This window comes from Passer domesticus, chromosome 20 (genome assembly GCF_036417665.1).
Source record: "Passer domesticus isolate bPasDom1 chromosome 20, bPasDom1.hap1, whole genome shotgun sequence".
In the NCBI taxonomy this organism is placed as follows: Eukaryota; Metazoa; Chordata; class Aves; order Passeriformes; family Passeridae; genus Passer; species Passer domesticus.
This window is the reverse complement of record NC_087493.1, coordinates 8,796,065-8,850,000: the sequence shown is the minus strand read 5'-3', so window position 1 is coordinate 8,850,000 and position 53,936 is coordinate 8,796,065. Positions and strand designations below refer to the sequence as shown.

At 52.7% G+C, this 53,936-nt stretch overlaps 3 protein-coding genes across 8 annotated transcripts in view; 2 read left to right on the top strand and 1 right to left on the bottom strand.

Annotated features, from left to right (window-relative positions):
• The window catches only part of METTL23 (methyltransferase 23, arginine), a 1,734-nt gene extending 276 nt beyond the window's left edge, over nucleotides 1–1,458 (bottom strand). The window contains exons 1-5 of one of the 2 annotated variants that reach the window (XM_064395871.1): nucleotides 1,255–1,458; nucleotides 1,071–1,175; nucleotides 747–984; nucleotides 343–427; nucleotides 1–54 (exon numbers count right to left, since the gene is read on the bottom strand). The exon at nucleotides 1–54 is cut by the window's left edge and continues 276 nt beyond it. In XM_064395871.1, the coding sequence (XP_064251941.1) occupies nucleotides 1–54; nucleotides 343–427; nucleotides 747–984; nucleotides 1,071–1,175; nucleotides 1,255–1,329 (557 nt within the window). In that variant the 5' untranslated portion in view covers nucleotides 1,330–1,458. Of the gene's footprint in view, nucleotides 55–342; nucleotides 428–746 lie in introns of both variants that reach the window. The other variant, XM_064395870.1, reaches the window with a different exon arrangement.
• Nucleotides 1,459–1,667: 209 nt separating this feature from the next.
• Nucleotides 1,668–11,098, top strand: JMJD6 (jumonji domain containing 6, arginine demethylase and lysine hydroxylase). Its single transcript, XM_064395868.1, has 7 exons — nucleotides 1,668–2,096; nucleotides 3,111–3,499; nucleotides 6,334–6,620; nucleotides 7,895–8,030; nucleotides 8,148–8,286; nucleotides 8,928–9,055; nucleotides 10,604–11,098. The coding sequence occupies exons 1-7, from the start codon at nucleotides 1,968–1,970 to the stop codon at nucleotides 10,638–10,640; spliced, it is 1,245 nt and encodes a 414-aa protein (XP_064251938.1). The 5' UTR covers nucleotides 1,668–1,967; the 3' UTR covers nucleotides 10,641–11,098.
• Nucleotides 11,099–20,253: 9,155 nt separating this feature from the next.
• Nucleotides 20,254–48,920, top strand: MXRA7 (matrix remodeling associated 7). Of its 5 annotated transcripts, none has more exons than XR_010349572.1 (7): nucleotides 20,254–20,900; nucleotides 27,857–27,952; nucleotides 30,245–30,305; nucleotides 34,055–34,154; nucleotides 36,074–36,111; nucleotides 36,244–36,324; nucleotides 43,006–44,700. XR_010349572.1 is itself a non-coding variant. In XM_064395224.1 (7 exons), exons 1-6 carry the CDS (start codon nucleotides 20,442–20,444, stop codon nucleotides 36,275–36,277), a joined length of 801 nt encoding a protein of 266 aa, XP_064251294.1. In that variant the 5' UTR covers nucleotides 20,254–20,441; the 3' UTR covers nucleotides 36,278–36,324; nucleotides 43,006–44,700. The 5 variants fall into 5 exon arrangements, 4 of the variants coding, with proteins under 4 accessions (XP_064251294.1, XP_064251296.1, XP_064251293.1 ...); XM_064395224.1 differs by having other exon boundaries at nucleotides 36,061–36,111; XM_064395226.1 differs by lacking the exon at nucleotides 36,074–36,111 and having other exon boundaries at nucleotides 20,255–20,900.
• Nucleotides 48,921–53,936: the final 5,016 nt, after the last annotated feature.

Below are 53,936 nucleotides of genomic sequence, written 5' to 3'. Positions count from 1 at the left end.
TGGATGCTCTTCAGGTTCCATTTGTGGAGCAGAGCCTCGATAGACCAGTCAGCACTGAGGGAGGAACAGGAGTGAGAACAGAACCAGGGTTACCACTGCTACAGTAACTCCAGCAGGCTGTCACAAACTGGTACAGCACAGCCGGGTTTCTATCAGGTTTTTACCTAACAGCAAATGGGATAATTTTCAGATTTTGTTACCTCCAGGGTTTACTGGTCAAATAGCCTGACTCACAATAAAGAGATTTTCTGAGTCAGAGTGGTGCTGCCACAGAGGAGTGGATGCTCATCTGCAGCTGAGACAGGAGTTAAACTTTGAGTTTTAAATATGTAAAAATTTTACCTTCGGACTTGGTATGTTGTCCAGAATTGAGCATGTGGGTTCTTCTCCAACAAGAAGTAAATTGTAGTTAAAATATCTTCAAAGTCTGTGTAGTTTGGGGAGATAAAGCAGTTAGTCTCAATTCCAGGTGTGGATAAATCTGCCTGGTTGTATGAATGGTAATTACAAATCAGTGCAAGCACAGTGTCTCTGTGTGAGGGAGCCAAGCATGGCAGGAAGGGACTCAGTTATTTACTTAATCCACTCCCACACCCTCAGCCGCGTTTATGACATCTCTACGCTCGAGTTACCCCAGAGTATCGAGGTCAGTAGCACAGCGTCACCTGCTCTACTGACACCGTTCCCAGCAGCAGACACGAACTCCTGCAGTCACAAACCAAAGATACCTCAGAGCATTAACGTACCTTTGGGGTCAAAAAACACATCTGAGCCTAGAACGATGTCTATGGGCGCAAGAGCGAGCAGCTCTGGCGACACGCGGCCCCAGGTGAGGCCGAGCACGGGCACGCGGGGCAGGCGGTTCAGGAGGCAGCTGCTGCGGCAGCTCTGCAGGCACCGGGGCAGCTCCTCGCTGTCCGACAGCGTCACCCGGGCCCCGCACCGCGCGGCCACCACGCCGGGGAGACTCACACCGGCACCGATCTGAAACCACAGCGCGATACTGCAGCCCGCGGGCGGAGCCTGACCGCGGCTCACGGGAGCGGAACCGGGCGGGGAGCGGGCGGTACCTCCAGCACTCGCTTGCCGGGCAGGCTCCGCCTGTGCGCCCACAGGTATTGGGCCAGGACCACGGCGCAGGGCCACACGTACGTGCCGTACTGCGAGTCCAGCACCTGCAAGGCACGGAGCGAGGCGCTGTGCCGGGGTCCCGGGAGCTCCCGCTGCTCCCGGCGCCCCGGCTGCCCGCGGTACCTCGGGCACGCGCACGGCCAGCGCCGCCGCGCCGTCCTGGAAACGGTACCGCCGCACGCGCCGCGGCTCCGCCATCGGCCAATCGCCGCCAGACACGTATCGCCGCCGGGCCGCGCCGGCCAATCGCCGCCTCCTCCCGGCGCGACGTCACGCGGAGCGCCGCCGCGGGCGCTGATGGCGCTGAGGCGCTCGCCCGGCGGCGGGGCCGCGGTTAAGCCGCGCCGCTCCCGCCCGCGCCGCTGCCCCGGCGGGGGGGGGCTGGCGGCTCCGCGGGCCGCTTCCCGGAGAAGGGAGGAAAGCGGGTGGCACGCGGTCGGCCCGCCGCTGCCCGGGGAGCAGCAGGCGCGGAGCGCGGGCCCGCCGCGGCAAGGGCAGCGGCGGCGGGGCGGTCCCGCGGCGGGCGCGGAGCTCCGCGGCCGAGGGCGCCCGCGCTGCCTCCGTGCCGCCCGCGCTGCCCTTCCTCAACATGGCGGCGCGGGGGCGCCGCTTCCCCAGCCTCCGCCAATCAGCGCCGAGGCGTGGCGGAAGCAGGGGCAGAGCCGGCCAATGGGAGTGCGGCGGGGGCGGGGCCGCGGCGACAGCGGCGGCACGGGGTGAAATTTCTGGAAGGTGCGGCCGGAGCGGGGCCGGGACCGGGATCACGGTCGGGATCGGAACTGGAATCCGGGTCGGGCCGGGGGCCGCGGGCGGTGACGGCCCCCAGCGCCGCCGCCATGAACCACAAGAGCAAGAAGCGGATCCGTGAGGCGAAGCGCAGCGCCCGGCCCGAGCTGAAGGACTCGCTGGACTGGACCCGGCACAACTACTGCGAGACGTTCCCCCTGAGCCCCGGCGCCTGCAAGGTGCGTGCGCTGAGGGGAGGAGGAGTGAAAGGGGGGGAAATGGGGATGGAGGGGGGGAAATGGGGAATGGAGAGGGGAAATGGAGAGGGGGGAATGGGGAGTGGAGAGGGGGAAATGGGAATGGAGGGGGGGAATGGGGAATGGAGAGGGGGAAATGGAGAGGGGGGAATGGGGAATGGAGGGGGGGAATGGAGAGGGGGAATGGAGAGGGGGGAGTGGAGGGGGGGAATGAGGAATGGAGAGGGGGAATGGAGAGGGGGGAGTGGAGGGGGGGAATGAGGAATGGAGAGGGGGAATGGAGAGGGGGGAAATGGGGATGGAGAGGGGGGAAATGGGGATGGAGAGGGGGGAAATGGGGATGGAGAGAGGGGAATGGGGGATGGAGAGGGGGGAAATGGAGAGGGGGGAAATGGGGAATGGAGAATGGAGCGGGGGAAATGGGGAATGGAGAGGGGCGCGACTGAGCAAGTCCTGCGGGGAACGAGGAAGAGCCCTGGGGGCACGGCTGGGGACTGGGGGGCCCTGAGGCGACGGGGATGGAGGGGGCGACTGAGGGGATTGGGAGGTGATTGGGGAGCTGCGGGATGTCTGATGGGAAGCGGGAATGGCCCTTTTTTTTTATCCTCACCAGCTGCAGGAGAGCTTTGGTGGGGACAGGACTTTCTTCCCTCCACGTGGCGAGGCGTGTGGGAAGGTCGGGGCCCGCCGGGGTGGAACGGGAGCGCTTCCCGGTGTCCCGAGGGAGGGAATGGCAGCGAGGGATGTGCCAGCCCAAAGGGCAGGGCGGCCTCTCCGCCCCCGGAGCTGTGCCAAGGGCTCCGGGTGTCACTGAGTGTGCAGGGAGCAAAAACGGGGCTGCAGCCTCGGGGAGCTTAAAATAACACCGAGGCAGCTCCACAGCCGCGTGCTGTGCCGAGCAAAGGATATAATGTGTGAAGGAAGCACCCCCACAGGCGAGCCCAGCCCTGTCAGTCTGTCCTCATGCCTGTCCTGCTCTCCTCCCTCGGTTTCCAGGATAACGTGGAGAGGGCAGACACACTCCAGCTGACAGTGGAGGAGTTTGTTGAGCGTTATGAGAAGCCTTACAAGCCCGTGGTGCTGCTGAACGCCCAGGTGGGCTGGTCTGCCCAGGAGAAGTGGACGCTGGAGCGGCTGAAACGCAAGTACAGGAACCAGAAGTTCAAGTGTGGGGAGGACAATGATGGCTACTCTGTGAAGATGAAGATGAAATATTACATCGAGTACATGGAAACCACGCGTGATGACAGCCCCCTGTACATCTTTGACAGCAGCTATGGGGAGCATCCCAAGCGAAGGAAACTCCTGGAGGACTACAAGGTCCCCAAATTCTTCACTGATGATCTCTTTCAGTATGCAGGGGAGAAGCGAAGGCCACCCTACAGGTAGAGTGACAGCAAGACAAAACTGGGTATTTTCCAGTTGTTCCTAAATACCTGGGATGGTCTCATATAAAAAAGGGGATATTTTTCCATCATCTCTGAAATGAGTGTACATCTGTAATCCTGTGGGAAAGAAGAGCAGATTTATATAATAATTTTTCCTCCTGGCACCAGTGTTGCTACAGTTTATGGTTCAGGTTTTTTTTTATTCTGTTAAGTCAGTTTACATCACTTCTAAATTACATAGTTACTGAGAACTATAAAGATCATTTTCTTGCTTTGTGTGCCTTCTTGTGTTCAAATTTTAAATACCTCAGGAGCAGCTCCTGGGTTTTGCACCAGTGGCTTATGTACAGTGTGGAATTTTGTTTAATTATGAGTCACTCCTTTTAAGGTAAAGATCTTAAGCTAGATTAGGATCTAAAATGGGCACCAGTTCCTAGCTCCCCTTCAGATGGTTTTGAGAGAGAACAATATTTCACATCTGTGTAGTCTTTTCAACTCTTTATTTTTGCTTCAGCTTGGAAGAGGGTGAAATGCCATTTCATTCATATATTCAAATGCAACAACCTTGTATTTGGACTTCTAGATAAAAAGCCATTTTTATCTATGTTACTATGACACTTCATAGCACTGTGAGCTCAAATTGAACCCTCCCAAGTAATTAAAGTCTTTACAGTGACATTATAATTGTCAGACAATGCCTGTTGCTCTTGGAGTGACATGAAGCTGTGATGTGGTTTATTTAAATCAAATTGAGCAAGAGCTCATCAGTAATGGCACTTTCCTCTGCACCCTCATGTGTCTTAGTCCAGTTGTGCTTTTGCAGGAGTGAATCAAGAGCTGATTCCATTTGACATCACTGAAGGAGGTGTTTTTACAGTGCTTTCCAGAATTCTCTTCTAAGAGCATCCAACACTGTGGTCAAACACAAAACCACACCGGGTGTAGTAGAAATTAAATACATTTAATGACCTGGAGATCATTTACCTGAGTTAGAGGTGAATGAGAGTCTGGTTGTGACTCATTTATTTTGCTGTCTGTGTCCCCCACACCCTCCCCACCTACAGGCACATGCTGAGCTCCTTGCTCTTGTTCTTGGTATCCAACTTCTTGTGTTTTGTTCTGGAAAATGTGGGTATTTTTCAGGTTGTTGAGGTTTTTTGAGAGCTGAGTGATGCACGAGAGCACAGTGATGTCTCCTGGAGTCAGAGGGTTCATCTAGGTACAGAAATGACTGTGCAGTAAATTTAGAGTATAATTGAAAATCTGATAAGTGGTGCTAATTGTATGAGGAGGACACAACCTCTACAGGTTGATCTCTGGGTTGAGGGGTGTGTGATAGTGTGTAGACCTTAAAAGAACAATTGGTTTAGCACATTTTTATTGGCATTGTTCCTCTTTAAAATAAAGACAGTGATTTCTGGAAGCCATTTACTGAAGCAGCTATTTTAATTTGAGGAAGGTGGCTGGGGTTTGTTTTCAGGTTGGATTTAGGAGCTGTGAAGTTTTTAATGGTAAATTTGATGTCTTGGGGCAAACTGTGTTTTGTTCATTGTAAATTAAGTATTTGGAGGAAGGTGCTGGTAAATGACAGTGTTGCTAAATAAGGGTTTTAAAACCTGTGTGTGTAGATTCAGGTTATTGTCAGAAAAATGGTTTTGAGCAGAGCATCTGTCTGTGCCAGACAGAGCTTCGTGTGTATAATTTCTTCTGATTTCTTAACAAAAGCCTTGACTGTTCTACCTGTAGTGCAATCAGCTTTCTAAGCATAATATGAATCTAAAGAGTGAATTTGCAATAGAAATGACAAACACCTGCTTATTTACAGCTCCTTTGTGAAGCAGGAAGAAATCAGCTTGATGATCAGACTTTACTGTCCTACAGTTGATGCCAGCAAATGATCCTTCAAAACCAGTTTGATTTACACCTGTACTGGAAAGGGGAGATGGAGAACTTGCTGTATTCTCTGAACCTTTGCATTCCTCTTGCTGGGCATCACCCTCCTGCCACTACCCCATGAAGGGATTGTGTTGGTGCTTTAGTGTCTGCACTCTCTTGCTGCCAGTTAAACAATTTTTGTCATTTTTTCCTCTTGGTGCTTGCTATGAAGTCACCTCACACTGCTTTTTCTGGTGTGGTTGCTCTTACTGCTCTGTTCCAGGGAAAATGAGCAGCTAAAGGTGCTGCTGCAGTTAAACATGTACAGTAGATAAAGTTCTCCACTGGGAGAAATAAACCTTGTAAATGGGCAGGGGGAATATAAACCTCAGATCCTGAGTGGTCACTGGAGAATAAGCTCCATGTAGTTAAGTGTTGGAATGAAAAGCCCCTTGTGAATGAACAGAAGGCAAAGAGAGAGGCCAGGGTTGTGTAACTTGCTCTGTTCCTTGTTGTTGCCTTTTGTTCCTCATTGTTCTGCAGTTCTGATGTGTTTGAGCAGCAAATTCTAGAAAATCATAGGAGAATCTCCCTGCCTAGGAAGAATCCCAGCACGGGCAGCTGGGACTTAATCATGCTCATAAACTTTGAAATCATGATTTTATTGAAGAACTGTTTTAAACAAAATACAGCTATGACACATCAAAAGTCATCTTCACTTACTTATCCCACAGTCATTCCTGTCCCAATTCATATAGGATTTTAGGTTAAACTCCTGTTAAATCCTTTTGCTGCAGTGTGAACTTAACCAAATCAAGGATGTAAATGAAGGAACTGTAGTTACTTTAATTTCTAACTGAATGTGCAATGAGTGCTCTAATTGTCAGTCTAACATGAAGAAAGGGAGCTACCTGCCTGCTCTGTGACTACAGCACTTTTCTTCCCCCCTCATGCAGATGGTTTGTGATGGGCCCACCTCGTTCTGGAACAGGAATTCACATTGACCCCTTGGGAACCAGTGCATGGAATGCCTTAGTGCAGGGACATAAGCGTTGGTGCCTGTTCCCAACCAGCACCCCCAGAGAGCTGATCAAAGTGACACGGGAGGAGGGGGGCAACCAGCAGGACGAGGCCATCACCTGGTTCAATGTCATCTACCCTCGGACACAGCTTCCCACCTGGCCCCCCGAGTTCAAACCCCTGGAAGTCTTACAGAAACCAGGAGAGACAGTCTTTGTGCCAGGTATGTGCAGATTTCTCCAGGGAGGAAATCTGGGAGAAAAAAAAAAAAAAAAAGCATATTTGTAACATTCCATTTGTAACATTTCAGCTTTCTTATATGGCCCATTTCTTACAAAACAAACTGAGCTCATTTTGAGACTACTCAGTTACATCCTGAATGTCACAAAATGTGTATGACCTGTGGGTAGAATTGCATGTGATACAGATGGCAAAACAAGTGGGATTTAAATTGCAGCATCACAGGAATGTAATCTGAACTAAATTGCAGTAGTAGAAAGCTGTCAGGGCATAAAATAATGGCATAAAATAATGGCATACAATAATAGAGGTGTTTGAGCCCCAGTAACTCATAGACAAAAATGTTTCAGTTTGTACATGCTGGAGCAAATTTATGGCTGAATTTTGCATGTGAATGTTTCTTAGCTGTGGGAAATGAACTACTTTAAAGGCACTGACACCTTCCACCCACCTCTCTGTGCTTATGCTTCATCTTGCATTTGAAATCAAAAGCTAAATAAAGCTGTGCTGAAGATGCCCTTCCCTCTGAGTGGCTGCACACTGTGTGCCCATTGTAAGTGGGGGTGAGGTGAGTTCAGTACCAGATTCTAACCTCTGAATCTTGCATCATTTATGTGCAGCACAGCCCATAGTTTCTGTCCACATTGCTTGTCTCTAATATCCAGCTGACTTGGTGTGTGAAGGGTGCCTTGTGATTGTCTTGGCACTTATTAGTGACTCCTGAGTGTACCTTCTGTTAAGGGTTTGTAGCTGTCGGGTTCCATTAAACTGTTCCCTCAGTCTTTTCTGAGCCTCTAAGTGGGTTGTAAGAACTCCACTATTTTTATCCCATGTGGAAAAACAATTTTGCATCTATGTTTAAATGAAAGGTTAGTCTGTAGTCATAAGAATTTTGCAAAATCAGCGTGGAGAGTGCTCTGCAGCTGAACAGAAAGGGCTCTGTGCAGTCTGGGTCACAATAGCTGCTGCTGTTAAATAAACTGTCAGCAGCCAGCCTGGTGCTGCCAGGTCACATCGTCAGTCCTGGGTGTGAGCTGGGTAATTTGGGCAGAGCATGGAGCTGCCTTCTGTAACAAGAACCTCTCAGGCACTGGGGTGAAAGCTGAAATAAGGCAGGAAAGGTGATGTGTTGGAAAACACTCTGGGGTTTGGGAGATAAGTCCAGTTCCACCTGCACTGTGGGAAAGGTGTTCTTGGCTGTTCTTGAGCTTGCTCTCTGCCATGCAGCCACCAATGGTCACTGCTGTTGTGTTTTAGGTGGCTGGTGGCATGTAGTCCTCAATCTTGACACGACTATTGCCATCACACAAAACTTTGCCAGCTGTACCAACTTCCCAGTGGTGTGGCACAAGACAGTAAGAGGGAGACCTAAACTGTCACGGAAATGGTACAGGTAAGAGATTCAGTAGCTTTCTTTGTGTATTCTCCATAGAAAACAAGACCTAAAAATATTCATTAATGTGCAGTGTTACAATTCAAAGGCTAACCCTGAAATTTCAACTGTATTTAGGATTCTAAAGCAAGAGCATCCTGAACTGGCAGCCTTGGCTGATTCAGTTGACCTGCAGGAATCTACTGGTATTGCTTCTGACAGTTCTAGTGATTCTTCCAGTTCATCAAGTTCCAGCTCCTCCGACTCTGATTCAGAGGTAATGCTTTTTACTGCAGTAGGTGATCCATATTCTGCATTTACATTGGTTTTCCATACCTGATTATGTGCCTTCATCCTTATATTCATGCCATATGGCATAAATTAATGGAAAGCAGCTAAACCAATCTACATGGTGGAGGAGCCTGTGATCTTAGCAGATTCTGTTTGCTGAAGCCTCTCTTTGCATTGCTAAATGGATTCAATCTGTTTGATCCATGTCTATATTATATATGAATCTGTCACTCATTTAGCTTGTGGAAAATAGCTGCAAAGTGAATGTTCTAAAAATTGGGGGAGGGGGAAGAAATCCAAAACAGGTCAGTTATGGCACGGGACTCTTGCAACACCTAAATCCTTCAGAAGCCAAAGTCTTCTCTTGGAAGACGAGGTCCTTCTAGGGACCAAAAGAAGCACATTCATTGTTATTCCTCAAGTTGCTTTAGCCAGTGATGAAATCCAAAACTGTTTCTGTTGCTGACTTTTATATGCCTGATTTAAAATTTCCTTAATGTGTCTAGCCTAAAACAGCACGTTGTTTGAGCTCAGGGTTGCTGAGCTCAAAGAACTGGTGGTGAATTGCACAGCACAGACAGCTGTTGAGGTTCCTCTGAACTGTGCTTTCACCTTTCCACGCTGCAGTGTGACTCTGGCTCTGAGACAGAGGGGATGATGCACCGCAGGAAGAAGCGGAGGACGTGCGGCATGGTGGGCAACGGGGACACCACCTCCCAGGACGACTGCGTGAGCAAAGAGCGCAGCTCCTCCAGGTGACCCGGGCAAAGCTGGCACACTTCAGACAGGGCATTCCTCAGGAGAGGGGCATGGAGAGCAAGGGACATAAAGCAGTTGGCCAGTGGTATTTTCCCTCCGTGAATTATTTTAGTTGTTCCAAACAGAAAACTAGGATTATTGATGTTTCTTTTAAAATCGGGGGTTTTATTTAATAAACAGTCTTATTACTTTTCCTAGTTGTCTCTTTTAATAGATGAAAGGATTTGATTTTTATCTTTGTTTAATGAGAGAGGTGGGATGTTTAAACTGCTCTTCAGAGAGCACAAATGAATAGTGAACAGTTAAAGATGAAAAATGATCAGGCAGCACTCAGATTTCAATGTCTTGTTCAAACAGAAAACCTTCAAGTAGTTGTATGGTTTCTCTTGCTGCTGCCTGAACTATTTGGATTTGTTCCACTGCTTTATCTGTTAAAGGCAAAATTCATCCTAAATTCCAAATGTCTGTTTACATTTTAAATAAATAAATAAATACATACATAAATATTAATCAAGTTTCAGTCAGTGTGGAAGGAGGCAACATTAATATTGCAAAATCAAGGATAGATATGCTTAGGGTAAAATTGCTGAGGAAAGCAGTTCCCTGGACAGGCCAGGTTAAAAAGAGTGGAACGCTGGGAATTTGCAGGGAAGAACTTAAACATTCTTTGCTAAATGAAGCATTTTTCTCATGTAGCAGAGGCTTGCCAAAAATTCTTAAGCAAATTCCTTGCAGCTTGGTTAACCAGTGCTGCTGGATTGGCTGCCTGCCTGCCTTAGAGTGCTGGCCAGCTCCTGAGCTCTTGGATGCTCCAGGTTTGGCATGGATGCAAGTGCTGTGGTGGCTTAGTGTGTGGCTTGCTAAAGAAGGTGTGCAGCAGTAATTGACCTGAGGAAGTCCATATTCCAGCATGATTCCTAGTGTGGGGACTGCCTGGAGTCCTGTGTGCTCCTGTAGATTGCTCTCTTGTTTCCAGCAGTTGCTCATAACTGAATACAATTGAATTACAAGTACAGAGCATCATTAAAGGTTGGGGAGAGCTGTACTGACTGCTTATTTTGCCCTGGGGGTTTCCACAGTTTGCTCGTTATGACATTGTCAAATCCCATTTTGGCAGCCAGTGTGACTTCAGGCAGGGAATGAGCAGCAGGAAGGAGCAAACATTTAATGCAGTGCCTGGTTTAAAAAGAAAGCTGTAAAAATGCAGATCATGATGCAGATCTGTTTTTCTGAAAAACCTGTGCACTTTTTAATTATTTGCCATTCAGATATTGAAATGAATACCCTAAATATTGAAAATTAGCACCTTGCTTTCTGGGTTTCACTGTTCTGCCTCCCATATGTTGATTGTTTCACTCTGTGAGGGTGGGTGGGCGTTCTCTTCCAGCTGTGTGATGGCTTAATTGCTAGAAATGCTTCCAAACATGAAATCCTAACCCTGCTTGTACAATGCTGGAGGAAGAATAAGGCTGAGATTAATCTGCATGCTGGGATCTTGTGCCCTGATACAAGGGGGAATGCTTAAAGGTACCTTTTTTTGACAGGATTAGGGAATCTTGTGGAGGCCGCAGCTACCCCTGAGGGATAACACCACCTACCCAGAGGCAGCTGCTGATGGAAGCTCTGTTAGCAGCCAGCCAGCTCTGTTCTACTCCCTTCTGCTTCTATTTCTCACACTCCTTAAGTTTTTGTTACTCTTCCTCAATCCAGACATCTTCGTTACGTGCTGTCCAAGGTTGGTTCCCTGTAGGGAACTGTAGGAAACTGCATCCTTTGTGCAATGCTTTGTCCCCTCTGCACCCCGGGTGAGTGCACCCCAACCCAGCTGTGGGGAAGGACATGCCAAGTATTTCATGGCTCACAGAACTGGCAAGGAAGGCAACGGTCAGTTTTTAAAGAACTCTTTTTAAAACCAGCAGGTAAATGTAAAGGCCTGCCTTGCTTTGACGCTGTCGTATGTTTACATGTTGTCCTGTACACTTGAGGAAAGGAGCACCAGCCCTTTTGGCCTATTGGAATGACTGGTGGGTCTCACTCCACAATTTTGGGAAGAACAAGGAGGAAATGAGCTTCTGCAAGAGCTGAGCTGTGGAAAAATGAGTCCTTGGGTCTTACCCTGCTGCAGGAGAGCATTGCTGTCAGGGCTGGCACTCCAAGTGTGTGTCTCATAAAATCCTGGAATACGGGCACCTGGAAAGAACCCATCAGGATCACTGAGTTCAACTCCTGGCCCTGCACAGAAACCAAAACCCCACCCTGTGCCCAAGAGCATTGTTCAAACACTTCATGAGCTCAGACAGGCTGTGCTGTGACCATTGCCCTGGGGAGCCTGTTCAGTGCCCAGCCACCCTTGGGTTGAAAAACATTTTTGTGATATCCAACCTAAACCTGCCCTCACTCAGCTCCAGGTGTTTCCTTGAGTCCTGTCACTGGTCACAAGAGTGAAGAGATTGGTACCTGCCCCTCTGCTGTCCTTCATGAGCATGCTGAAGACAAAAATGAGGTCTGACCTCAGTTTCCTCTAGCCTGAACAGACCTGGTGACCTCATCCACTCCTCGTGCAGCTTCCCCTCCAGACCCTTCACCATCCTCATGGCCTCCTTTGGACGCTCTCCAAATGTCTGTTAGGTGTTGTGGTTCCCAAAACTGCCCCCAGCACTGAAGGTGAGGCTGCCCCAGTGCAGAGCAGAGCAGGACAATCCCCTCCCTTTCTTGGCTGGCAGTGCTGGGACTGGTGCCCCCAGGACATGGTTTGCCCTCTGGGCTCCAGGGCACTGCTGGCTCAGATCCAGTTTGCCACCAGCCCCCAGGTCCCTTTCCACAGCTCTGCTCTCCAGTCTGTCCACACCACCAGGAGTGCCCAGACCCCAGTGCAGAATCCAGCCCTTGTTAAACTCCACATGGTTGGTGATTGCCCATCTCTCATTTGTTGAGGCCTCTCTACCCTTGAGGGAGTTGACAGCTCCTCCCAATTTAGTGTTTTTGGCAAACTGAATATTCCTTCCAGTCCCGTGTCCAAGTCATTAATGAGGATGTTGAAGAGCACAGGGATGAAGATAGAACCCTGCAGAACCCCACTGGTGACCAGTGCCAGCCTGGTGTCACCCCAGTCACTGTCACCCTTTGTGTCCAGCTGTGAGCCAGCTGCTCACCCTTCATGTGACATGGTTTTAACCAGCTGTGGGCTGGACAGTCTGTCCAGAAGGTCACTGGGAGAGACAATATCCAAAGTTTTGCTGAATCCAAAAGGAAACATCTGCTGCTGTCCTAGATCAATGAGGGGGGTCTCCCTGTCACAGAAGGAGAGCAGGGTCAACAAGCAGGACTTTCCCTTGGTGAAGCTGTGCTGCCTGTGACTGGTGCCTGCATTGTCCTCCAGGTGTTTTTCAGTACTTCCCAGAATAATCTCTTCCATGATTTGGCTGGGCACTGGAGTGAGACTGACAGGCCTGTGATTTCCAGGGTCCTCCTCCTTGATGTTGAAAACTGGGACATTGGCCAGCTTCCAGTCATCTGGAACCCCTCTGGATTCCCAAAACTGCTCAAAAATCATTGAGGGGTTTTGCAATTACATCAGCAGCATCTTGAGGATCCTCAGATGAATGCCATGAGGCCCTGTGGAGTTGTAGGCATCCATGTGGAGCAGCAGATCCTCCTGCTTTGGGGTCAGCTTGGACATTCCCACAGTCACAGCTCCAGCTCAAGGCACTGAGATCCTCTTGGTCCATCAGCTGTGCTGAAGACAGGCAAGGAAGCATTAAACACCTCTGCCATGTCCATGTCTCTGTTTGTGAGGAGACCATCCTCATCCTGGAATGGGCCAGTGTTATTTCTAATTTGCTTTTTGCCATTAATATATTTGAAAAACCTATTTTTTATTTCCCTCACAGTTCTGGCCAGTTTCATCTGCAGCTGAGCTTTGGCCACATGAATTTTCTCCTTACAGTGGCAGCAGCATTTCTGTATCCTTCCCATGTCACCTGACCTTGCTTCCACTGGGCAAACACCTTCCTTTCCCATCTTGTTTCCAAGAGAAGATCCCTGTTCAGCCAAGGAAGGGGAGGTGCTGTGAATGCCCCAAGCACTGCAGCAGCTTCAGCAGAGGTGACCTCCAACCTGAAGCATCTTCTGTGGGCTGAGTCTGCGTGCTGCATGCACACACCTGAGGTGCAGCACCTGAACCAGAGCAGTCCCTCCAGTCTGGCAGGGTGACAGTAACAAAGCTGCCCCTGCACCTTCTGATGGAAGCTCAGTGGAGCAGGAGAATCCTGGAATTTCTTACACAGGGAAAAGCATTTGCCAGTACTTCCAATCCTTCAGGTGTGTTGTTTGGCCCAAGGCAGCTGCTGACAAAGTCTGACTCTGGCAGGATCACATGTGCTGGGCTTGGAACACCAAACACTTCTGGGGCTGTGGCCAGTGCAGTTCACCCCCAAATGGCTTTTCTTTGAGGTTATGTGTTCAGACCTTTCTGAAAGTTGCAGTGCCAATTTTAAAGGACTGAGGGAGGGGGACATGTTGGTGTTTTATGCTTTTTAAAAATGCAATGTGTTGTTTAAGTCTGTGTAGATGCATTTGTATTATGCCAGGTAAAGCTCTCGTCCCCAAGGGATCTTTTGGAGCTGCTGGTTTGTTGTATTAGCAGGGGCTTGTGCTGGTGGTGTCTCTGTGTGGCTGAAGGTGCTGCCAGGAAATCTGAATTTCCCATGGGCTGCTTCAGTGGGTCTCTTTGAGCCCTAGGAAGTGGGCACAGAACTCACTTCAGCCATTCTTTGGGAGAGGAAACTTGACAGCAGAACTGCTGTGTATCTAATAAACACACAGCAATGCCCAGGCACTGATGAAAGAGCAAATTAAAGAGAGATTAAAGCCTCAACTGTGATTTTCTTAAACGTGTTGGGTTTGGTGGAACCTGGATTGTTGCTTTTCTGTGCTCTCTGATCCATTTTTAACCTTGTCTGTTCCTTATTTAAACACTCCTGGGCCATATCCTTTTGTACAAAGGAATCCTAAATGTGTTTGTGGGGATTTCTGTTTTTGAGTCTTTTGTGCCAGTAAGAGCAGTGTGGTGGTGGGGAGATGGAGAGAGGGAAGGTTTATTGACACATTCTTTAGCTGTCCAGACTCCCAAATTTCCTGTGATAGGCAGCCAGGTATAAGCAAGCACACTTACTCTGTAGCCACTGCAGATTCTTCAGCAAGATCACTTTTAACAAATCCTCCAACTCCTGGCATTTCTGGCCAAGGCTGAACAGCTTGGGAGCCTGCACAGTCTGTGTGTGTCCTCTCAGAGATGTCTGCAGCTTTTGGAATCATATGGGGCCTGGAGGGGTGAATGCTCACAAGGCTCAGCTCTGTCAGGGTGAGGGGAGTCCTGGGAGAGCTGTCCCTTCCTCTCTGGTGGCTGGGCAGCACCTCAGTGAGATGCAGCTGCATTTGGCACATGGTTCAGTTTGCACAGTCTAAAATGTGATGTGAAAGCCTGATTGCTGTGCTGGGAAAGCCACAGCTCCGCCTCTAGAAGCACCGTGGGAAGATGCAGTGTGCAGAGCATTCCTCCCTGCCTGTGAACTCTTCCATAATGTGAAATAAAGCAGTTCCAGGGGAAGCCTGTGTTGGTGTGACACCCTCACAGCAAAGCAGCGTGTTCACAACAGACAGCAGACATCATGACACCAGCAACCCTCTCCTGCCTGCCCCACAGGGCACTTCCTGCTGTGAAACAGTGTCTGCAGGCTTACCTGGGAATCAGGACTCTGGGATCTCCAGTTCTTCCACTTCTGACTTTTGTCTGAGCCACTTTGGTGAGTTTTTGAGCAGTGAGGAAAACCCCTGCCTCACAGGGCTGTGAGGCTGAGGTGCAATTGCTGTGTAAGATGCTTTGAAGCCATCCCACAAAACATGTTCCATTCATCCTGAGCAACCTGAGACTTCTGAGCCTGGTGGGAGCTTTTTGTAGCAGAAAACATTGGGGATGTTGTTCAACACTGCTGGCCACGTGGTGTTCTGTGGTGGCCCTTCCAGAATTGCTGTGTGGTACAGAAATTGTAGCAGAACAAAACTTCTGTTTTCACCAGGGTTGAGCTGTTGTGTTCCATGGCCTGCTCTAAACAGGATCTGGTTTTAAATAGGACTGGATGCAATTTTCTCATCAGGGAGTCAGCTCCTCTGGCCTTAGAGGAATGGGGGGAGCTGGTGCTTCCCAGGCCCTCACTTCAAGCTGGGTGAGGGTGGAACAGTTAAAAACTGTGCTCCCTTTGTGCCTCACTCCATGCTTGTGGGAATCTGCCTGGGGAGAGTGGGCTCTGTGCTCTCATTTCTCCAGGCTTGAGTTCTTGGGACATCCTTGTGTTTTGTTCCAACCCTGCTGCTTTGTTCTCCAGAGCCCTGGATGCAGCTGGCCCACACCCCGTGGAGCCCTCGTTTCCTTGAGCCCCAGGGCAGCAGCACAGCTCTGCCTCACTTCTCTGGGGCTCCCTGCTCCCCAGGGATGGCAGAGAGCCTCGGGCTGGCTGTCACTGTCACTGTCACAGTCCTGCCTGCCCTGGGACAGGTGATGGGATTTGGGAGCTCTGCCTGTGCTTTGGAGCCTGGTGACAGACACAGGCAGGCAGAGCTCAGGAGGAAACGATCCAGCACTCCATCAGAGCCACAAACTGGGCAGGAGGCACCAGTGCCAGCAGCTGCTCCCTGCACAAGTGCTGTGGGGAGCAGGTGACACCAGGAGCCTCTGGCAGAGCTCCCTCCCCTTTCAGCCTGGTGTGTGCTGGCTCCAGCTTCTCAGTTACATCAAACCTCTCCAAATGCTTCAAGGAAAGACAGCAGCCTCTTTCATAGTTAACCTCCCCTCTCCTCCCTGAGTCCCCAGCCACTGTGGGCTGGAAGTGAGACTGAATCCAGGCTGGAATGCCTCTGTGGGCACATTGTAACTGGGAGTTTTTTGGCATCCCCCTTGCAGAGGGGGGAAGGAAAGTGTTACCCATTTGTGTGACAGTCCCACTGTCAGCTCCAAGCCCTGCCACTGCCCTTAGCTGCTTTTATCACCCATCCAGCAGAGCTGGGATACTTGTCTTGTTCGGATGATTGTGGTTTTGCTTTTTATTTTAAATAAAATCAATTATTTTGCATATCTTGTCACTTTCTTTCATGCTGCGATCTGAAAAAACCTTAGAGGTGTGCACCTCTGTCCCCCAAAGTGCTAAATGTGCTGGGAGCAGCTCTGGGGATGCTTGAGGGTTTGCCCATCTGTGCTGGGCTGTGGTTTGGAAGCTGCTGGAGGTGAGTTTTGTTGGTAGCTTTGTTACCAGACTGTCCCACCTGCTCTTTGGCCCTGCCCTGGCCTCTCCAGGCTGTCACAAGAGGTTTCTGTGTTGTGTTTCTGCTGCTGCCTTGCACTGTAGGTGTCCTGTGCTGCTTTGGGATGGCCACCATGGTGACCAGAGGGATGGAGCACTTCTCCCATGAGGAAAGGCTGAGAGAAATGGGATTGTTCAGCCTGGAGAAGCCTCCAGGGTGATCTATTGTAGCCTCCTGCTCCCTGGAGGGAACCTACAAGAAAGACAGAGAGAGACATTTTACAAGGGCCTGGAGTGACAGGACAAGGGGCAGTGGCTTCAAGCTGACAGGGAGTGGGTTTAGCTTGGATATTAGGATGAAATTCTTCCCTGTGAGGGTGGTGGGGCCTTGGCACAGGTTGCTCAGAGAAGCTGTGGCTGCCTCATTCCTGGAAATGTCCCAGGCCAGGGAGGATGGGGCTGGGAGCAGCCTGGGATCATGGAAGGTGTCTCTGCCCATGGCAGGGGTGGTACAAAATGAGCTTTAAGGTCCCTTCCAACCCAACCCATTCTGGGATTCCGTGGTTCTAAATAAGCCCCACAGTGCAGAGAGGTTCTGTGGAAGGGCTGCACCCCAAGCAGAGGGGTTTGGGGCAGAGCTGCCTCAAGGAGCCTGGCTGTGAGGGGGAACAAGGACTGGGAAGATGGGGGAACTTCTATATTTTGTCAGTGAGTGTTGTTGAAACCAGTAACTGTGGGTAAATAAGCTGGAACAGAGTGGGACAGCAGCCCTGAGGCTTTTGAAATATTTATAGCAATATACTGTAAAATGAAACACCTCGAAGAGTAAATGGCTTTGTGGCAGCAGACAGGCAATTCACTCATTTCCACATACACCTCTGTCCTTCCCTTCCCAGACACTGCTGGAAACATTCTTCTTCTTTAGTGTCATCTATAAAGCTTTTTTTTTCTTCTTTCCAGTTGCCCTTCAGCAGCTCTCCCCGTGCCCAGCTCGCCTCCCCTGCCCGATGCACAATTAGCAAATGAGCCCCTCCTCTCCTTGTGGGTGATCTGGGTGTGTCCATGCCTGGCATTTAACATTTAACAATTCCAGAAAATGCTGCGACTTAATGGTGGCTAAAAACTGTGTACAGCCACTGTAGAAATGCTTTTATAATTGATCTCTCGGGCACTGTCCCGGGGCTCTCGGGCACTGTCCCGGGTCTCTCGGGCACTGTCCCGGGTCTCTCGGGCGCTGTCCCGGGGCTCTCAGGGTCTGTCCCCTGCCCGTCCCGGGGCTCTCGGGCACTGTCCCGGGTCTCTCGGGGTCTGTCCCCAGCCATCCCGGCTCTCCGGGCGCTGCAGGTCCGTTCTCCTCCCGAGAGAGGGCAGCGCGCTCCAGCCGCTGCCGCTGCCCCGCTCCGGGCTCAGCCCAAGCCTGGCCCGGGGGTGCCGTGCCCAGGGACCCCTGCCCGAGCCCCCAGTGCCAGCAGACTCCGAGTTTGGCTGCGGGCAGGCGCGGGCGGAGGTGCCTGGCTGGGAGCCTGCCTGGCTGAGCCGAGTGTGAATCCATCCCCTCCCACAGCGGGAATGATGAAGCTGGAGGCATCAATCACGCTTTGGAAGTTGATAGAGGAACCCCAGGGATACCTCAGTGCCTCCCGGCAGGAGCTCTGGCCAGGGACCAGGCCGAGTTTATTCCATCAGTTCCCTCATGGAGGGGACAGGCCAGCATCACACGGGACCTGCTGTGCCCGAATTCTGCTCGGGGGACCATCCCCATCAGATCACGTTCTGCAGGAGCTCTCACCCCAAGTGTGGACACGGGGAGCTGAGCTCTGTGGCTGATCCTGTCACCTCGTTACTGCACGAGTTTGGCTCAGTTAGAGCAGCTCTTCTGGCAGACACGTCCTTGCTGCTCCTGCCTGTTGCTCTCAAGACCAGGAGTGTTGTTTTTCACAGACATCCAAACCCGGCAGCTCTCACAGCTCCTGTGAGTGCTGCAGATTCCAGCAACCCGAGAGGGAATTGCTGCTGCTGAGCACCTCTGAAGCTCCTGTTGATTCCCTTGTCAGAGATTCCAGCCCCCGGAGAAGCTGTCAGGACCAGCTTCTCTTATTTAAATAAATAAATAAGAGATAAATAAATAAATAAATAATAAATCCTGCTCCGGAGGGTGCTGGCTGAAGTGCCCTGTCTCCGTGCTGGGTTAATGCAAGCCACATGCTGCTGCATTCCTGAGCGGGCAGACACCCTCCAACACCCTTCCAACCAAGAGCTGTGGAAAATTTATACTGCCAGGAGAAAGAGCAGGAGTGTCCTGGGTGTTGGCAGCAATCAAGGGCACTGTGACAGCTGGAAATGTAACACCTAAACACCCCACGTCACCCTATTAGCAGCTCCCAGTGGCCAATTTCCCTCAGTCTCACCCAAAATTCCTCTTTGTGCCTCAAACTGACAGTGAGCACAGAAGCAAGGACCCAGACGCTGGAACTTCCCCACCCTGATGCTGTCTCTGGCCATGAGCAATTTCCAGGGCTCAGAGGGAGCCTTTGAGGGCAAGTGCTGCACTGGACTCGGGATGATGCCTTCATGGCTACCCGGGTTAGGGCAAGCAGGGGGCAGAAGGGACCAAATACACACGGAAAAGCTGCTGAACCAAGGAGCTGTGACGCTGCCAATCTCCGGGTGATTTGGCTGAGCTCTAGAGCAGCTCTGACGATCGAGACCCAGGAAATGCAAAGCTCTGCGGGAGAAGGGGAGATAAAGCCCGTGGTTGGTTGTTGCTAAGAATACAATTATCCAAACGCTAACGATTGCCTGCCTGATAGGATTACCAATAAAGACAAACGCAGTGAGGATCATGGCTTCACTTCCTTCCTCCCACCCGGGGATTTAATCCCGTCTTTGTTTGAGTTTTGTCTTTGGGCAGTCAACAAAAAAACTCTGCTCCGGGTGGTATCCCCAGAGCCTTTTCCCTGGAAGAAACTTCCCGGGGTGAATTCCATGTCTGCTCCCCTCACGTGCATCCCACTCCGTGCTGGTTTCACCCTGGCAGGAATAGTTCAGGCCTTCTAATTTCAGCCTGCTTTGTAAAAGGTTGGCTAATCCTCCCAGCAGTCTCGAGGGGCAGGAAATCCTCAGTGGCAGAGTCTGCAGGAACCTGACAACTCCTTGGCCACTCTGCTTGCCAGTTTGCGATGGCTTTTGGACACGTCCTGGTTTTTCAGTCTCCTGTTTTTCAGACCTCACAGCAGCAAAATGCTCGGGGGAAGGCTCTCAGCACCAGCTTTACCTGGTGGACATCACAGCAGTTTATGGCACTGATGTCCCCTGCAGCTCCTGGGGGAGGCGGAGTGATGCTCTGCAGCTTGGCATGGATGTGCTGCTCACCCAGGGCACTCAGGACAGCCTTCCTGGCCCTGCCAGCTCCTCCGCTACCCACCCAAGGGCTAACAAGGTGCAAATGCTCATTTACACTGCCCAGAGGCCAGCCGACACCCCAGCGTGTCACCAAGCCCTGGGTGCCCGCGCAGGGAGCACCCCGGGAGACTGGCACCTTCCCACTGTCCCAATGGCATCCTTAACGAGTGACAGGGCAGGAGGAAATGTCCTCAAGTTGCGCCAGGGGAGGTTTAGATTGGGTATTAGGAACAATTTCTTCCCTGACAGGGGTTATCGTCCTAGAAGTCTTTTCCAATGTAAATGATTCTCGGATTCGGCGATGCACTGCACTGCCGAGCAGCTCGGCAATGACTTTGTGGATGTAAGGCACAAATGAAAATGATCTAATGAAAGATCCCCTTGTCCCAGGCTGGACTCTCGCAACCAGCAGAGCCGGCCCAAGCCTCCCTCTCCCGTTCTCCCGTTCCCAAATCCCACCCCGGGTGCGGGCGCGCATCCCCGGCGGGCGGGGCGCGGGGCCGGGCTGCGGCCGCCGCCTCGGAGCGGGAGGTGGGCGCGGGGCCCGGGGGGGCCGGGGCGGTGGGCAGGGCCGGCGGATGACGCCGGGAAAAGCCGGCCGAGAGCCGGCCCAGCCCCGCCGCCGGCCGAGCGCTGCCCGCGCACCCCCGCACTCGGGTCGGGCGGGCTCCGGCGGCAGCGCACCATGGAGCTGGCCCTGGGCTTGTACCTGGCCGTGCCGCTGCTCTGCACCGTCCTGGCGCTCGTCCTCGCCTCCGTCTTCCTGAGGCTGCGGGGCGGCGGCGGCGAGCGGGCGGCGGAGCCGGCTCGGGAGGGCGGCCCCGGGGCCGAGGCGGCGGCAGCGGCCGCGGACAAGGGGCCGGAGGACGAGGGGAGCCGGGTGCCGGTGGAGGAGGTCGGAGTGGGCGACGAGGGGAAGGAAGCGCTCGCCGAGCAGCGGGAGAAGGCGGCGGAGCCGGGCCCCGCGGCCGAGCCCAGCCCCGCGGCGGCCGAGAGCATCCCTCGGCAGCCCCCCGAGCAGCCCCGGCAGCCCCCCGAGCAGCCCCGGCAGCCCCCCGAGGAGCCCCGGCAGCCCCCCGAGCAGCCCCGGCATCCCCCCGAGCAGCCCCGGCAGCCTGCACACCGGGAGGATGCGGAGAGCAAGGTGAGGCCGGCTCCCCACAGCCGAGGTCCCCCCGTGCTGTCCCTTCTCCATCCCTCTGTCCCCGCGGCTGGCGGGGAGGGAGCAGCGCTTCGCGTTTTCCCCCAAACTAAGAGAGGTCCCGGCAAGCCCCGTGTTTTGTTTCGGGTGGGAACGAGCCCGTTGTCCCCGGAGGAGGCAGCGGTTTTTGGGGGTGTTTTTGGCTCCTTCCCTCCCCCGTGCCCCAGGGAGTGCTCCTAAAAATCATCGAGAAAGTGAAGATTTAAGGGAAGAGAAGCGTGTGTCTCTCTCCTGTGTGCACATCCAACCCCTGGGAGTCTTTTCCTTTCCCCACGAGCTTGTCCAGGTGCTGGGGTGTGTGCTTGTGTTTATTCTTCCCGTCCTCATCCCTTTTGTGTGGGTTCAGAAGCTGTCCCCGTGTCAGCGCGGGTTCCTTGCGCTGTCCCTGCCTGCCCCAGGGAAGGGACCGCCCCACTCCTTCCCAGCCCCAGCAGGATGCTGGCCCCGGGCTCTGGGTGAACTGGGGGCTGAACTGGGGGCTGGGGGCGGCAGTGATCCCCACAAACGCCCCGTAAATCCTTCTCCTCCACCGGATCTTGTTTAAAAATAAAAAAGCGACCCAGTGTCCACGGGAAGGTCTTGCCCAGCCTGGATGGGACTCGGTGACAACCTGGGGCACCTGAACTCCCTGCCTTGGTGGCTGTGTCCCATGTGGCTCCGTCCAAGGGGCGGGAAGGGAGCGCTGGGATGGAATTCGGGAATGTCGCCGTGTGCCGGCAGCGTGCTTGGGCCGGGGCACAGGGCTGGGGCCCAGTCGCCTCCTGGCTATTATTAGCAGCATTTGTAATCCTCAGCAACTGTTTCCAGGCTGCCGGGCAGTGCATACTCAGCCCTGGCCTTGGAAAGCATCTCCAGTGACTCACCGGCCAGCCCTGGGCAGGTCCCGGGGGCTCGCACACCCTGCTCGGGGATGGGATGCTCTGCAGCACCCACGGGTGACCTGCTCGGGGCTGGGACGTGGCTCTGCCTCCCTGTGCTCCCTGCACTTCCCTCGGTGGTTTTTGAGCCTCGGAGCTCTCCCTCTCCCCTTCCCGGTGCCCCTTGCCCTTGGATGCAGCTCTGGAGCAGCCCCACAGCATCCTGGAAACCACATCTGTTTCTCTCTCCTGTGATTTATCGGTGCCTGTGAGTTCCAGGATCTCTGCAGAGCTCCTGGGCCACCGTTAGCCAGCTGGGTCCTGGCTGGGCCAGCTCAGCACCAAAGTTGGCCACTTGGCTGGAGCTGCTCTCTGGTGAGGTGCAGCACTCCTTGGATGGCTGGATCCAGGGCTGCCAGAGCCCACGGGTTCCTCTGCTGCTAGCTCACATCTTGGGAATGTTTTCCTCCCCTCTGGCTGCTCTTCGGCCCCGATTTCTTTGAACAGGCACTGCTGCAATGCTTGTTGCCTTCAGAGAAGGGCTCAGCTCCTTTGTCCCCACTCAGCTCAGGTGCAGTACCAGGGTTTTGTGTGCCTGGAATGAGTTCTTACTCAAGAAACTTCTGTGTCCTCCAGAAGCCTGGCTGGGCTCCTGACTGGAGCTGCCCTCAGCCCCTCTTATAGCAAAGGAGCAGCACAGGGTCCTGCCCAGCTTTTCCTGCTGGGAAATTGTTCCCTCAGTGTGTGAGCAAGGCAGAACAAGTGGCCCTGGGCCTGAGCAGCATCCCTTGGGCAGGTCAGGGCCAGGCCCGTGTGAGGTGGGAGCAGTGGGAGGGGAGCAGTGAGTGTTTGGGAGCCGTGGCCCCGCATGATCCCAGGGCTGGTGGCACAGCTGCCCGAGGGACTACGTGCACTTCCAGCAGGCACCACACACGTGTGGCAGTGCCCAGGCTGCTGATCCAAGGGCTGCTGCTGAGGGCAGAGCAGGAGAGACCATCCACAGCTCTGCAGCATCTCCCTGCAATCCCTGGCTTTGCTCCCTATGAACATCCTCAAAGATGCTTCATCCTTCCCCTCCTCCAGCACCACCCAGACCCAAGCCCAGATGTTACAGGGATGGGACGGGCCCTGGGCAGAGCAGGGAGTGCTTTGCAGGCGGCTGCTGATGGAATCGTTCCCTTTCCAGCCTGCCTTGGCTCGGCGAGGGCTGCAGTCCCTGATGTGACTCAGCACCCGAGGCTCCCAGACCCTGTCCGGCTGCTGCTCCTGCTCTCAGCACATCAGCAGGCAGAGGGCTGAGCTGCCACTCAGACAGCTTTCTCTCCTTATTTATTTTCTTTCCTTTTTAATTTCTTTTCCTTATTTATTTTCTTTCCTTATTTTCTTTCCCCCCCTGTGCTTGGCATGCACTGTGCCAGGCTGGCTCGCACTGCCCGCAGCCATTAACCACTCGACCAAAATGCTGATGGATGAACCCGCCCAGGGAGAGCAGCCTCGGAGTGTTAATGACGGGCTGAGCCGTGCATCCTCCTCCCCTGCTCCCTGCCTGTGCAAACTGCGATCTGCTGGGGCAGTTCCATGTCTTGGCCTCCCTCCTGCTGCCATCTCCTGCAAGGCTGGTAAAATCGCTGAGATTGAAGGCTCCCTGCCCCTCTCTGCAGTGACCTGTTCATTGCAGCATCATGCTCAGGGCTGCAAAATGACCCAGGGAAAGGAGCCCAGGAGTCCTTGTTTCCCTCAACTGCTGGTAGTGTTTCCCCTTGTCTCTGCTGGCTCCCATCACTGAAAAAAAACTTAATTAGTGTGTCATTGTCTGTTCTCATCCCCATCCCCAGCTCGTTAATGGATGAGGCAGTGCTGTCAAAGCAATCCCCTAATGAAAAGCTGCTGGGTGGGAGCTGGGGCTGTGGAGCGTGGTTCTTGTGAGAAACGGTCAGAAACTTCCACTCCCTAATGAGCCGTTCTGTCCTGAAGGGGCAGGTGGCAGGCACCGGGCAGGGTTTTCAGCGTTGGACCAGAGCCACCTCCGGGATGCCATCCTGGCCAAAATGTCCTGGAGAAGGGGAGGGTGAGTGGGCAGAGCCAGGGCACGGCAGCCTGGCTGGTTTGCCAAGGGTTAATTGCAGCTGAGGGCTTCAAGCAGAGCAGGGGCGAGTGGGTGACAGTGGGGAGAGGGGACACACAATCCCTGCCTGAGCAGGGCAGCCTGGGGCTGTCACCTGGGCAGCAGAGGCACAAAGCTTCATCTGTCTCTTCTGCCAAGCTCCTGGTGCATTTTCTGCATTTCCCCGTGCCTCCCACCCCAGGCTGTGCCTCCCCGGGGGCTCCCGGTGCCTCTGGACACCCCAGGCAGCACAAAGCACCTTGCTCCCACCAGGAGCCCTCTTCACTTTTAAAAAGTCATCATTTCCCCCCCTGATGCCTCCTGCCTGCCCTCCCTGTGCTGCAGGGTGTCTAATTAAGTCAGGCTGTAATTGGCAGCTGTTCAGGCTGTGTCTGCACTGCCAGAGGGCTGGGACAGGAGCTCCAGTGTCCCACAGGGCACTGGGCAGGGATGTGGTGATGTGCCACCCCCGTCACAGCCCTGGCAGCAGCACTGCCAGGGAACGCGGGGCTCCCCACCCTGACTGCTCAGATGTGCCCAGCTCTCACCCAGAGCAGCCCGTGCCAGGGACAAATGCATCATCTGTCCCTGGAAACTGGGAAGTGAGACAGGACGTGTGTCACCCCCAGGGAGCCCGGGCACGTGTGGTGCCCACCCTGAATCCCACCATGGGGGCTGCTGTGTTCCCTACACGGGGCAGGGAGGCTGGGCTGCTGCCCTGGGAGCCGTGGGCTGGGTGAAGCCCTGGAGCTGTGCCAGAGCCAGGGCACTGCTGGAGCAGAGGCCAGGAGGACTCTTTGCCTCCTGAAGTGCCCCTTGTGTGAAGGGCTGCCAGCTTTGCCTCCTGCCAGGGATGCCATGCAGCTCACCTGGGCAGCAGGGGACGTCCTGGAGGGTGGTGTTTGCTGTAGCACAAAGGGAATGTGCTGGGTGGGAATGTGGTGGTGCCTGCAGGGATCGAGCTGGGCTCCTCACCCTGCTCTGGGACTCACCAGAGTTTTCCTCAGCAGCCCTGGCACTGCCTGATCCTCACTAAGGGCTGGATGGTCCCAGAGCTTCAGAAACGCTCTGCCCACTCTGTGCCTTGTCCTTGCCCCTAGCAGTGACAGGGGAGGTGGCAGGAGCAGATGCTCCCATGATTTGGGGGGCTCAGACCTGCAGAACTCCATCCCCACATGAGGGACACCCTGTCCAGGCACCCCAGAGCTGGCAGGGCTGGAAATCTGCTCTGGGTCTGCAGCTGCTCCTCTGGCCAGAGGGAGGATGGAGCCCCAGGGGTGGCTGAAGGGGAGCTGCTGACACAGCAGCTGCTTTGCTCTGCTCAACTCTGCCCAACATTATTGTTATTATTTAGTCTTTTTTTTAAAGGTTTCTTTCTTCCCCTTTTCTCTGGCTTTTCTCTTTCTGGCTGGCTCTCTCCTGTCTGCTTTCTTTCCCTCTTGCAATGTCTTGCATCAGGCTTGGAGCAGAAAGTGCAGCCATAAATGGCAACACACAGGGCCCAGGAGTTTAATCCAAGATAATTTTCTCCCCTTGCTTTGCAGCCTGGGATCTTCCCTTTTCCTGAAGCTGGAGCAGGGCACTTACTTGTCCCCAACCTGCCCATAAGGGCTAGGGCTGTCCCTGAAGAAAGGTGGTGAGCACCACCACCCCCGAAGTCCCCTCTTGTCCTTTCTGAGACAGAAACCCTTTGCTCAGAGGGGTTTGCAGCAGGGATGGAGGAAGTGGGGAGGAAATGGCCAGAAATTAGCTGAAAACCAGATGATGCTGAGTGGGAAGCCTGGCTCCCATCTCCCATGGGCTGGGAGAGAGTTCAGTGCTGGCAGAGCCTTGAGGGGAAATTTTGGGGTCACCATGCCAAGCCCCTCTGAGCCATCCTCCCCAGGGAGACCCAGGGCTGTCCAGCTCAGTGCTGGCTGTGTCCAGGATGTCCCTGAAGCCTTTCCTGGCTCTGCTGTGCTCCAAACCCCGCTGCCAGGTCAGCTTCTGGCTGGGTGTCTCACTCGAGGCCATGAGCTGAAGGGCAGCAGCACGAACAGGAGCCTCGCTGCCTTGTTATTCAGGGTGGAAGATTGCTGGAGTTTAACCCTGGCCTTTCCGGAGCCCGCAGAGCTGTGCCCAGCTGTGGTTCCGAGGTGCGGGCAGGGCTGTGCCGGGGCTGGCTCCTCTCACCCGCAGCTGCCGCCGGGCGCGTCCCTGCCCCGGCAGTGACATCTTTGTTTGCAGTGACATCTTTGTTTGCAGTGACATCTTTGTTCGGCAGTGACATCTTTGTTCGCAGCGGCAGCTGCTCGGGGCGGCCCGTGTCAAGTCTCCTCCAGATGCTCCCGGATAATGACGCGCACGGCTCCCTGCAGTGCCGCTTCTCGCCTTTTTTGTTATTTTTAATTTTTTTAAATATTTTTTTTTCCTGCAGGGTGGTTGTTGTGGTGCTGATCTGTGGGCTCTTGGACAGAGCACTCAGGTCCCTTCTTCTCCGGCTGTTCCTTCCTCACTCCCAGCTGCTCAAAACTCTCCCTGCATTCTCCCTGGGCTGCGCTTCCTACAGAAGAGCAGCAGCTGAGGTGCCCTGGTGTCCTCTGTGGTGTCCAAGTGCTGTCCCAACGCCTTCCCCTCCCTGCTTTGGCTGCGGGATGCCGGGACAGCAGCACCCGCTGCCCACGGCAGGGCTGAGATCCCCGAAATTCGGGGCTGCTGCAGGCAGAGAGGGCTCTCTCTCCCCTCCCTCCTCCCTGGCTCCCAGGGCTGGGGGCACAGCCAGGCTCCAGGTGGGGCTTTGTTCCCTGCTGGCACTTCCAGCCAGCCCAGAGCTGCTCCCATCCCATGCGAGGCCAAGGGACACGCTGTCCCTGCTCCCTGCCCACGCACATCCTCCTCCACAGCCCTCCGGGCACAGCAGGGAAACTTCAGCGGCAGGTTTTGGACAGGGAGAGCTGTGCACGGGGGTCCAGGCCACCCAGAGGTGCTGTGAGAAAGCCCAGCCCCAGGAGGGCAGGGTGGGATGGGGAGGTTTCCGGGGCTCTTTGCCTGTGATGGAGAAGGCAGCTGGCAGAGCACCAACAAACCCAGCGTGTCCTCCTCTCCCTGCTGCTGCATCAGCGCCCCGGGAGCTGCCGGAGCCCTGCCAGGACACAGGGCAGCCCAGGCTGCAGCTGGCACAGCCTCGCTGAGGGCTCCCGGCACTGGTGCCACCCCACGGGCTGGGGCTGCCACAGGGAGCAGCTCTGAGCTCCACAGGGAGCAGCTCCTGAGCTCCACAGGGAGCTGAGCTGCACAGGGAGCAGCTCTGAGCTCCACATGGAGCAGCTCCTGAGCTCCACAGGGAGCTGAGCTGCACAGGGAGCAGCTCTGAGCTCCACAAGGATCAGCTCTGAGCTCCACAGAGAGCAGCTCCTGAATTCCACAGGGAGCTGAGCTCCACAGGGAGCAGCTCCTGAGCTCTACAGGGAGCTGAGCTCCACATGGAGCAGCTCCTGAACCTTACATGGAGCAGCTCTGAGCTCCACAGGGATCAGCTCTGAGCTCCACAAGGATCAGCTCTGAGCTCCACAAGGATCAGCTCTGAGCTCCACAGGGAGCAGCTCCTGAGCCTTACATGGAGCAGCTCTGAGCTCCCAGGGAGCAGCTCCTGAGCTCCACAGGGATCAGCTCTGAGCTCCACAGACAGCAGCTCCTGAGTTCCACAGGGAGCAGCTCTGAGCTCCACAGAGAGCAGCTCCTGAATTCCACAGGGAGCAGCTCTGAGCTCCAAACCCTGGCTGCAGGCTCTGGAGGTCTCTGGGGTTCCCCACTCCGTGGCTTGGCACACAGCCCAGGGCAGGCTGGGCTGTTGGGCCCCTTCAGGATTTGTCCATGTGTGCTGGCGCTGCCAGGGCTGCTTGGTTGAGCACAGGGAGGGCTCGGGGGTGTTTGTGCTCAGAGCTTTTGTCCTTTTCCAGATCCCACCCTTGGGTGCCTCGCCTGGATCCGGCCTCGGGCACACGGGACAAGCAGAGGACACAAGTGGCCACGAAGCACTTTCCAGCCACGCAGAGGTGTGTGGCAGGGACAGCCAGCCTGGGGAGGGTGGCACGGCCCTCAGAGTGCCAGTGTCCCTGCAGGGGTGGGACACTGTCCCAGGGTGGCAGTGGCTGTGGGGAGGGGGGCAAATCTTGCCTGCTGCTGTCCCCTGGTGAGGTTGGGTGGCCTCTAAATGACTCAGCCCATGTACAGCAGAGAGAAGTGGTGTTCCAGGTGCAGGTTTGCCATGCCCTGGGGATGGGGTCGGGGAGGTGGGTCCCCCTGGGGCAGCTGGACCACGATGGCTGCGGGATGGAGCAGCCCCAGGAGGGCAGAGGGATGGGATGTGGAGTCTGGGGCCACAGCGTGGGGGGACGGGAGTGCTGGCATCTGCCTGCGAGCCATCCAAGCAGAAAAGTGCTGTGCTGCAGGGAGCAGGGGCTCCCAGACAGCCCTGGCACGCTGCTGCCGCCTGCCAGCCTGGCATCCCTGCCTGCTCCCTCGCTGCTCCCCTCAAGAGTCTCTTCCTCCATGCTGGAGCAGATCTATTTTCCTTCCTTGGAGGTTTGCCACCCAAATTTCCTGCTTGCTCTCACTGTTAGATGCTCAGTTCCTAATTCCCAGGTGAGGAAGAGGCTGAAATCTCCCTCCCTGTGGCTGCTCCTGGAGGGCTGGGGCTCCCAGGGGATGGCCCAGCTCACAGGAGGAGATGGATGTGATGGGCAACTGCTGCCCTGGGCTTGTGGCAGAGTCTCCAGAGCTGTGTCCCCTCCCTGTGCCCTCCCCAGCCATCCTCAGGGGAAGCCCGGGTGCCCAGTGGGAAGTGCCCATGTTTGGCAGTGTGGCCCAAAATAGCCGTGGCTGCAGCGGGCAGGGGTCCCAGTGGCACCTCCTTCGGGGGAGCAGGGTGCCCAGAGTGGCTGTGAATAATGCACATTCCTCCCCCATGACAAAGCAACCCGCTTCTGGCCCGGGGCTGTGCTCCAGCAGCTCCTCCAGAGCTCTGCCCTGCACAGACCGTGCACGGTCCTTTTGGGGCAGTGTCATCCCCCTGGGTCTCCTTCCCCCAGCTTCTGTGTCCCTTGGTAATGAGGGGCTTGGCAGCCTCCCCCCATGCTGCCCTCCTCTCTGCTTTGCCCTTTTGCCAGCCCAGGGGTGCACAGGGTTAGGGTTGGGTTGGGGTTAGAGTTGGGTTAGGGTTAGGATTAGGGTTGGGTTAGGGTTAGGGTTAGGGTTAGGGTTAGGTTGGGGTTAGGGTTAGGTTGGGGTTAGGGTTAGAGTTAGGGTTAGGTTTGGGGTTAGGGTTAGGTTGGGGTTAGGTTAGGAGTAGGGTTAGGTTGGGGTTAAGGTTAGGTTAGGGTTAGGGTTAGGATTAGAGTTAGGGTTAGGGGTAGGGTTAGGGTTAAGGTTAAATTGGGGTTAGGTTAGGATTAGGGTTAGGTTTGGCGTTAGGAGGCTGCAGGAGACACCCCGAGGTGCTGGTGGCCCCTGGGCTCAGCTCACAGGGGTTTGCAGCTGCAGGACAGGGCTGTGCAGGAGGAAATCTCTCATGCAGGGGCTCTGCCACATGTCCTTGTCTTATCTGAGGAGCTGGGCTGCTCCCCTCTCTCCCTGCTTGGAGTTTCTGCACAGGACAAGGAATCTGGGCTTTATGGAGCTTGTTTTGTCCTGTTGAAGGCAGCCCCAAAACTTCCAAAATTGCTTTGCCTTTTAAAAAATCCCCAAAATGTGCTGTTGCTGCTCTCACCTGTGCTCCAGACAGCAGCTGTGGATGGCTCCTGGAGGGGTCCCAGCAAACCCCCCAGTGCTGCCTTTGACCCCTGTGCTTCAGAGCAGCCCCTTGGCCGTGCCTGCAAGGTGGCTTTGGCTGGGGATCCACCTTTTCCTGCTGCCAGCACAGCCTCTCCTGGCCTGGGGGCACACAGGAGTCCCCTGGCTCTTGGCTCAGTCCCCTGCCTGTCCCTGGGCAGGAGGGGTGGCAGGGGTGCAGCTGGGAGGAAGGTGCTCAGGCACAAAACCTTAATATCCCTTTGATTCTAAACCTTAATATCTCTTTGATTCTAAACCTTAATATCTCTTTGATAACTTGCATTTCACAGCCTTTGGGTGGGCCAGATCACCGGGACTGACTGGTGAGAGGGAAGCAGACTAATGAGCCCCTCTCATTAGCGAGCATCCCTTGTCCTGGTCCCTGGAGGAGGCAGGGAAGGGGTGCCCAGCCCTGCCACTGCAGCTCCAGGCTCTGCACCCAGCCCTGCCCCAGCCAAGCGTGGGATGTTCAGCACAGCACCTTCGCCTCATGGCTGTTCTCTTTCTCACTCCTCCAGGAGGAAGAGGTGGACTCAGACAATGAGAAGCTGGTGGTGAGAGAGCCGGAGGATGAGGATGGTGAGTGCCAAGCAAGCCAGAACTCTGCAGGGAGATTGTGGACAGGACTGCAGCCCTGAGTGCTTTGGCATGGTCTCCTTCCCCCAGGAAATTCCTACCCTTCCCCAGATGCCCTTGGGCTGTTTGCCACGGGGGAGCTTTGTGATGCAGCTGCTCCAAAAGCTCCTTGCTCATCCAGGACAATCTCCAGGGGCTTTAGTCAGGGCCACGTTTAACTGATTAGCCAATTAGTTGATTGGAAAATGATTAATTGACTAATTGGGGTGACAACTGCTGCAGTCCTAAGAAAATGGAACAGATGGTGCCTGAATGTGTGTCTGAAGGGGCTCTGCTCTCTGAGCAGCCCTGGAGATGCTGGGATGGCCCCAGGAGTCCTGGCTTGGGGTGGCTGGGGCCAGCTGGGGCAGCAGGAGGCCTTGGGGTGTTCCCCCTTCCCTGCCCCACTTTCTGCCTGGCTTTGAAGGTGCTGTGTGGCAATCCCCCAGCTCGGGAGGATTATGCCTAATGCCACAGAGAATCAAATTGTAATCCTGATGCCATTCCTGCAAGGCAGGGGAAGCTCCTTTGGAGACAGGGTTCCCAAAATACACTCATTCCACCCTGCTGGGCTTCCTTGCAGCACTGGTGGCTGGGCATGTCACCGTGGGGGGCTGTGGGAGGTCTGCTTTGAGCACTGATGGATGCCCCTGGTACCACCCTTACAGATGGGATGGGGGAAGGTGATATTCCCTGGCTGTGAGACTGGCTAGCACTGTGTCCTCCCTAAGCAGCTCCTGCAGGCAGCCCCTGGCTCCTCTCCTGAATCATTCCCACTGTTTCCAAGTGTTTGCTAACGGGGCTGGGCAAAGCCTGGGCTGAGGGAGCAGCAGCAGTGCCCTGGGACCAGCCCTGCTCCTCCTGCCCCTCTGCTGTGTGTCCTGGCCCCACTCAGCCCGCAGAGATTCCCCTGGGGCACGTGGAGATGCCACAGCCTGGGATGCTGGGACGTGTGGGTCACACCAGAGCAAGCCTGTCCAGGGGAGAGGTGCCCTCCTGGGGCTGCTCTCACCCTGCCAGCTCAGGGGCACAGCACTGCCAGTGCGAGGGCAGAGAGATGGAAGACAAATGTTTTCTTTAATCAGAACTCGTGGAGGCTCTCAGTAAGTAGGTCGCCTCCTGTTCCTGTGGTGTTTTCCCTGTCTACATGAAAACCCAGCCTCCCCTTTTCTGTGTGTTTCCTGAAGTTTGTTTTTGAGCTGCAGGGAAAGTTCCTGAGCTCAAAACCAGCCAGAGGTTTCCAAAGCCACACACTGTCTCCTTTTTTTAATCTCACCGTGTGGGCAGGGAGATGGGGACCTTCCTTGCCTCCCTCCTCCCTTATTATTTTCTGGGGAGGTGGCAACTAAACTGCTCTTTTTGGGCCAGTCTAAATCCCAAATCTCACTTGATTTGGCAGAAAACCATGTGAGGGAAACGATCTTAATTGTCCTTGAAATCATTCAAGCTTCACAAAGGTAATGAGCAGCTCCTGCTCTGCACCAGCAGAAGGAACAGGATGTTACACCCTCTTTTTTTTTTTTTTCCTTTCTCCTAATATCTCCCAGGGCAGCAGCCAGCTGAATTTTCTTTCCATGCACTTTTATGGTCACCCAAAATGCTGCTAAACTGCAGCATTACTGCTTGTTTCCAGCTAGCCAGGTTTGTTTGTTTGTTTGCTCATGGGGAGGGTTTCCCAGAGAGGGAAGTGGAATATGGCCAAGCTGGATGTTTGGGGCTGCACACCAGAGCTTTGGGCTGCTTTGTGCTTTGTGAGCAATCTGGATAAAGGGTTTGCATCCCCTGGGAGCCCCAGTGGCATTTAGGGATTAGAGAAACACTCCAGATCAGTAATTGAGTAGTAATCCACCAGAACTTCCCAGGGAAGCTCCCCAAGATCAGGAACCTGGAGATGCAAAGAAGTGAAGAAATGTGGGCATTAGAGGGGAGAGGTCTCTGGGAAATTCCCATCCCACTCCTGTTGCTCCAGGCATGGTGTCCTGGTTTAGGGCAAATTTGGGAGAGAATATCTGAAGGGGTTCTTCTAGAAGGTAGATTTAAGTGGGGTTTCTTTGGTTTGGGTTTTTTGTTTTACAATAACTCACCAAATTTTATTAGCAAATTACACTTTTGGCATGGCAATGGGTAAAAGTTATTCTGCTTCACTCCAGTGAAGCCTTGCTCTGCTTGTTTCTGAGATCTCTGGTTTCCCCACCTGCAAAATCAGGCTCTTACTTACCTTTTACAAGGAGGTCCCCAAGGTCTGGCAGCAGCTTGGGGTTGGGGAAATCAAAAAATCAAGGTATTGGACACAAGGAGAAAAATCCCTAAGGGCAGTATTGATCAGAAAATAGAGGGAAGCTGGTGCTGAACCCTGTGTGTGAGGAAGGGAGGGGCTGTGAGGGCAGGTAGAGGAGGAGAGACTCATGGATATGGCCACAATTGCAGTGGGGAGTGTGGGAAGGGGCTCCCTGTGCTCCTGGCAGCAGAGGATGCATCCATGTGCAAAGCTGGGCTTCCTCTCCTGCCAGGGGAGTTTCATCCCTTTAGGGGCCCTGCTGGTGTCACCCTGGACACTGCTTTGTGGATAATGTGCAATTTTTCAGGGCCATGAAGTACCATCTTCCTTCTGTGCACCCCTTGGGAGCATCCCCAGGGCTCTGAGGGCCGGGGGGAGCAGCAGATGTTCCTGGGAATGTGCAAACCCCAGTGCTGGGTGGTGGGATGTGAAGCAGCCGAGTCCTGCAGTCCTTGGGAGATAAAGGCTCTGAGATAAGCAGCCCGTGGATAACACAGCTCCTCCTGGGCCCCTCTTGGGCTGACCTCCCCTGCTGTTGTTTTCCCCTATCTGCAGGGAGATAAAGCACGGGAGAGGTTTTTAAGAGCAAATAGTGCTCCAACAAAATCCGATTGGAAAAGGATCGGCTTTGGCTCAGAGTCTGAGCTTTGGTGCTCTAATTAGCACGGGGCTGAGGCTGCAGAGCTGGGTGGGAGAGCACCCAGGAGGAGGAGACCTTGGCTGGTGACAGAGGGGCTGTGCTGGTGACAGAGGGGCTGTGCTGGTGACAGAGGGGCTGTGCTGGTGACAGAGGGGTTGTGCTGGTGACAGAGGGGCTGTGCTGGTGACAGAGGGGCTGCCCTGCCTCGGTGCTGTCTGCACCCTGGCATTTGCCACGTGGCATCTTTTCACAAGCTGTGTCACAGGCTGCAGGAGAGCTGGGACAGCTCTGCTTGTGGCACCATCCATGAGCCCCAAGCTGAGGAGAGGGCCCCAGGATGGGGAGAGGGAGGAGGAATGCAAGTCTGGAGAGGAGAAGCGGAAAATGCTGCGAGTTAATCAGGGCAGGATTAGCCTGTCTTGATAAACCAGGATGGGCCTGCAAGGCTTGGAATCCAGGGAGAACAATGGCATATGGCTGCTGTGCTCTAGGATTTCCTTGGATCTGCTGCTCACTCAGAGCACCCCTCGCTGTTTGCAGTGCTGGTGTGGCCAGGCTCCTCCATCCCCTGGCCAGCAGCACCTTGGCCGTGCTCTGGGATCCACCCTGCCCCCCTGACAGTGCCCAGCCTTGCTGCAGACTGGAGTGGCTCAGGAAATGTGCTGGGGTGGCCATTTGGGGTGCAGGGGCAGGGCACAGAGCACCCAAAGGAACAGCCCCACTGCTCTGGGTTGTGGCTCTCAGGAGGTCTCTGGTTCACAGATTTCTTGCTCTTTTTTTGTCTCCCCTCTCCAGCTGCAGATGAGAAGTTTTCTTTTAAATACAGTCCTGGAAAGCTAAGGGGAAACCAGTACAAGTCAATGATGTCCAAAGAAGAACTAGAGGAAGAACAAAGGTAAGTTGAGCTTCCTTTTTCTTCTTGCCCAAGCCCACCTGGCTGACATGCCTGTGGAGCAAGCTGGGTGTGCTCAGACTCTCTGCCCACACTGCCCTCAGCCTCTCACTGCTCTGGAGCTCCAGACCTCTCCCACCCAGGAAGACATGATAAAAAGTCACACTGATTTAGGAGATGGAGGCACTGTGGTCCTAACCACCTTTGGAGCTCCTCTGGGTGCTTAGATCAAATTTTCCAGCTGATGCAGCTGGTGTATTTGCCCTGATCCCACCAGTTCTGTGCTGATAGGTGTCTCCTGAGGACCTGATTTTGGTTACTTCCCCTCCCTTGGCCCTGTGGATGGCCCAAGCAAGGACATGGGCACAGCTCAGAAACACTGGGGCACAGTGAAGGAGTGTGAGGCTCTAGAGCTCACTGGGATGGGGCTGACACTGCAAGTGTCCATCCCCAGGGCTGTCTCCTCAGCTGGACGTGGTGGGGATGTACCAAATAGCAGGGCTGGTGGAGATGGAGAATTGTCCATCTTGCACTTTTTGCTGAAGTATCCCCCTGAGCCCTGCATGAAGAAAGGTCAGACCTGTCACTTAAAACAAGCTTTGTGGCTGGAGATTCCCCAGCCTGTAGAAGGAATAACCCCACAGCTGAGGGCTCTGTGGCAGGCTGCTCCCTTACAGGTGTCTGCAGCTCACAGCCCTTCCCTGAGGCTGAGCTCCAAGGTGATTTCCCCAGGGTGGCTGGGAGGTGGTGCTCTCCCCACTGCTGTCCCAAGGGCTGTGGGACCCAATTCTCCACCCAGAGGTTTGCAGAGAGTGATTTAGGGGCATTTGTCACCCCTTGCCTGTCAAATTTTGGTCTGAATACCACCACAGTTGGCCTGGTGTAAAGAACCAAGCAGAAACTGGAGCACAGCAGGGAAGGCAGGGATGGGGGGATCACAGCTCACCCCCAGCTCAGGCATCTCCTCCTGGCAAACCTTGCCTTGAGGCTCTTGGGCAGCATCTTTGTGATGCCACCAGCTGGGCTGGCTGAGGTTTGTCTCTGTGAGGTGAGCAGGGCACTGTGGTGGGCAGAGCAAATCCAGAGACCTGCCCTGCTCTGGGGTCAGCAGCAGAAATCAGCTCTGGTTTCCTCTGGCACGGGGTTGGTTCTGCATTGGTGGCATCAGGAAAAAAATGTTTGCTTTCTTCTTTTCCATGTGTCTGTTGTGGCTGAAGCCCCCACCCTGTAAACTGCTGGGCAGGGCTGTGAGTGTCACTGTGTTTTTCACCTGGGGAGGGTGGTGGGGGCATGAGCCAGGTGAATGTCAGAGACACCCATGGGGCCAGATGGGATATGGGATTTGCTTTTCAGGATCCTGCTAAACACCAATGCAAAAATCTGCCTGCAGCTGGCAAATTCAAGCCCACTGCAGAAAATTCAAACCAGCAGCTCCATGCAAACCCGCTGAGCAATCACTGCTCAGGTTTTCAGGGCCAGGAGTCCTGCAGAGCCTTGGGCTGGTTCTTGAGGGGCAGAAAATGCCCTTGTTGTCACCTGAGGACACTGAGGGGACATTGCCTAAGGACAGCAGTGGGATGGGTGTTTTGTACTCAGGACTCAGAACAGAATCCAGGGGGTGATGGAGCTGTCCTGGGCACATGGCACTGCTCAGGCACCGCTGGAGCAGCCCCAGGGCAGGACAGTGCACCCAGAACTGATGGGCCTCGTGTCCCTTGGATGCTCTGAGCAGCCTCCCCACTGAGGCCCACTGGCAGACGTGTTTCTCCCACTGCTCCTTTATTTTCTTCTCTTCCGTATTTGTGTTGTTCGTTTCTTTAAGGCAGCTTGGTGAATTTTTTTTTTTTTTGTCTTGCTTTGTTGCTGGCTTACTTTTCCCCCCCTCAAATCTTCACTGCGGCATCAGCAGCTTTTCATTGCAGGCCTCGCAGGTGGTGCAAGGGGGCAGGGCTGCTGCCAGGTAAGCTGGGCGAGCTGAGCACAGCAGCTCAGCCTTTCCTGCATCCTTCTCCTTGCCCTTCCACCCCTCTCCACGAGCCCTGACAGTGCTGCTGACCTGCTGTGACCCGGGTTTGCCACCTTTATGTTGCAGGATTGAGCTGACCTCTGATCTCACATCTCTGTAGCAAGTACCTTAGGTCCTCGGCCACAAACATTCTTGCAAATCTTTTTGGTAAGGACACGCTGCTGCTTAGAGGTAGTGGTACCACTGATAACACCCGCTCGTGTCTTGGGTTGTTTTGCTTTTGGGTTGTTTTCCAGGGGAGGGGTTGTTTTGAGCTGCAGTTGGTTGCCTGTCCCACCTCCCTCTCCACCTGCCTCCCCTTCCCTGCTCATAACAGATTAATGAGTCCACTCCCCTCTGCCTCCATCTCACTTTCCATGAGCACTCCAGGGCAAATGGGGGCTCTCACATGTGGATGCTCACCTCTTCCATCCTGGATGCCTGAGGCTGGACATCCCACAGCCACTTCTTTGTGCTGATTTGGGAAACTGGGGCTGCTGCAGAGTGGGGGGTTAGTCCTGGGGTGTGTTACCAAAACTCAGACAGGTTTGGTGTGCACTTTTAGCCCTGTCACTCCTCCAGCTTTCCTGTGGATCAACAGGTTGCCACGTGAAGCAGCAGATGTAAGAAACATCCCAAAAATGCAAGAGGGTCCTCTGAGGCTGCTTGCTGTGTAGTTCACAGCTTTGAATTTTGGGACTCCTTGATTTTGGAGATGCCACTGAAAATATTCCTTGCCTGTTCCAGGAGGAGCTGTAGGACTTCAGACAGGAGTGTACAAGCATGCAATAGATTTGGTTATTTAAGCAAAAAACCCACTTCTGTTCTAACCTGCATCCCTGCAGAAGCTGTGGTTGTCCTGCCTACAATTCACTTGAGTCTTGTGGCTTCCAACTGGTGCTAAATCTGGACTAAAAGGGGAAGGAATGTGACCTTCACTGAGTGATGCAACTTCCTGCTTTCGGTGACTTCAGCCTTAAAAATTAGAGTGCTCACTGAGGGAGGAGAACAGTAAATCCTTTTGGCAAATGCTGCTGCTGGGGTGGTGGCTGTGCTTGATCACACCTGGTGGGTCACCAGTCCTTCTGGAACAGGAGCACGTAGCCTTTGCCCCCCTGGGGGAGAAAAACAGTCTGGGCAGGAAGGGGAAGAGTGCAGGGGAAGGATGCAGCCCTTGGTGCAGCCAGCACAGCTAATTCCCAAATCCTTGTCTTCTGCACCTGAGGCTCTTGGCCATCTGTTGCCAGCTGCAGCTGCCACGGTGCAAAGCTGGAGCTCAGGAAATGTGAGTGCTGGTGGTGCAGCTGCCCCTGCTCAGGCAGGCTGAGCTGTGGGTGTGAGACACGACCAGGCTGCTGTCCTGGCTGGGCAGCTCCTCTGGAGGAGGGAGGGAGAGCTCCCCAGTGTGCCTGCAGGGCCTGGCTCTCATGGGTGGCTTGGAGTGGTCTCTGCCAGATGTTCTTCAAACCTCCCATAAGGTTGAAAGAGGTTAGTGGGGATTTTTTCTGTTAGAAATGAGTATGGTCAGGACTCTGCTGAGTGTTGACAGCTGCAGCAAGGCTCCACTCCTTACAAAAGAGAAAACAATGGGAGAAATGGCCCCCTTGGGTCTCTGCTTTCAGTTCTCTCTTTCCGTGAGACAAAGCAGGTCCCAGCCAAGCCTTGGTTGGCCTCAGTGCTGAGCTCTCTGTGCTCTCTCCTTGTCACTCTTGGCTTGGAGTGTTGGTGGGACAGAGGAGAGCAGATCCCATCAGACAGGCTCTAGAAAGGTCTCTCCTCTCTGTCCTCTGGTGAGGTGGGGGTGAAGAGCCAGAAGCTGCCCCATGGCAGAGCCATTGAACAGGGTCTGGTGGATGGCACCAAACTGCTCCTGGCAGGGGCACTCCTGGATGGAGCAGGAGATCCCAGACCACTGCAGGGAAGATGGGATAGCTGCCCAGTTTCCCTGGCTAGTTCCCACGTCCAGGTGACCCATTCAAGGAGCAAACTCTCCTCCTGCCTCTCAATCCTCTCCCCTCACCTCCTGGCCAGCCATGGATGGGTTGAGGTGACACTGTTTGAATGCAGGCTGGGTTTAAGCCTAGGGCTCAACTGCAAATTGGAATTCATGCAAGGGGAATTGGATGGCTGTAAATATCAAGCTCAGCCCTCTTCTTAGTGGCAATTGAGCACTGGAAACCTGCCTCCTCCCCAGCTGGGCTCAGAGTGCCTCTTGGTTATGAGGTACTGAAAAAAACAGGGCTTGGACCCTGGAATTTCAGCAAGGCAGGGTAGAGCCTGGTTCTGGAAAGTCAGAGAGGAGAGACCTTTCCCTGCTCTACAAGGCATCCTGAAGAAAGTGGGATGCAGCTGTGGCTTGAGGGCCAACTGTGCTGAAGTTTGAATGTTGAATGAGACAATGCTGGTGATGACAACCCTGGGGCACACAAGGGCAGGAAGCAGCTGCAGAGTTTAATGACTGTGTTGACAGACCTTGACCTATTTCAAACATCTCCACTAGTAGCCCTCCAAAAATAGGTGGGTGGACAGGGCGAGGGGAGGTTGCATTTTGGAGAGCTGTCCATTGGCATCTGTCCCTGTCCACCCCCTGCATTGCCATCACATAACCCTGGCCTGCCTGCTCCCTCCCCTCTCTGTACAGCATGGGACCTGGGCTTCTTTCTCCTCCCTCTCTCTTGCTAACCTTCCCCCCACCCCGTGGCTTTGCAGTCCTGTCCTGTCCTGTCCTGTCTTGTCCTGTCCTGTCCTGTCCAGCATGGTGCTTCCTTTGGATGAGGGAAGCTGGTAAGTTTGGGCTTTTTTTGGGGCGTGATGGATATTATTTGTTTGCTTCTCATCTTCTGCAGCACGATAGTCGTCCTGGGCTGAGGGAGGAGGAGGAGCAGCAGCAAGGGGTGCAGAGCCCAGGGCCATGGCACTCTGCAGGGCAGGGTGGCCACTGCTTTACTGCAGCCACCAGCCACAGGGATGGCACCAGCCATGGGCAAGGCTGCTTTCAGCTGCCAAACACCCAGGGCATGAGGTGTGTTTGATTCCCAGCTGCCTCTTGTAGTAAAGGCACTGTCTGTTTGGGGATCCCTGCTGAGCTCACCTCATGCTCACTCTGTGGGTGCCCAAGCCCACTTGGATGAGGAGGAAGTCTGCTGGTGGCCTGGTGCTGTTCCCTGCCTCCATATCCCCGGGGAAAACATCCTCTGACCTATGAGATGTCAGTGGACTGGGGCCCTGGCCCTATTTATAGTCATGATTGAGTCATGAATCCCCAAAAGCTTTAAAAACAGAGTCACTCAGGATGCCTCCCTCAGAAAGCCAAGGAAAGGGAGGCCAGGAAGCCCCTTCCCATCTCCTCCTCTCCCATCCCAGGGAGGAAACCCTTGCAAACTCCCCCATAGCCTTTGCAGGGTGTGAGTCTCTGACCCTGCCTTGGCGTGAGATTTTTGTTCAGAGAGCAACTCTGCTTAAGCTCCTGGGGTTTTTTTTGGCTCAGGTCCTGAATTGTCCTGGCTTGTGGCTGCTTCTCTGTGTCTCCCTCACCCAGCGCTCATGACTTGTCCTCATCTGCTTCTGCTTAACCTTGTGCAGCATGGGCAGCTGGCTGCTCTCTGCCTGCTAACTCCCTGGGAGCCCTGCTCTGCCTGTCCTGGGCTCCCCTGCAGCTGGGACAGACCCAGGGATGCAGGGAATTGGGGCATCTTGCCAGGCTGGGAGCAAACTGGTGTTCAGTGAGCTGGAGAACGAACACTGAGTGATGGAGGAAAGCCCAGCCCAGCCTGTCCGTGGCTTTTCCCACTGCTGTGGTGTTGGCTGGGGTGGTCAGGAGTGTTGCAAGGGAATGGGCAAACAAGTGATGGATGAGCTGGTCAGGAGCCCAAGCCACCTCCCTGGCTGTGTTCTGGCCTTTTCAGCTCTTGCTGCTCTGGCTGGGCAATGTGGGAAGCTTCTGCCTGAGAATAGCTGTGGGCAAGGTGTTCTGGGGGTGACACAGCCCCTGGTCACACTGGCTCCTCACCAGCCCCTGTCCTAAAGCCAAAGAGACTTGTGCTCCCTGGTCACACTGGTCCTGGCAGCCTCGAGGCACAGCAGGTATTTCCCAAAGCCCAGAGCACCTTTCAACTTCACTGTCCCAGTGGAGGAATTTCACATCTGTGTTGATGAAGCTCCTTTTGGTGCCTCTCACTCAATCCCTTCTCTCTTTTCTAAGCACTGTCTCCCTGCTCTGCATCTAAGTCCTCTCTGTGTTTTGCTGATTGGCTGAAGCAACTGGCTCCCGCTTTTGGGACCACCAGGAAGGCTTAATTTGGTGTGTCATTCCTCATATTCTTCCTGCAGTACCTCAAGACTGGGTTATAGTCACCACCAGAGATGAGATGGTATCTGTCCCCATGGTAAAGAACTAGGGACAGTGGTGACGGGACCATCCCCAGCAGTGAGAGGGGAGGGAACTCCTTGGGGAGATCCCAACCACCCATTGCCAGCTCTGCCCAGCACTAAGGGCTTTTATTCCCGGCTCTTCATCCTCAAGGGTCAGTCCTGGTTTGGAGTGAGAAGAGTCTGGAGCCAGGTTGCTGTTCACCTTCCTTGCCAGGATTTCAGAGCAGAGGACTGATGGTCCTGACAAGGTCCTGAGCCAGGGAAAGGAGCTGGGAATGCTCTGTGCTTCTGAAAATAATCTTTTTGAGTGAAACTATTCCTTAAAAGGGCACAAGCAATTACCAGACATGGTTCCAGTAGGATGATCTGGGTTCTCCGTAGAGTGAGTCAGGACTCCTTTGGAAACCTAAAGTCTATGAATGGGCTACAGATTTCCTGACCTGCTGTGGATTTTTGCACACAGGAGAGGTAGATGCACATGGGAATGCCACCAGTAACCCCTGTTTTTCAGAGCTGAGGTGCTGTCTTCTCTCAAAAGCAAGAAGCCTTGTGTCAGTGCCGTGGGTGAGCTGGAGTGAAGGGAATGCTCCTGACGCCACTGGGACTTGCAGTTTCCATGTTTCTTTTAGATATTCAGTCCCTGAGCTGCCCTCATATTCCAGGAGCTGCTTTTGTCTGGGCTCCTTGTCTCCAGCTTTTCCTTGCACAGAACCATGTCCAGCTGACAAATCACACGATTCAGTGACTTGGCCATTGGCTTGACCAAAACCAGAGATATCTGGATAATCTTTATCTGAAGAAAGGATACAGCTTCTGGCAAAAGATGACCCTAAGATGGTTTGATTGATGAGCTGCTGGGGGCAAGCATGCTGATCCAAGGAGAATGGAAAGGAGGGAAGAGCCAAGGATAAGCCATGGATCAAATCTCTGGGTGTCCATCCCAAGCTAATTAATACTTTCGGGTTCCATGGCTGAAATGCCAGAGCTTCTCAGCCTGGAGGGTTATATGGCCCCAATGTCCCAGAGAGGGACTGCCTCATGCTCTTTAGTCCAATTCCCCTCACAGCTTGCTCCAGGACCAGGAAGGGGTATCCCCGTTGTGCAGATGGGAATTTCTGCCTCTGATGTTCATCCTCCATTAGGGTCATGCTGGTTTTGTGATCTTCTCACCCCAGCTGTCAGCCTGGCCTTGTGGAGATGAGGATCCCTGTGGGGGACTCATCCACCCTCTCTGATGTCCCCCGTCCCTCCCTGCTCCACCTGTGGCACTCTGGAGGGGACCTCCCCTCCTGGGCCCCCGTGGCAACGAGCTTGTGCCCTGACACGTGAAATCTGATTCGGCTTGCGTGACTTGAGCGGGATGATCCGCTCCTCAGCGCCGCGGATCCCGCAGAGCGATTATCCACCCCGGGAAATTTCCTTTCTTTGTCCGGTAACCGCGGTGCCACGTGGTGATCTCCACCCGGGATCCGGGTCACCGGCCCCTCGGAAGGCTGCTGGACAAGGCAAGAATTTGCAGAGGAGTGAGGAAGAAATGAGGCTGTTCCTCACCCTCACGCCATGCCTGGCTGGAATAGGGGACTTCCAAACGTGGCTCAGGTGTTGTGGACCATCAACCCGATTGAATTGAGGAGGAATGAGGCTGGGGTGTGTCTGAATGAGTTTGTAGGGTAGGTGATGTGTGTTGTAGCTTCCCTCTACCCCGGTGCAGATCTCTGTGTCCATGGCAGCTGTCCAGCCTTGGGCCAGCTCTTTCCTGATGTGGATGGTTCACCCATGAGAGATGCTGGGCAGTAAGGGCAGAGTGTCTGGAAGATTCCGGCTGAGAACAAGGGACCACATTTTTAGAGCCTGGCTCTGCTGCATGGAGGGAGTGCCTGGATGTCCCCACACATTAAACACATCTCACCCTCCTTCCCTGGGACTCTGGGAGAGCTTCCCATCAAAAGGGAGTGACCTGCAAGGGAGTCTGGGGGTTTTACCTCCTTGCCTTGAGCAGACTCATCTGTAGAAAGATTGAGAAAGGTCACGCAGTTCAGGCACACCACCCTGTGAAATCAGCACTCGTTCCTGGCTCATCTGGCCACAGGTGGGAAGAGGAATCTGGGCTGTCAAGGGTGCGAGCAGCCCCAGGAGGCTCTGCACAGGACAGTGAGGCAGTAACCCCTGGAGTTAATTCCTTTGGCTTCTCCAGTTCTTATTAGTAGCTCAAAAGGGTTGTAACTTAGCTTGGTGCCAGACAAGAGGATTTGCACTTCCGATTGGGTTTCGACTATCCTGCTGCAGTCGATGAAGCAAAGTCCTTCTCAGAGGCATGAGGTTTGCAAACAGCAGCTTGTCCTGCCCTGAGGGGGAAGCTGCCTTGCCTTCCCCCCAACACACACCAAGGGCTCTCCCTGCTCGTTTATGTGAATAATAATGAATCAAGCTGAGGAGTGAAATGACTGAAATGATTTCTCTCCCTGTTTCTCTTTGCAGACCTGAAGACTATATGAAGTTGTCCCTAGCCTCCTCCTAAAGGCATCCCTTGGCATCATTAAAGGCTTGAGAGAAATACCAAAACCAACCAAACACACCCATAAGAGAAATCCATAAACCCTCAAAACTTGGGATCCCCTCTTGGTCTGAAGTTGAGTTCTTCAAAAACTCCTGTCAAGTTTGAGGATATCCTATTGTGTGGCTCCACGGACTGGGGCTGGGCCCAAGCAATGACCTGAGTTGTGTTTGGGGGACTGGGAAGAACCTTCCTCCCTCTCCCCCAAACAAAACCCAAAGTGAACACTAAATATGCAACAAGTCTATTAGTTGTGTTGGCTTCATGTATGAGGCCATGAAATCCATGTTGGTCCTTTCCTGGGGTGGACAGTCCATAGCTCTGCTCTCAGACCAGCTGGGACCTTGTACCAAAATCTCAAGTTGTTCTGTCCTGGGGTCAAACTCCTCTTTGTTGCTGGGGGGTGGTACCTGCCTGTGATTTCCAGTGTTGTACAAAGCTGCTTTACTCCAAGGGCTGGAGGGACAAAGTGGGGTCCATGTGAGGGATGGCAGACGATGGCTGGGCTGACTCAGATTTGCTTCTGTAGTTATTTTAGCAGAGCTGGTTCTGTAGGTACACGGGATACTCAAGAAGTGATGAAGTTTGATCGTTTAGCTGTTCTGCTTGGGGTGGAGAGGCCACACTTTGGCTGCTGTTATTATCTGCATCCTCACTTTTCCCTACCCCAGCTCCCAAGAGGAGAGCCCCGAGGAGGCAGCTGTGGCATCAGGGGTTCCCTCTGGCTCAGGACGGGGTAGTGGAGGTCCTGGGAGAGGCACACTCCCCATTCCTCTGCCTGCTGGCTGTTCCAGTGCCCTCTTCTCTTGCTGGTCCATGGGAGCCAGAGCTCAGCGTTGCCCCTCAGCTCTGTCACACAGAGCAGATGAATTTGGCTGGGCACATGCTTGGTTTTAAATCAAACCCAGCTGGTTTTTGAGAGAGAGAAGAGGGTCTAAGTCCTTCATTGATGTTGTAGAAACACCAGCCTGGGTGGGGATGTGTCCTCCAAAGCTTCTTTGTCACTGCCTCTTGGCTAACACTGCAAACATATCAGCAACCCAACAGGCTGCTTTTTTTTTTTTTTCCTCTTTAATTCCTATGCAGACAATACTTGAAACCTTGTACACAGTTGTCCTTTCCAGCGCCTGGGGTTGGCAAACTCTTAATAAATGGGCTCGTTTAAAAGAACAGCAGGAGGCTTCAGCTTTAGAAGAGGCTGGGCTGCCCTCTCCCAGCCGACAACTGCAAGCGTGTTCAGTGGTTTGCATATGAATTTAGGCACATCTGGACCCTCTGCTTCAACATCCTGCTGGTACAGCCGCTGTCTCTCCTCGGTACTGGCTGGCTGACTGTGTCCCAAGCACCCAACTATGCAAAGAATGCCTTATATCCGTTGTGTTTAAGTTACATGGCAATATGTACATCCAGCAAAGTCGGTAGCTAAGTCCAGAGTTTTGCTAGTGGCAGCAAGTCAAACTCTTTCTTCAACTCAAATGGCTGTCTGGGTATTTTTTACTTTTGTTTGGTTCTGTTTGTTTTGTATCTGATGGTGGCTCTTATACAAAGGACTGTAATTCTAGTGGCTTGAATCTGTAAAAATTGCCTTTGTTTGGTCCAATAAACCTTTGAATAGTTTATTTGGTTTGTGCTTGTTCTCCCTACCTCCAGCAGCTTGTAACTTCTTCCTCAAGAGATTTGTGTTGAAAATCTGGATTTTAGGTTAGATTTTAGGTTACTATGACTTTTATGCCATAAATTATTACATTGCCATAAATGATCAGAGGGAAAATCAGGGATATTCCCCCTTTTCTGCTGAAGCAATGCAGTGTTGCATTCCTGCTCTTGTTTGGCTGCAGAGCAATTAGCAACATTCCCAATGCAGAGCTCTGCCCAGGATTTCAGCTGCTGTGGGCAGAGGTCTTAGCAGTTCCTAACCCCAGATCTCTAACATACCTATGGCTCACTGCCCCAAATCTCCAGCTAACTGTAAAAGTCTTGGACTGAATTGTCTAAAAAGAGCCTAAGGGAGATAAGTAGGCAAATATAATTCCCTATGAAGAAGAATTAGGCTGCTTCAAAAATCCTTAATTAATCTATTTTGTTAGCAATAAGTAAAATCCTGTTTGACCTCCTGAATCCAAGTAGTTTTGAGGACAGCATTTATGAGAAGAGAGAATGATTTTATTTGTGAATGGGGTGTGTTTGATCTGAGCTCATCCAAACAAATACCCAAAACCAAACCAAGCTGGATCACTACAAGGTTGTTTTGCAAGGTCGCCTCCGATAGGAGAAGCTCCTCTTCAAAGACAGTTTCATGTTTGTGGTGCCTTGGTCTTCCTTCCCAGGCTCTTTTCTCTCTTTATCTTTGTTTTGCTGTCCCTTTGTAGTAGATTGTGTAGTGCAGAGAAGTAACAGCAGTAACAGCTCTTTTATTCTATTTTCCAAATGCACTTTCATGATGTTTAAACTTGAGGGGAGAGCCAAAATGCATTGATGTTCTGCTTCCAAAAAAGAGAGTGAATATTGTCTGTGATCCTGATTTTGGAGACAAGGAAATGGGCCTTTGGAGAGGTTTCAGCAGCGCTGATGTCTGGGAAATGAGGAGTGAGGGATGCAGACCTGTGTGAGCACTCCCAGCTGGGATGCACTGCAGACACAGGAGCCAAGCTGCGTATTGAATTTCTCCACACCAGACTGGCAACGTGCCAGTGGTGCCCAGTGGTGATCTAAAATAAAATATTGATCACTCATGACCCTGCTTAACTTCCTCTCATCTGGAAAGGGCAGCTGGATGCTCTTCCTGTGAGCACAAAACATTACAGAAGAGGCAAACAAATCCAGGCTTCCATAAACAAAAGATCCCACATCATTATCAGGATTTGTTTGGCCTTAGGACCGTTGCATTTTAATTGCCATGGAAAAGAACTGGCAAATGAGCTTGCTTTAGCCAGGATCTGCTTTTTTCCTGCCCTGTTTGCTTCAGCAGTGCTGAGAGGACAGGCTGCTGTTCCTGCTGCTGCTGGGGAGAGGGGAAAATGCAGAGCAGCAGCTCAGGAGCACGGGTAGAAGGTTCCTCTGCTCATTCCTGACTGTCTTCCTCTCATGTTATTCCTGGTGTGGGGGCTGCTGGTGCGTTGGTGCTGTCCTTTCAAGCAGAGATTGTGCCCTGGTTTTGCCTGTCAATAGTTATTACTGCCCCTCCTGCTGCTGGAACAGATGACAGCTTGTCCACACAGGCCTTGCAGGAAGAGTACCCCAGGTTATCCAGCGGCGTGCATTTAAACGGATTAATTAAATGGTTTAAAGTCCTGGGTGGGAAGCTGCTTGTGGCAGAAAAGGGGACTCTTGACAGGGTGACCGTGTGGGAGTAAAAGGCAGATTCTGTGTTTTTAGCCCAAGGGAGGTCTAAGGGTGCTGAGCAAGCGGGAGAAGCTGGGATTGTGGCAGCTCTGTGCTCTGAGCTGTCACTGAGTTCTGGCCTCACACTCATGCAGGGACAGAATGAGCCTTGAAGTAACAGGAACTTCATCTGCCTTGTCACAGCCATAAAGCACCACATCCCCATTCGTTCTTCCTGTCTCCCACAGGAGAGTCAGGAATGAGATGTGCTAGCAATAGAGCAGCCTGATCCCCATCAGGTAGGAGTCTGGCAGTGGGAACATTCCATCCCTCAGCCAGCCCTGCCTGGAGCCACGTGCACGTTCATCTTGCCCCAAAAGGGAATTTTGTGCAGTTACAACAGTTCATGAGCTACCTGCCAAGAAATGCTGCCCACCCCCTGTATCCCCCAGAGATGAGCAGTATAAATCCTCCTACAAATAAAGCCCTGTCACAGATACCAGTCTTATTGGGATGTACAATGGTTAACTGGTTCAGGGTAGGAAAATTCAAGATATCTTCTGTCCCGGGGAGAAGGGGGTTAATCATCTGTTATGGGGCTGCCTGGGGATTAAAAATCTGAGCTAGGTGGTCCACTGGTCAGCCTCTGCCTACACAGGGACCACCTCACTGCTGGACTGGCTACCTGGGTCCATCTCACCACTGGACATTGGCAGACAAACTGGAATCAAAGAAAATTCCTACCCGTGATCTTATCTTCCAGTGGCTGATTCAAATCATTTCCACACTGGGAGGTAGTCTGCTCTCTAGTTTTAAGTGAGGATATGCATCTAAAATTTAATAGCTATTCCTGAATTATTCTGTATCCACATCCTCTCATTACAGAAGTAAAGCACACTGGGCTGTTGAATCTTAGTCCAGGTTTGTTATGGAGTCTGCTAAATTGGCACATGTTGGTCTTATAAAATTCCATATGTCAAGTTATCTTGAAAGTTTGAGCAGAGACAAGCCCTAAGGAGCTCCAAAGCCAGTGTTAAGGCAGGCTGGTTTATCCCCACATTTAGGGAGCTGCAGAGAGATGTGCAGGGTGATGGGGTGGATGGGAAGGGGGAGGAAGGAGAGCCAGAGGCTATCTCTGCCTAATCTCACAGGGACAGATTTCCTGCAGCCAGTAAGGTTTGCACAGTGACCTGCCTTTGGCTCTGGGTTTCATTTCACAGTGGTGTTCTTGCTCCTGGACTGGCTATTCCTACTTCTCCTTTTCTTCTCGACAGGGTTCAGAGAGAGCAGCTGGCTGCCATCTTCAGACTGATGAAGGAAAAAAGTGACACGTTTGGAGAGATGTCTGAAGGGGACATGAAGGAGCAGCTCAGACTGTACGACATCTAACCCTGCCCAAAAGCCATCTTGGCCCTTGTTCTGCAGGACACTGGAGGCTGTAGTGCTTTAAAAGTGTCTCAGTAGTTATTTTGCAGTTCCAGATTGTTTTGCAAACACATATAGGCCTCTGATATGTATTTCAAAAGACTTGTAATTCCTCAGCCGTTTAATAATTTTTCTTTGTAGAGCTATCATCTCGTACAGCAATTTTTTACCTCTTTCTGGCTGGGTCATATATCTCAGTCCTACAAAGCAGTTAAACTCACTTTTTTTCTGGCCATGCTTTATGCAAATGAACTGTCAAGCCTAGTCTTTCTCAGTTTGAAATCTGAAGAAAGCCAAAGAAGATTGGTGTGAAATGGATTAAAATAATAGAATAACTCAGGTTGAAGGGTCCTGCAGTCCAACCTCCTGCTAAAAATTATGAGACCAAGGTGGGTTACTCAGGGCTTTATCCTGTTAGGTCTTAAAAAGCTCCAAAGATGGAGACTGCCTCCCTCTCTTGGCATGGAGACTTCCAACCCTAGAGCTAGAAAACAAACACCAAAAGTAAGGCATCAGTGCTCTGATCAGGGCGTGCTGCCCCTCATCTCCCTGCAAAGAACACTTCATCCTCCTTCAGGCTGGCTTTTGAAACCAACCCAAGCTGGCTCTGGCTGACCTCACTGAGATCATCCTCACGCCTGAGGAAGCAGCAGCAAACTCCAGCCTGGGAACACAAACATCTCCTGACGCTGCTGAAAGGACCACAGAAAGGCTGCTGGGTTTAGCACAGGGATGGTTGAGTCCAGCTCAGATCCTGCTCTTCTCATGCAAAATTATGTGGGAAAATATATGCTTAGGAAATCTCTGTGATTTTATCAAGTATTTTGAACAGTCTTGAGCAGCCCTTGGTGGTTTGAATAGAGTAAATCAATGAGCATTCCTAATTATAACTAAATGTCTTCTGGTGTGCTTATCTCTCCTATGAAATCCTGTTAAATACCTTCTTATCAGGAAGGATTTTCTTGCTTTTAGTAACTGCTCACAAAGGGAGGCAACATTTTCTGCCCCAGTTTTAGGGAACGATCACTTAAAAAATTAGTTTTGCTTTATTTTGTGTAATCCTCTTCAGCCCAAGAAACCTAATATCTCGTTACCTGGTGGCTGTCTCCCAGTACAGTGTGTTCTATAACAGTTAGACTTTAAAGAATCATTTGATCTTCTAATTGTTTTCACTTAGGCCAAGGCATATTTATAATGAGTTCAAGCTGGTTTTACTACCAATAATGACTTAATTTGAGGGGTCCCTCAAGAGGGAACGGCTACACTGGGGGTCCTCATGATATAATGGCACTGAGGGGCCCCTCATGAGGGAATGGCGGTACTGGGGGGTCCCCGGGACAGGATAATGGCAATGAGGGTCCTCATGAGGGAATGGCAGTACTGGAGGATCCCCATATTCCACAGAATGAAGGGTCCCTCATGAGGGGACTGTGACACTGGGGGGTTCCCGGGACAGGATAATGGCAGTGAGGGTTCCCTCATGAGGGGACAGGGACACTGGGGGTCCCTCATGAGGGAATGGCGGTACTGGAGGGTCCCCATGACAGAATAATGGCAGTGAGGGGTCCCTCATGAGGGGACAGTGACACTGGGGGTCCCCAGGACAGGATAATGGCAGGGAGGGGTCCCTCGTGAGGGAATGGTGGTACTGGGGGGTCCCCGGGACAGGATAATGGCAGTGAGGGGTCCCTCATGAGGGGAGAGTGACACTGGGGGTCCCCAGGATAGGATAATGGCAGTGAAGGGTCCCTCATGAGGGAACAGCGACACTGGGGGTGCCTATGACACGATAATGGCACAGAGGGGCCCCCGTGAGGGGACAGTGACACTGGGGGCTCCCCACGGCCGCAGGCCCCACTGCCATGGCAACAAGTGACGATCGCCATTGGACTGACATGTCCCTACTGGGCTCCCGTAGGCAAAGCGGATTGTCCCTGTACGCCTTCCGTACCGCGCCGCGGCGGGGGCGGAGCTGGCTGGAGACGCGCCGGGATGGCCGTTACCGACAGCGCGCGTGCGCAGTGAGTGACGTCAGGCGCCGAGTGTGACGTCAGTCTCTGTTGGTGACGTCACGCGCCACGAATGACGTCCGTCGCTGCGAGTGACGTCACGCAGGTGCCGCTGTGGCTCTGCCGGTGGATTAAACCAGCACTGGGAGATAAAATAAACAGTGGGAAGGGTTCCACTGAGTGGTGAATGGAAAATGGGATTTGCTTTTACAAACAAACTGCAGGCTTGCTGATAAATGAAACTGGATATTGAAAGATAAAAGAAACAGTGGGGAAAAACATAAATTCCGTAAGAATTAAACATTAAAATGGAGGGTTGTTCATTAGTGGGAAATCTCTGGTATCAGGCATTTCAGGTAGTCTGTACCTCTCAAGTACCTCAGAAACGGGGAAAGAGGGAGGGAAATGTGGGAAATTGGGATAAAAAGGAGGCTGCATCCTCCAAAAACTTGAGAGACCCCAGGGGAATGCCCCATGGCCTCTCCCTTTATTCGAATAAAGTAAAAGCACTCCTCTGTCTCCTCTTTGCACATAAACCTCTGGTGGTTTGGGGTGAATTTTCCTGACAGAATTAAACAGGATTCAATTTGAGGGCTTGGAAAAGGCTTCCAGACTCAGGTGCTAGGAGTGAGAATGTGGATTTGCAGTCTAAGGCAGAGACGTGTTAAGTGGGGATGGAGTGCCAGTGCCATGGGTTTGAATGGATTTGAATCTGACTTTGTGTAGGACAGGGACAGAGCAGAGCACAGAGAGCCCCATGCTTTGTTTTGTTGTTTCTTTTTTATAAAATTTTGAATAGATCTCATTCAGCTCATCCAGTCACTGGATCCCAGCCAGAACTTCTGGAATAGCTTTTTTTTTTCTTTTTTTTTTTTTTTTTTTTTTTTTTTTTAACCTAAAGGGGAAATTCTCCTGTCTGAAATTCTTTCTTCATTCCCAAAGTAGGTCAGGAATGCAGCCACTGAGGTTTGTGCTGTCCTGAGTGTGCTCAGCTGTTGGGAATGCTAAATTGCACCGGGAACAATAAACACAAAGTGGAAGCATTTCATAGTTTGTTTCATCTTAATCTGTCTCAGAGGGAGGGGATAGTTGATTTTGTTTTCCATGAAAAGCTGCCGCGGGGATTGTGACTTTGCAGGCGTTGAAGGGATGCTGCTGACACCACCCTGGGGAAGCACAAACAGCCTCAGCACGTGTCCAAAACTGCAGTGGGGACACGAAAATGTGCACCCTGCACACCTCGACGGGATCATCCCCGTGAAAAGTGCTCTGCGCAGATATTTACTGTATTTACTGCACACATTAAGTTGTGTTGAGTCGTGCTGTGATAACATTTTAATGCTGTGGTAAATGTAGTTCCGTAGCAAAAAAGGTAGCTTTTGTAGTTAAAATAGGAACTATGTGTGTGGGATGTTTTCTTTTAGAAAGGAGTGAGGGGCCCTCAGCGGGTGGCGGCTGCAGGACACCTGAATCTTTCAGAAAAAAGGAATTTATTGCTCCCTTATCAGCAGAAAACGAACTTCTTCCCACCTCGCTCAGACTGGAAGACGGTATGAGGATTAAGAGGAAGAAGTTGACAGTGACCAGACAGAATCCTGTGTTTGAATGGAATTTATGCATCATGTATGAGGTGTATGAATATGCAACAGGCGATTGTTTTTAAAGGTTAATCCTCTGTTAACAGGTGTCCTTTTTTGGGCTTGTGTTGCCCAGAAAAAGGTACCCAGACTTCTGTATCTCTTTGTTTTTATTGTCTCATATTGTCCTAACCTCAAATGTTCAAATTTTATTATTCTAATTATATTACTATTTTTATAACCATTTATATTTATATTTATATTTATATTTATATTTATATTTATATTTATATAAAAATAATAATGTATATAAATATAAAATATATTTATAACCATAATACTATTAAACTTTTAAAATTTCAAAAACAAGTGATTGGCGTTTTTCACAATGCCCAAATAATCTTTGGATTCCGGTGGATGCATGGGAGCAGTGGGTTCCTCACCTTCCCAAAAAACTCACTTCCTTAACCTACAACACCAAGGCATCTTCTGAACCTCAGGAATCAGAGATCCTTGGCTCTGTGTTCATGACCTGTTGTGTCTGATTTAATTATTCAGGGAAATTCGGGGGACTCGCTGCACCACCACGGGCTGTGCCTGTGAGACATCAAGGTGAGGGATGATGAGTCCTCTCAGGGCACTCAGTTTTTCCTCCTCTGCACTGGGGAAGGGATTGCAGCCCTTGGAGAGAGGTGGTGCTGCCTGCCAGTGGAAAGTGGGGTTTTTTTGTTTGTTTGGGGTTTGGGGTTTTTTTTTTGTTTTGTTTTTTTTTTGGGTTTTTTTGTTTGGTTGGTGGGGTTTTTTTGTGGTTTTTTTGTTTGTTTGGGTTTTTTGTTTTGTTTTTGTTTTTGTTTTTGTTTTTTTTCTGGAGATCTTCATTGCTGCCCCCCTGCAATGGCTCAGGTTTGCTCACCCAAGGGTAACTTGAACCCTGCAGTGCTCCCAGCTGGAATAAAGCTCACATCCTGCAAATGTGGGCAAAAGGAGCGTGGAGTGTTCATCCTCTGGATGGTGCTGTTGTGTTGTACAAACGGCCAGAGGGCCCGCAGAGCTCCGGCTGAACATTTCAGCCGCTGTTTGCTCCGGGGAGGGTTAAGGATGTGCTCAGTCCTTTTCTATTCACAAATCTCTCACAAATCCTGAGATCCACCTGTTCTCCAGCATTCCTGAGACTGGCTAAACTTAGCTAATGAGTACTGATGAGAAAACTCATATTTTCTGAGCAATTCCTCCTGGTCAGGACCAGGAGGTTTTTTAGCATCTTGTTTAAAACTTCCCTCGTTCCCCCAGGCACCAAGAGTTAAGCTCTGTTTCACCTGTGGGATATTTGTTGGCTCAAGGGAGTGCACTGAGCTGGCCTGGAGTCACAGGAAAAAAAATAATCCTTGTCTTGATTAAACTTCACTGTGGGGGAAGAGAAGGCACATGCCTCTGAGGAAGCCAAAGTTCCAGAGGTCTCACTCTGATGTTTAAATGTTGTTTGTCTTCGTAGCTCCAGATAAGATCTGAAATGGGTATTTCCTACTGTAATGTGTGTGACCTTTTTCTAATGGTCGTGGAACTTTATTGTTTTGTTTTATAACTCTGTCATAAAGATATAACTGCGATCCTTATGGAGGAGAGGACGTTGTGGATCATTGCCTCTGTCATTTGTCTTCCTTGTCAACACTGCTATAACCCTTTTATCAGAGAGAAAACCAGCAGCCTGTGGGAAGTAAGATATTGTTTTGTGACTGCCTGTGACTCAGTTCTACTCCTGATAATTGATGGAGGTAGAAATTAACTCAAAATGCTTTTTTTTGGAAATGGGAGGGTGGTAAAGGAGTGGTGGAAGTGTTTGGTTTGTAGTAAGTAAGGAAGGTCTCACTGGCTCAATAATTCTCCTGAAAGGTGGTGCTTTGGCTTTGTAGTGCCTTCCAGCATCAGAGAACTGCCTGTGTTTGCAGATACCCCAAACTGTGGTAGCAGAGCATTGCAGAGCAAGCTGCAGTCTGCTGTTCCTGACGAGCACTGCAGTCCATGGGGTGCAGGGAGAGCCCCCTGTGTGACAGCTCAGAGCTGTGTGTGGTGTCCCTGGCCAGGCTCGTGTCCGTGCTGGGTCCCTGCAGCAGCCGTGGTGAGCTGAGCCAGAGCTGGTGTCCAGAATGTGTCCAGGATGTGCCTAGCCAGACACTGGCTGCTCCCAGAGGGCAGCAGAGGGAGTGTCTGACCCGGAGATGCCAGTGGTTCATACATGAGGCAAGTCCTGATTTCAGATGAAAACCAGCATCAGATTCATGCTTTAAAGTCTCATCTTACTGTAACCTGTCTGACCACAGTAGTGGTTCCCCACTGGAGCACAGGATCTTTTAAATCCCTCCTGTCACCCTGAATTCCCTTTAGCTGCCCCTCTGTTTATGTGGAGTGTGTCCTTCCATGCCACAAGGACCACTGAAAAATCCAGCTGTTTAACTCTGGAGGAGAAACAGCCCAGCTGCTAATGGCTGTGACTGACCTTTGGTGGGAAGAGGCACGTAGTGAAGA

Bases quoted from the DNA above. Each gene is read 5' to 3' on its own strand.
- JMJD6 (XM_064395868.1), top strand. From the start codon at position 1,968: ATGAACCACAAGAGCAAGAAGCGGATCCGTGAGGCGAAGCGCAGCGCC. The intron at 6,621-7,894 runs GTATGTGCAGAT...GTTGTGTTTTAG, and splicing joins AGAGACAGTCTTTGTGCCAG to GTGGCTGGTGGCATGTAGTC. The intron at 8,031-8,147 runs GTAAGAGATTCA...AACTGTATTTAG, and splicing joins CTGTCACGGAAATGGTACAG to GATTCTAAAGCAAGAGCATC.
- MXRA7 (XM_064395223.1), top strand. From the start codon at position 20,442: ATGGAGCTGGCCCTGGGCTTGTACCTGGCCGTGCCGCTGCTCTGCACC. The intron at 20,901-27,856 runs GTGAGGCCGGCT...GTCCTTTTCCAG, and splicing joins GGGAGGATGCGGAGAGCAAG to ATCCCACCCTTGGGTGCCTC. The intron at 30,306-34,054 runs GTGAGTGCCAAG...TCCCCTCTCCAG, and splicing joins AGAGCCGGAGGATGAGGATG to CTGCAGATGAGAAGTTTTCT.